Below are 63,315 nucleotides of genomic sequence, written 5' to 3' on the forward strand. Positions count from 1 at the left end.
AAGCCACTCATTCACACCGCACCAGTGTAACACCAACTCAAGCCACTCATTCACACCGCACCAGTGTAACACCAACTCAAGCCACTCATTCACACCGCACCATTTAACACCAACTCAAGCCACTCATTCACACCGCACCAGTGTAACACCAACTCAAGCCACTCATTCACACCGCACCAGTGTAACACCAACTCAAGCCACTCATTCACACAGCACCAGTGTAACACCAACTCAAGCCACTCATTCACACCGCACCAGTGTAACACCAACTCAAGCCACTCATTCACACCGCACCATTTAACACCAACTCAAGCCACTCATTCACACAGCACCATTTAACACCAACTCAAGCCACTCATTCACACAGCACCAATGTAACACCAACTCAAGCCACTCATTCACACCGCACCATTTAACACCAACTCAAGCCACTCATTCACACCGCACCAGTGTAACACCAACTCAAAAGCATCTCCTTTCATAGCTTTTATTCACACTTCACAAGCAGTACATCCAGACACAGATAAAAGATTTATCAGGACATTTTGTAGAAACATCACATTTCTTTTGTTTTTAAAATAGGGGTAGAAAAGAAGTTAAGTGTCTCACGCGCTGTCGAGTCTGTCCTATAGGTCACGCATGAACTCATCTCTCAGTAGGAATGATCTCATCTCACAGCCATCCCTGTCCACCCAAACACATACACACACCTAGACTCGCCAACACCGAGACACACATGCAACTAGACACGCATGCACCCAAATACACGCAAATGCACTTAAACCAAAAGTAGAAACCCATGCAAACAAAGGCAGCAGTGGGAGAATATGAACCAGGTCATGGAGATGACTCTCGTCACTCAAGACTCTCTATAACCCAGAAAACAGAGACGTTTCTGTCAATCACTTAACCACACGCCCTTTGACCTTAGAGAGACATCCTGTTTGCTGACACAGAGGAATGAGTTGTATATTCACACCAATCAAGTGCACATGGGAAACCCAAGACACAGTACTGTGACACCATGCCGTTGTTCAAAAACACAGCACAGGAACACAAGCTTAAGTGTAATTGGCTCTGCCAGAGTTCAGGCTAATACAGTTCAGTTTGCTGTAAATATCCTCTGTGAATAAAGCTTTCTCATGATATTTCCCTTCACGTTATCTGTAAGCCCTTTGCACTCATCCTGTCTTAGTGTATGAACATGCGTCACTATTGCAGCACAATGATGCAAATATAGCTTATTATTACAGGCCTTCCACATGACAAGATCACGACTTCATGCCACTGATAACGTTACGCTTCTCCTGTAGAGCGTAAAGATACAGGTTACGGGGTTCCCGTAGTTTCCTTTTGCTTGCTTGTTTTTCTCACACGTAGAACAGGAATTACAACGCACAGAGATGCTCACAGCTGGAGCACTCACAGTACAATTAGCTTTCCTCAAGGCGGGCCCCAGATGTGATGTTTTAATTAAGTCAGAAACAGAAACAGAGACCATGGCCTCAGCAGCCAGGGGAGACCAGATTGGCTAGCATGCTACCGTCGCTACGCTAACTGGGCATTAAGAGTCATTAGATTCAACAGAATCAGGTTGATACTCTTACTCACCAGCCTGTCGGGCGCTGCTAAATCACACGGGTGTCTGTGAAAACACAAACACGGAATTCAGACACACACACATGCACACGCGCTCACATGCGCACGCACACACACACAGACCTATACCGGTGGCACCTCTAAGACTAAAAAGAAGGAAACAGCTCTGTCCTATCCTGTCTGAGAAAGGAAGGTTTAGCTAAAAATAGGCGCGACCATTCCGTTCCTCCCACGGGCAGGTTTTTCTTCCTGACATGAATAACTGGGTGTTTCATAAGCAGTGGGTAAGTGCCCTACATAAAAGCTATGTCCTCCTCAGTCAGCACCTTAAACCAGCAGCAGGCCCGGGGCCTGTGAGGAGGAGACATGCACTGCGTTCTGAAGCATAGTGCTGATTATCTACCTGAACCATGGATGTCTCTATACAACACAACGTCTTACTCTCAGCAGTCTGTTATGTAGCTGCCCTCTCTGTGTCGTTACTATTGGCTACGTAGGACAGTAACACACACATAATCACACACACTTCTCTCTTTGTCCAACTGCATTTTTATTTATTTTTTTATTTTTTACCTTTATTTAACTAGGCAAGTCAGTTAAGAACAAATTCTTATTTTCAATGACGGCCTAGGAACAGTAGGTTAACTGCCAGTTCAGGGGCAGAACAATAGATTTGTACCTGGTCAGCTCGGGGATATGAACTTGCAAGCTTTCGGTTACTAGTCCAATGCTCTAACCACTAGGCTACCCTGCCGCCCCACATTTCCGTAGTAGTATTCGCTACACTATTTGTGTGGTAGGCACATTAACATTCGCCCTACACAGAACCAACGCAAGCAGCATCAGGACCCCTCTGGCCATCCTGGAAAGGAGTCAAGGACAGGGTCGCATACTATATGGTCATGACCTGTCTCTCTCACTCTAAATCTACCCTGCCACTAAGTGGTGAATAGCAGAATAAAAGTCAATGAAATAAATAGCAAGCTAGCTAACCACTCGTTTTGCTATTAGCAGAAATAGGCCCAGCCTTCTCAAAGCATGGCAAACATCACCATGCATGCGTTGTTGACAGTGAGGGGATTCGATTATCTGGCCCGGGTCACCCGGATGGGAGGAATTTGTATCCAGTGAAAAGCGATTGCATTTGTTTTGGAACCGGGCTGCCTCATGGGCGTGAGCCAGGTTCACCGTTCAAAGACCACGGCAGAGCCTAGGCTAGGTTAAGCAAGTGGAATGAGGAGTAGGATTCTGTGTTTTCATATGGGAAAGAGATGTAAGAATGCTGTTCATTGACCCCAGCTCAGCGTTCAACACCATAGTGCCCACAAAGCTCATCCCTAAACTAAGGACCCTGGGACTAAACACCTCCCTCTGCAACTGGATCCTGGACTTCCTGGCGGGCCACCCCCAGGTGGTAAGGGTAGGCAACAACACATCTGCCACGCTGATCCTCAACACTGGGGCCCTTCAAAGGTGCATGCTTAGTCCCCTCTTGTACTCCCTGTTCACCCATGACTGCGTGGTCAAGCATGACTCCAACACCATCATTAAGTTTACTGATGACACAACAGTAGTAGGCCTGATCACCAACAACGATGAGACAGCCTATAGGGAGGAGGTCAGAGACCTGGCAGTGAGGACAACAACCTCTCCCTTAACTTGAGCAAGACAAAGGAGCTGATCGTGGACTACAGGAAAAGGAGAGCCGAACAGGCCCCCATTAACATCGGCTGTAGTGGAGCGGGTAGAGAGTTTCAAGTTCCTTGGTGTCCACATCACCAACAAACTATCATGGTCCAAACACACCAAGACAGTCATGAAGAGGGCACGATGGCACCTTTTCCCCCTCAGGAGACCGAAAAGATTTGGCACGGGTCCCCAGATCCTCAAAAATGTATTCAGCTGCACCATCGAGAGCATCCTGACCGGGTTGCATCACCGCATGGTGTGGCAACTGCTCGGCATCCGACCGTAAGGCGCTACAGAGGTTAGTGCGTATAGCCCAGTACATCACAGGGGCCAGGCTTCCTGCCACCCAGGACCTCTATACTAGACGGTGTCAGAGGAAGGCCCAAAAAAGACTCCAGTCACCCAGGTCATGCCTTTGATTTTACACTGCTGCTACGTGGTCCTTCTGTAGCTCAGTTGGTAGAGCATGGCGCTTGTAACGCCAGGGTAGTGGGTTCGATCCCCGGGACCACCCATACGTAGAATGTATGCACACATGACTGTAAGTCTCTGCTAAATGGCATATATTATATTATTATTATTACTCACGGTTTATTATCTATGCAGTCACTTTACCACTACCTACATGTACAAATTACCTCGACTAACCTGTACCCCCGCACATTGACTCGGTACCAGCACCCCCTGTATATGGCCTCGGTTTTTTTATTTTATTGTGTAACTTTTTATTTTATTTTTAACTTGTGTTTATTTAGTAAATATTTTCTTAACCAACAAAGCAGTTCAAGTAATAAGAGTTAAGGGCTTGTAAAGTCAGTATTTCACAGTCATACCTGTTGTGTTCGGCACATGTCACATATAACATTTGGTTTGATGTATTTTTCTGGACAATTCATGCACGATTCTGCCTTGTTGACAACATGGCTGAGTGGTTTGCATTACTGTTTGATTTGAGAAGGGCGCTACTCCCTCATCGCTTCTGCCCGTTCACGTCACGGGACATAGACTGGTGCACGCCACTCGCGGTTAATAGAACTCCCTCATATTCTCTGCGCTGAGTTTAGCTAATTTTTCGATTCAAAACTACATTGAATTGGTCACTGTCGGCTTAATTGAACGTCGTTCTTGCTTACCTTTGCAGTAAAAACGTGTTGTTCCCCTCATATGGCCGATCTTACAGTTCAATTAATTATTAAGTTAATATCCAGCTGATATCGTTCCCATTTCAAGTTATTGCGTGCATAAATCATTCCTAATGAGGATTACAGAAGTTCTACAGTTAAAATACCAGTGAGATTTGCATGACGTTACACACCTTCAATATCCACCTATGACTGTATGATACCCACCTATCACCTACCATCAATACGCCAAGAACTAACCAAGGAGATTCATAGTCTATCACTTAAAATGACTCGTTTCCGATGATAATTTTGATGTTCCTGCTTCTGTCTTCTGTCCCCCAGGTTAAAAAACAAAAAATAATAAATTCAAATGATCAGTTCGACTGTGAAGCTTTTCTCTGGTACAACTTGATAATGAGCAGCTACATCAAAAGTCGATTTGATTGTAGCAACAGAAGCGACATTAGCTAGCGTGTCAACCAACGAGCTGCAGTTGGAGCCTCAACTGGTCAGCCGCCCTAGTCTTAGGCTACTTAGGCCCCTAAACAACAGCTCTAGGATCGTCAGATACCCTACTAACCTTGTTGAACCATTAGAGCGCTGAAAGTGATCTGACCTTGTATCAGTGGTTAGGGGCATCTTTGATGTGCTAAGGATGAGTGGGCCCACCTCGGGAAAGGTAAAATAACCAGTAATTCACAGAGAAAAAGAGATAATTCATCATGGATGTAATGGTACCCATATATAACAAATCGCCATAGGATACAGTACAATACATAAAAAAGAATGACTACACATTGCACCACCGATAGATAATATAGGCTACACAAAGCACTAATTATAGACTTGCCTTGATCATAACTTAAAGCAGAGATAATAGTAGTTACTGTAGTACTGTAAATATTGGCATTTCATTTTGTTTAGCAGTCACATTTTGTACATAGTTTGAAAAATAAGAAATGAAAAGGAACGTAAAAGTGTGTTTTTTCTTCTCTCTCAAAGTTGCCGGGGATGTCACGTGCCTCACACTTAAATCAGTACACTTGTAACAAACTAAGCATCATGGCATTTCTAATTAACCCTCCCCTATTTCCTTGTTTGATAAATTGGATGACAAAAGTATTCTAAAGAGTGTCTCACTCACATGTAGCACAAGGTCTTTGTACACTACAGAAAACGACTAAATTACCTACTTCTACATCACATCACCTCACACAATACTAATTCCCTTTCAGTCCTATACTGTTATTAATCCTCTGTAGCTACTTAGCCATCTGACATATTTCTTTACACGTTTTTTTGTTTGCTTGATTATACATCTCCACACCTTTGCGCTGCCTGACCAAGAAGAAACACTGAAGTGGAAAGCCTAACATATTTTTCTGAGATGGGTTACTATCTTTGAAGACAACTCCACATCCCCATGTCCGTCTCTGTTAGTTCATAGTGGCTGTTTGGAACTCCTTTTGTATGTCCAGTGGTACCTCTACTTGTTCATTCTGTGTCTCTAGTGTCTTTTCTCTTGAAATACGAAGGGCCCACAGTGATGGGCCAGAGCCATGCAAGAATCATGCATGTTGAATGGACGCTAAAAGACTTGTGAAGTTGATTGGGGCTAGCGTGTGCTTAAAAAGAGATTGGGGCATGGCTAAGGGACAGGGGATTGGGGACGGGGTCACTATAGTGTCCTTTAGGTCCTTGGGGTACAGTTATTGTGGGGCCAAGGGGGTGCAGTTGGAGTATCACTGAGGGGCTGGGCGTTTAGGGGAGGGGGCTGAGTAGGGTAAGGATGGGGTTCCTTTCTTCAGTGGACTTGGATTCCTCCTGATGTCACTTCAGCGGACCAATGGGGATGGAGCCTTACGAGGAACTGCTGCCAGTGGTGGTCGACCCCTGCAAATGAGAGGAGAAAATTAGACAAAAGTGGGAGTCATCTGGGACATTCACAGCCTTATGATTGACCAAACTCTGACATGTCTCATGCAGCCGAGGTCTGTCAGTCAGACAGGGCATCAGGCAGAACGACAGAGTGGGACTTGTAGTGGTGGTGGTGGGGGTGGGTGGGTGGGTGGGTGGGAGGGGGGTGACTATTAATGAATACCATGCTCCAAGATTATATGAGGGAGAGAGAGTGGTTGCTAAGTAACTGGGCGATTAGTTTCCTTTCCCGTCCCTCTGCACGAAGAATTAGGTCATACGTCACATCCCAGTAAACAGGAATTCACAAGGGTCAAACGTGTTGTGAACTCATCAACAGTCAGTCAAACAATCAAACAATCAACCAATCACACCACAGTCCAATCCACCAAACAAACAGTCTGAGATGCAGTAGAGGATGTGCCTGATCTGCTTTAGTGATGGGACTGAAGGAGATGAACACGCATTAATATCCCATGCAGAGGACTGTGTCAAAGCTTATTAGCTGTATAGTTCTGTTCATGTAAAAAAAACAAATGTATGACAGCCTGGTTAGAGAGCTTCTGTGGTGGTTTCAGGGAGGGCCTGGCATGATTCTGTAAGATGCATCAGTCAAGGGAGTCCATAGTTGTGGGTGAGTGTAAGCAGGACATGTTTAAGTTTTTCATTCTTTTTGGGCTGTCATTCTGCGGCCCCAGGAACAGGTGCTGGGCTTAGGGCTCAGTGACTGGCTGCAGTCAGGTGTGACAGACAGGTGTGTGCCCGAAAAACCAAAAGGCGATTGCAGTAGAGAGGACATACCTTAATCGATCCCCCTCTTTAATCTGGATTACAACTAAAGCCGGTGCTTCTGTCAAATAGATCCCAGATTATTACTATCTGCAGCGTTATGATTATTACTCCGTCTCTGTCTGATGTCTACTGAGGTCAATCAATGCCATTTGTTTTGTTCCCTTGACAGGAAAGCGCCCAAAAGTCACTGTTCTGGCAGAGGAGAAAGACCCAATGTACTGTATAGTTAGGAAACTAGGTCGGTATGACCTAGACATCAGCATCATAACAGTAGCATTTCTAGAGCTTGAGACAGGCTCAAAAGGCCTTGAGGGTGAGAGTCTAATATGTGCAGCAGTGGTTTGTTTTGGGATGAGGCTCAGTTAAACAGGACAAAAGGTCGGTGCAGGCCAGACTCAATTAAGCCATGGGGAACAGGGCAGGAGGGACGGGGTATTGGTATCAACTTGGCCAAGTGACGTTTTTGTCATCAAAACCACAGCTCCTCCTCCAAGAGGAAGAAAACAACGACAGGAGAACAGGATTTACACTGAAAACAACAAAAGAATGACACAAAAAAACAACAAAAAAAACACATCATTTCTGTAAGGTCATTCAAAAAGGGGTTCCGGGGCGGGTGAGTGAGACTCCTGCGTACCTCCAGCTGCAGAGTGGACTTCCCTCACTTAGGGTACTTAAGAACAGGGAGAAAAGAAAGAAGCGTTTCAATGGTCAAGACATTGCAGAACAGAAGAAGAGGAACTCTTTCTGTATGCATGGTTATGGCCTATGGCTACAATCTCCCATTTTATGTCGTTTTAATCATTGCATTTCTACGAAAGAGATTATCTCATACGTCTGAGAAACAGTCTGCACTCTGAATAGTATAGCCCAAAACAGAAGATGCTTAAGATAAAACAGACAGCACAGCTTAGCAGGAAGAATTGCATGACAGTCTGAAAAGGGAAACATGAGTTAGTTAGGAAAATGACCGTTTTCAGCAATCCGTATGCACACAAACACCGTTCACCCTCACACACAAGACCACACACAATCACTTATTCTGTAAAACTTACCTTTCAACGAGAACTAACCTTGATCAAGGAAAACATTTGTTATACAGGGGCCTTGACTTTTTCCACATGTTGTTACGTTACAGCCTTATTCTAAAACGAATGCTCTAAGGTAACAAAATGTGGGAAAAGTCAAAGAGGTCTGAATACTTTCTGAAAACACTGTCCATTGTAATGAGTGTGCAAATGTATAATAGCAGGAGAACAGCTCTTGCAGAACACCTGGAAAGGCCATATGGCCACTGGTATAGAGCGAGAGGTGCTTAGCAGAACAAGCAACACTACAACCCTGACCCATCTCTTACTGCAGATCTCCTCCCTGCACTCCTTCTCTTACTGGGTGGTGTAAGAGGAGGAGAGATAACCTCTGCAGCATAGAGGGGGAGTGGCTGCACTGAAAAGCTGTACACAAAGCTAGGCCTTCAGCTTGACTGGGCTCACTGTGGGAGAGAGAAGGGTTTATTCGAATGCATTTACAGCTGCAGTTGACTATATTTGACGAAGGAAGTCAATAAGCATATCAAACATGAAATAAGAACCTATGATGTCAATGATGAGCGGATGCCTCTAGACTAATAATAGACTCCTCTAATGTTCCACTAATGTGAAAACATATCTGGTCTGTTTTGAAAGCTCGAGGGGTTTCTGTCTCCTCATATTCTAGTAGAACATACATAAATACAATTGCTTCTGGCACTGTCTAATCTTCACCACTGTGTAATCTTCATCACTGTGTAATCTTCATCACTGTGTTACTTCGAAAAAGGATGCAGTATACCGCTAAATGGCTGCAGTATGCAGGCACAGTCAGTGCAGTGGAATACAGGCCACATGCTACACACCACTCAACCTGTCAGACCAAATTAGAAGGCTTTTTTGTTCTCCACAGCAGGTGCTGCAGCTGTTTACTGAGATGCTAGAGGGAAGTGATATGAATGAATGAGAGGTGAACGGTTTCTAGAGAGAAAGGAACTAGGCCTGTCATACGGATTACCCTGCAACGCCAGAAGGTGACCTGTTTTTAGACTGGTAATGAGGTGGAAAGTGGAAATGTTACACCTGCTCCCTCTCTGCACCTGACACTTTCTAAATACTGTGTATCTGGTTAAACAGTATTGAATATGTTTCTGTGAATAGTTTCTGAGATTTAACTGTGTGACCTTCTTAATTTTAGGTAGTTTATGTGATGCCGAAAAGAAAACAAATTGTTACACTTTTCTGTTCAGTAATTTGCCAGGTTGCTGATATCAGACAATATCACATGAGATCCTCATGGCTTCTTCTCAGAAATAAACGTTTCACCAAAGTGTTATATCTATGTTATTTATGAGGCCATCTTGGCTTTTCACGGTGCCATCTTGGCTTTTCACGATGCCATCTTGGCTTTTCACGATGCCATCTTGGCTTTTCAGGATGCCATCTTGGCTTTTCAGGATGCCATCTTGGCTTTTCACGGTGCCATCTTGGCTTTTCACGATGCCATCTTGGCTTTTCAGGATGCCATCTTGGCTTTTCAGGATGCCATCTTGGTTTTTCACGATGCCATCTTGGCTTTTCACGGTGCCATCTTGGCTTTTCACGATGCCATCTTGGCTTTTCATGATGCCATCTTGGCTTTTCACGGTGCCATCTTGGCTTTTCATGATGCCATCTTGGTTATTCACGGTGCCATCTTGGCTTTTCATGATGCCATCTTGGTTATTCACGGTGCCATCTTGGTTTTACCTGCAGTTGCCTGTTGTTATGGAACAGTAATATGGTTTTAATGTACATTTGGTGATGCACGCTCTTCGGATATGTTACGGTAACTTCCAGACAGCTTCTCTGAGTCGATGTTGCTTCGCTTGTTCTGGAATTGGAACACCGCTTAAAGTATTATATTTTGAATGGCCATGCCAGTGAGTGAATTGAAATAGAGGAGTTAAGCAAGGCACGCTTCAAAATAGGTCAAGCTTTATTGGAATAGCATTGACATCATTTGGCTACAAAATATTGCATTGTTAACAAGCCACTTGTTGGTTCAGCCGTTCTGCTTGCGATGTCTACAAGGTGGCCCGCGTTGATAACTATTAGAATTGTATTGGACAATAAGGTATCATGTTTCACGCGATGAGAACCATCCCACAGGGAGCTTCCCGCAAAATATATGGGCTATGCTCTCTGAAACCACACCACATTGTTTCACTGTATCTCTTTGGGAACTATGATTAGATTATCACGGTCTGAATTGGCCTGGTTTCCCAAATTACTACTCCGTAATAGAGGTTATGAAAATGCCTTCATGAGGATGGCCAACCAAGCTGTCATTTGAATGTACCAGCACACAGCTCTAACTTCCGATGCCTCTCAGTAGTCTTAAAGGTCCAATGCAGACAGGTTTTTGTTTTATATCAAAACATTTCTGGGTAACAATTAAGTACCTTACTGTGATTGTTTTAAGTTAAAATGGTCAAAAAAAGAAACAAGAATTGCTTCTAAGCAAAGAGCAATTTCTCAAGCAAGAATTTTGCAATGACGGTCTGGGAGTGGTCTGAGTGGGGAACAGAAAACAGACAAAGAGCTGTTATTGGCAGAGAGGTTTGGAACTCTCATTCTTATTGGTCTATTAACTACAGTAATTTACCGCCTGGTGATTTCACCAGGCAGGACTAAAATCCATCCCACCAAAACAGGCTAAAACTTCAGGCGGTCTTTTCAAACAGCTCTTACACTACATTTCCACAATATACACACTATCTACCAAGAGTGTTTCCATCTATATTTTTCGTAGCTGTCTATTTACCACCAGAAACCGATGCTGGCACTAAGACCGCACTCAACGAGCTGTAAAAGGCCATTAGCAAACAAGAAAATGCTCATCCAAAAGCGGCGCTCCTAGTGGCCGGGGACTTTAATGCAGGAAAACTTAAATCTGTTTACCTCATGTCACATGTCCAACCAGAGGGGGAGAAAAAAATTCTAGAACACTTTTACTCCAGATACAGAGATGTGTACAAAAGCTCTGCCTCACCCTCCATTTGGCAAATCTGACGTTAATTATATCCTCCTGATTCCTGCTTACAAGCAAAAACTAAAGCAGGAAGTACCAGTGACTCGCTCAATACGGAAGTGGTCAAATGACGCGGATGCTAAGCTATAGGACTGTTTTGCTAGCACAGGCAGGAATATGTTCCGGGATTCATCCTATGGCATTGAGGAGTATACCACATCAATCACCAGCATCATCCATAGGTGCATCGATGATGTCGTCCCCACAGTGACTGTACGTACATATCCCAACCAGAAGCCATGGATTACAGGCAACATCCGGAATGAGCTAAAGGCTAGAGCTGCTGCTTTCAAGAAGCAGGACACTAATCCGGACGCTTATAAAAAAATCACGCTATGCAGGACCAAGATTGAATCCTACTACAAAGGCACTGACGCTTGTCGGATGTGGCAGGGCTTGCAAAGTATTACAGATTACAAAGGGAAACTCAGCCGCAAACTTCTGAGAGACACGAGCCTACCAGACAAGCTAAATGCCTTCTATGCTCGCTTCGAGGCAAGCAACACTGAAGTATGCATGAAAGCACCAGCTGTTCTGGACGACTGTGTGATCATCCTCTCCGTAGCCGATGTGAGTAAGACCTTTAAACAGGTCAACATTCATAAGGCCGCTGGGCCAGACGGATTACCAGGACGTGTACTCAGAGCATGCGCTGACCAACTGGCAAGTGTCTTCACTGACATTTTCAACCTCTCCCTGACCGAGTCTTTAATACCTACATGTTTCAAACAGACCACCATAGTCCCTGTGCCCAAGAACACCAAGGTAACCTGCCTAAATGACTACCGCCCCATAGCACTGGCAATTGTAGCCATGAAGTGCTTTGAAAGGCTGGTCATGGCTCACATCAACACCATCATCCCGGAAACCCTAGACCCACTCCAATTCACATACCGCGCCAACAGAGCCGCAGATGACGCAATCTCAATTTCACTCCACACTGCCCTTTCCCACCTGGACCAAAGGAGCACCTATGTGAGAATGCTGTTCATCGACTACAGTTCAGCATTCAACACATAGTGCCCACAAAGCTCATCACTAAGCTAAGGACCTTGGGATTAAACACCTCCCTCTGCAACTGGATCCTAGACTTCCTGATGCGCCGCCCCAGGTGGTAAGGGTAGGAAACAACACATCTGCCACGCTGATCCTCAACACAGGTACCCCTCAAGGGTGCGTGCTTAGTCCCCTCCTGTACTCCCAATCATGACTCCAACACCATCATTAAGTTTGCAGACGACAAGACAGTGGTAGGCTTGATCAGTGACAACTATGAGACAGTCTATAGGAAGGAGGTCAGACACCTGGCAGTGTGGTTCCAGGACAACAACCTCTCCCTCAATGTGAGCAAGGCCAAGGAGCTGATCGTGGACAACAGGAAAAGGAGGTCTTAGCACACCCCCATTCACATCGACAGGGCTGTAGTGGAGCAGGTCGAGAGCTTCAAGTTTCTTGTTGTCCACATCAACAACAAACAAACATGATCCAAATACACCAAGACAGTCGTGAAGAGGGCACGACAATACCTATTCCCCCTCAGAAGACTGAAAAGATTTGGCATGGGTCCCCAGATCCTCAAAGTTATAAAGCTGCACCTGGTATGGCAACTGCTCGGCATCTGACCTTAAGGCGCTACAGAGGGTAGTTAGTATGGCCCAGTACATCACTGAGGCCAAGCTTCCTGCCATCCAGGACCTCTATACTAGACGGTGTCAGAGGAAGGCCCAAAAAATGTGAAAAAAAGACTCCAGCCACCAAAGTCATCTGTTCTCTCTGCTACCGCACGGCAAGCAGTACCAGAGCGCCAAGTCACTTTACCCCTACCTACATGAACACATTACCTTAATTACCTCAACTAACATGTAACCCCGCACATTGACTCGGTACTGGTACCCTCTGTATATGTCCTTGTCTCATCGCGCACCAGCGACTCCTGTGGCGGGCCGGGTGCAGTGCGCGCTAACCAAGGTTGCCAGGTGCACGGTGTATCCTCCGACACATTGGTGCGGCTGGCTTCCGGGTTGGATGCGCGCTGTGTTAAGAAGCAGTGCGGCTGGTTGGGTTGTGTATCGGAGGACGCATGACTTTCAACCTTCGTCTCTCCCGAGCCCGTACGGGAGTTGTAGCGATGAGACAAGATAGTAGCTACTACAACAATTGGACACCACAAAATTGGGGAGAAAAAGGGGTAAAATTTTAAATTTTAAAAAATATTTAAATGTTTTTTAAAATCACACATGTACTTAGACTGCTGCTCGAGATGTGAATCAAGACCCTCTCTCCTAGTGATCCCATTGAACCACATGACCTCAAGTGTCTTGAACTGGCATTGTGATGCTCTTAGTCAAGGGGCAAGCTACTGACTGTATTTGAGGAGATGTTTAAGGTGAGTAAAGGCTGGTGTGCTATTTTCATCTGTTTGGGTCACAATTAGGCCTACGCATACCTCTGAAGAACACAACGTATAGAGACACATATAAATAGGATGATAACCCACAAAGATATTGAGACAGCTGCTCGAGGTCGTCCTCTGATTGTTGCTGGTTGATTTGATGTAAGCGTTTGTTTTCCTGGAAGCGGAGGTGTAGGTCATTCTTACCTGCAGAGTAGAGGCCGCTGAGTCGCTGGTCTCTGTCAGACCAGTGCTCCTTGGTAGACTGGACACGATGTATCTGGAACCTGCCTTTGGCACAGGCTGTCTGACTACCAGCTTTCCTTTCCTTGTCTCCGCTAGAAACAGACTGTACCAGTAGGCATCGTTGGAGACCAGGGTGGAATCTGCGATGGTTGAGTTTCTCTCGCTGATCACGCTGTTCCTACTGGGAGGGGCCGCTTTGCTGGGCATTGGTTTCTGACACTTCAGCACACAAGTGACCAATATGGTGATCAATAACAGGAAGGACACTGAGCCCAGGCCGATCACCAAATACAGGTTTAAATCAGAAAATATGTCATATTCTAGAGGCACTTCAGTCATGTCAGAGTAGGCTTTAACGGCAGTCTCCACTGTTGAGAGCTTTATGGTAACTGTAGCAGAGAGAGCAGGATCCCCGTTGTCCTTGGCGATGACAACCAGCCGTTGATGACGCGGATCTCTGTAACTGAACATTCTCATAGTACGTATCTCTCCGTTGTATTGATCCAGACTGAATAAGGTGGCGTCAGTAACCTGTAGAAACTGGTATGTAATCCGAGAGTTCTGGACCGAGTCCGTGTCTATGGCTATCACCTTGGAGACCAGGGATCCTTTATCGGTGGATCTGGGGATCTTCTCCTCCACCACGGAGCCGTGCGCGCGCCACGGAGACACTATGACCGGGGTGTTGTCGTTCTGGTCCACAATAACGATGTGAACAGTCACGTTACTGCTGAGCGGAGGAACACCAGAGTCTCTGGCCTCAATGTGGAAAAGGAACTCCTTCTCTATCTCATAGTCAAACGTCTTTAGTGCGTAAAGATTACCGTTCTCCGGATTGATGGAGAACAGCATGGACATGGAGGTGTTCACTATCTCCTTCTCTATGATGAAATAAACTAGATACTGGTTTTCATGGAGGTCTGGATCAAACGCAGTGAGGGAACTTAGCAAGGCCCCAGGTGCGTTATTCTCCATAACGGGTATAGTGTAGAACGACTGGGGGAACTGTGGAACATTGTCGTTAACATCTAGTAGTTCTAAAGTCATAGTTTCGTTGTCAGATAGCGGAGGGGAACCCCTGTCTGTTACCGTAAAAGTGATTTCATATTCTGGAACCTTCTCACGGTCCAGAGGTTGTGAAACTACTAATTCGTAATAGTTATCAGAAGACTCTCTTAGTGCAAAAGGCAATGTATCAGCAATACGAATATCAACTATCCCATTGTCACCTGAATCTTTATCGCTGACACTAACCACTGCTATCACACTGTCTACTGGAATATCCTCCTTGACAGGGCTTTGAAATGATTTAATTGATATCTCAGGGTGATTGTCATTCATATCTGTGACCAAAATAGTTAATTTACTCTGCCCTGTCAAGGAATTAGGCCCCTTATCAGTTGCTATAACTTCCATGTCATAAATCCTGAAATCTTCATAATTAATCATTTCTTTGACTCTGATTTCACCATTTTTGGTATTCAAACTAAACGTTTGTTGGGTTTTATCTGATGTATAAAGACTATATGAATAAACTATTTCCGAATTTGTTCCCTCATCTAAGTCTGTTGCATTCAATTTAACCACAAGGCTCCCAATTGGAGAGTTTTCCATCACATTAATGTTGTAGCTTTCTTTATCAAATTGAGGGGCGTTGTCATTCGTGTCTATAACGCGAACAATGATGTTGGCTGTACCGGAGCGCGTGGGGACTCCACCATCGACAGCGGTGAGTATTAGATTATGAACCGCCTGTTCCTCTCGGTTTAAAACCTTTTTAAGAATCAAATCAGCAAACTTTGACCCGTCTCTTCCGGTCTGAATCTCTATACTGAAATGCTCACTCTCGCTTAAGTGATACGTATTGATAGAGTTTGCACCAAAATCTGGGTCTACTGCATTGGTTAGAGAGAATCGTTCTCCTGCAGCGGTGGATTCAGATATATCCAGGTGCATGGTGTCCCGGCGAAATTGGGGAGAGTTGTCATTTATGTCCATTATTTCAACTTCAATATTAAATAGTCTAATTGGGTTTTCGATGGTAACATCCATTTTGAGGAAACAAGAGGATGTCTTAACGTTGCATAAGTATTCTCTGTCAATCTTCTCCGCTATTAGTAGCTCCCCTGTGTCTTTGTTTATCTCCAGATACCTCTTATTGGCGATAACATCCAACCGTATTTTACGTCGAGCCATGATTTTAGCATCCAAACCCAAATCAGCAGCTAAATTCGCAACAACGGAGCCTTCCTCGATCTCTTCGGGAATGGAATAGTGAGTAACCGCAGATGCCGTGTTCAAGAGGGCAGATAGAAGAAGAAAGACCGCGACATACCTTCTCCGGGGCTCTTCACTAATATGCACCTCCATTGTTGGGATGTGCCTCATACTGCACTGGTGGCGAATTTGTGTCAAGAAAATTAGATATGTAACCTTTTGAAAATATAGACAAAAACGACCTTCTCAAAAGCAGATAAATGTCAGCACCCGCGAGCAGTCCATACAGAATACGCATTGCCTTTATCGCTATGGTGAACTGTCATGGCTACCATTCCATCACAGAAGAATGCGTTTCATTGTCGAGCAGCGACCCTGTGCGCATTTTAGCAGCCCTTGCAACCTTGGATTTAATACATGTTTATTGCACACTTTTTGGTGATATTATTTATGCGACGAAAAAAATACGACACACAACAATATTGCTAGAATGTGAGGTAAAGAATACATGAGGAACATTGCTTTATTTAGGCCTATTATTGGGTAATTGTGATTCCTTCTGGTAACAATACCAGCCGTTGTGGATAGAAATATTAGTTATCTGTTCGAGGTGAATTGATTGGTCAATGGTAAACGAATGGGATGTGAAAGTATAACGGTTGTTGTTATTGTGAACACTTTCAAATGATGGTAGAACTTCAGCCAACGTGTTTATCAATTGTACGCATGGCAACTGCGTACTGTAGCGAACCCACACGTAAAGTTGTTGCACATTACGTTAAACCAGTAGAGTCCGAGTAGAGCAGGACCGCGGGACGAATTTGTCCAGTGGTTTTATTTGGCCCCCAAAATGTTCTGAGCATAAGACTGTAACAACATCAGGAAATCAGCTCGAAGAGATTTTAATTTAAGAAATATGTTACTAAGACTTCCCACGCCCAATAGAGAGACACGTGGTGGTATACAAATGTAGGTAAAGTTTGAAATTATTGTTTTAGTCAAACATTTTATCTGTTTGGGCTTCTTCTAGTCAAGTTGCAGTCCACAAATGATCTGCTATTATGTTCCGTTCCCACGACCATGCGCTCAATAACAAAATTGGTCCATGACTGAATCTAGTTGACGATCCCTGGGGTAGAGGCTCAAAGCAGCGACTCAGAGTAGAGGCTACTGGACACGATGTATCTGGAGCCCGACTTAAGAACAGGCTGTCTGACAAACAGCTTTCCTTTCCTCGTCTCCGTTAGAAACAGACTGTACCAGTGGGCATCGTATTTCTTACCTGCAGAGTAGAGGCCGCTGAGTCGCTGGTCTCTGTCAGGCCAGTGCTCCTTGGTAGACTGGACACGATGTATCTGGAACCCGCCTTTGGCACAGGCTGTCTGACTACCAGCTTTCCTTTCCTCGTCTCCGCTAGAAACAGACTGTACCAGTAGGCATCGTTGGAGACCAGGGTGGAATCCGCGATGGTTGAGTTCCTGTCACTGATCACGCTGTTCCTACTTGGAGGGGCCGCTTTGCTGGGCATTGGTTTCTGACACTTTAGCACACAGGTGACCAATATGGTGATCAATAACAGAAAGGACACCGAGCCCAGGCCGATCACCAAATACAGGTTTATATCTGAAAATATGTCATATTCTAGCGGCACTTCAGTCATGTCAGAGTAGGCTTTAACGGCAGTCTCCACTGTTGAGAGCTTTATGGTAACTGTAGCAGAGAGAGCAGGATCCCCGTTGTCCTTGGCGATGACAACCAGCCGTTGATGACGCGGATCTCTGTAACTGAACATTCTCATAGTACGTATCTCTCCGTTGTATTGGTCCAGACTGAATAGAGTAGCGTCAGTAACCTGTAGAAACTGGTATGTAATCCGAGAGTTCTGGACCGAGTCCGTGTCTATGGCTATCACCTTGGAGACCAGGGATCCTTTATCGGTGGATCTGGGGATCTTATCCTCCACCACGGAGCCGTGCGCGCGCCACGGAGACACTATGACCGGGGTATTGTCGTTCTGGTCCACAATAATGATGTGGACAGTCACGTTACTGCTGAGCGGAGGAACACCAGAGTCTCTGGCCTCAATGTGGAAAAGGAACTCCTTCTCTATCTCATAGTCAAACGTCTTTAGTGCGTAAAGATTACCGTTCTCCGGATTGATGGAGAACAGCATGGACATGGAGGTGTTCACTATCTCCTTCTCTATGATGAAATAAACTAGATACTGGTTTTCATGGAGGTCTGGATCAAACGCAGTGAGGGAACTTAGCAAGGCCCCAGGTGCGTTATTCTCCATAACGGGTATAGTGTAGAACAACTGGGGGAACTGTGGAACGTTGTCGTTAACGTCTAGTAGTTCTAAAGTCATAGTTTCGTTGTCAGATAGCGGAGGGGATCCCCTGTCTGTTACCGTAAAAGTGATTTCATATTCAGGGACCTTCTCACGATCCAGAGGTTGTGAAACTACTAATTCGTAATAGTTATCAGAAGACTCTCTTAGTGCAAATGGCAATTGATCAGCAATATGGAGGTCAACTATACCATTTTCACCTGAATCTTTATCGCTGACACTAACAATTGCTATCACAGTGTCTATGGCTACATTTTCCTTTATAGGACTTTGAAACGATTTTATGGACATTTCTGGGTGATTGTCATTCATATCTGTAACTAAAATAGTTAATTTACACTGACTTGACAAGGAATTGGGTCCCTTATCCATTGCTATGACTTCCATATCATAAATCCTGAAATCTTCATAATTAATCATTTCTTTGACTCTGATTTCACCACTATTAGAATTCAAACTGAAAATTGCTTGCGTTTTCTCTGATGTATAAAGGCTATATGAGTATATTATTTCCGAATTGGTTCCCTCATCTAAGTCAGTTGCATTCAATTCAATCACAAGGTTTCCAATTGGGGCGTTTTCCATCACATTGATGGTGTAGCTTTCTTTATCAAATTGAGGGGCGTTGTCATTCGTATCTAGAACGCGAACAATGATGTTGGCTGTGCCTGTGCGCGCGGGGACTCCGCCATCTACAGCGGTGAGTATTAGGTTATGGACCGCCTGCTCCTCTCGGTCTAAAGCATTTTTTAGAACCAAATCAGCAAACTTTGACCCGTCTCTCCCGGTTTGAATCTCTATACTAAAATGCTCTTCATCACTTAAGTGATACGACTTTACAGAGTTTGTACCGAAATCTGGGTCAACTGCATTGTTTAACGAGAATCGTTCACCTGCCGGGGTGGATTCTGATATATCCAGGTGCATGGTGTCCCTGCGAAAATGGGGCACGTTGTCATTTATGTCCATTATTTCCACTTCAATATTAAACATTCGTATTGGTTCTTCAATCGAAACATCCATTTTGAGGAAACAAGATGGATTTTTGCTGTTGCATAGGTATTCTCTGTCAATCTTCTCCGCGATGAATAGCTCTCCCGTCTCTTTGTTTATCTCCAGATACCTCTTATTGGCGATAACATCCAACCGTACTTTACGCTTAACTAAGGTTTTCGCATCAAGACCCAAATCAGCAGCCAAATTAGCAACAATAGAGCCTTCCTCCATTTCTTCGGGTATAGAATAGTGAGTAACCGCACATGCTATGTTCATGGCGGTAGAGAAAATAAGAAATACCGAGACGTACCTTCTCCAGTGCTGTGCACTGATGTGCGTCTCCATTGTTGTATTGCTTATCTTTGTGCGTAATGCACCACAACGAAAATATGAAGTTGTGCTGAATTTACGTCAAGAAAACGAGACGACCTTGTAACGTTTTGAAGATGGACAAAAATGATATCGAAGGAATCGAAATTCAGGACCGGAAAATGTCCACACACAATAGGCACTGCGTCTATCACTATGACGAACTGTCATGGCGACGATTACATCACAGAATAGTGCGTTTTATTGGTGAACAGTGACACTTTGCGCATTTTGCCAGCCTATGCAGCTCTGAAATTGCAAACGTTTAGGTTGTATTATTAGTGCGTTTAAACTTGAAGTATTCTGTGAGAGCAGTTGCAACGGGACAACAGTGACTTTTCAACTTGTGAATTGAATGATTTGGTTGCATATAAGTACATTGAATGTGGAGCTGGAACTGTTGATTGCCCAAAAAATTGCAATCAACACGTGGTCGAACTTGAGTAAACCTATTCATCAATTTTACGCACGATAATTGTGCACTGAAGAAAACAACTCTATCAAATGTATTGCTATTTAGATTAAATAATGGGTGTAGGTCATTCTTACCTGCAGTGTAGAGGCTGCTGAGTCACTGGTCTCTGTCAGGCCAGTGCTCCTTGGTAGACTGGAAACGATGTATCTGGAACCTGCCTTTGGCACAGGCTGTCTGACTACCAGCTTTCCTTTCCTCGTCTCCGCTAGAAACAGACTGTACCAGTAGGCATCGTTGGAGACCAGGGTGGAATCCGCGATGGTCGAGTTCCTCTCGCTGATCACGCTGTTCCTACTGGGAGGAGCCGCATTGCTGGGCTTTGGTTTCTGACACTTCAGCACACAGGTGACCAATATTGTGATCAATAACAGAAAGGACACAGAGCCCAGGCCGATCACCAAATACAGGTTTAAGTCTGAAAATATGTCATATTCTAGAGGCACTTCAGTCATGTCAGAGTAGGCTTTAACGGCAGTCTCCACTGTTGAGAGCTTTATGGTAACTGTAGCAGAGAGAGCAGGGTCCCCGTTGTCCTTGGCGATGACAACCAGCCGTTGATGACGCGGATCTCTGTAACTGAACATTCTCATAGTACGTATCTCTCCGTTGTATTGGTCCAGACTGAATAGAGTAGCGTCAGTAACCTGTAGAAACTGGTATGTAATCCGAGAGTTCTGGACGGAGTCCGTGTCTATGGCTATCACCTTGGAGACGAGGGATCCTTTATCGGTGGATCTGGGGATCTTCTCCTCCACCACGGAGCCGTGTGCGCGCCACGGAGACACTATGACCGGGGTATTGTCGTTCTGGTCCACAATAATGATGTGGACAGTCACGTTACTGCTGAGCGGAGGAACACCAGAGTCTCTGGCCTCAATGTGGAAAAGGAACTCCTTCTCTATCTCATAGTCAAACGTCTTTAGTGCGTAAAGATTACCGTTCTCCGGATTGATGGAGAACAGCATGGACATGGAGGTGTTCACTATCTCCTTCTCTATGATGAAATAAACTAGATACTGGTTTTCATGGAGGTCTGGATCAAACGCAGTGAGGGAATTTAGCAAGGCCCCAGGTGCATTATTCTCCATAATGGGTATAGTGTAGAACGACTGGGGGAACTGTGGAACGTTGTCGTTTACGTCTAGTAGTTCTAAAGTCATGGTTTCGTTGTCAGATAGTGGAGGGGAACCCCTGTCTGTTACGGTAAAAGTTATGTCATATTCTGGGACCTTCTCACGGTCCAGAGGTTGTGAAACTACCAGCTCATAATAGTTATCAGAAGACTCTCGAAGCGCAAAAGGTAATTGATCCGCAATGTGAATATTGACGATTCCATTTTCACCTGAATCTTTATCGCTGACACTAACAACTGCTATCACAGTGTCTATGGCTACATTTTCCTTTATAGGACTTTGAAACGATTTTATAGACATTTCTGGATGATTGTCATTCATATCTGTAACTAAAATGGTTAATTTACACTGACTTGACAAGGAATTGGGTCCTTTATCTGTTGCTATGACTTCCATGTCATAAATCCTGAAATCTTCATAATTGATCATTTCTTTTACCGTTATTTCTCCATTGTTAGCGTTTAAACTGAAAGTGCCTTGCGTTTTCTCCGATGTATACAAACTATATGAATACGTTATTTCCGAATTGGTGCCCTCATCTAAGTCTGTTGCATTCAATTGAACAACAAGACTTCCAATTGGAGAGTTTTCCATTATATCGATTTTGTACGTGTCTGTATTAAACTTAGGGGCGTTGTCATTTGTATCCAGAACCCGAACAATGATGTTGGCTGTTCCGGAGCGCGCGGGGACTCCGCCATCTACAGCGGTGAGTATTAGATTATGAACCGCCTGCTGCTCTCGGTCTAAAGCCTTTTTCAGTATCAAATCAGCAAATTTTGCTCCATCTCTACCAGTCTGTATTTCGATATTGAAATGTTCACTCTCACTTAGGTGGTAGGTTTTAACAGTGTTGCTACCAACGTCCGGGTCCACTGCATTGTTCAGAGAGAATCGCTCACCCACGGGAGTAGACTCTGATATATCCAAATCCATTGTGTCCCGTCGAAAATGTGGCGCGTTGTCGTTTATATCCATGATTTCTAATTCTATATTGAACATCCTTATTGGATTTTCAATTGTTGCATCCATTTTAAGAAAACATGATGTTGCTGTCTTAGTTGGACAAAGAGATTCCCTGTCCAACCTTTCGACGATATACAGCTCGCCAGTCTCTTTGTTAACGTCCAGATATTTTGTGTTGGCAATAACATCCAAGCGCATTTTGCGTTTACTGAGACTGTTCATGTTCAGCCCCAAATCAGAGGCCAGATTAGCAATAACGGAGCCTTCCTCCATTTCCTCGGGAACAGAATAGTGAGTAACCGCATACATCGTGTTCAGGGTGGCAGAGAAAAGAAGAAAGACCGAGACGTACCTTTTACAGGGCTGAACGATGCGATGTTCAGCCATCGTTTGACTGTTTTCCGCAATGCAACAAAATGGGACCTTTTTGAATATGAGAAGACGAGACGACGACAATTCCAGCGTTGTGATGCAATGCAATTTAAATGATCATTTGTCAAAGACGGATTCAGGACCAGGGAGCTGTTCACATGAAATTGCCTTACTGTCTTGCTAGCGACGAACTGTCATGGCGACTGTTACATCACAGAATAGTGGGTTTTATTGGTGAGCAGCGACGCTTTGCGCATTTTACCAGACCACCTTACAATTGGAAATATGTTCACCTTTCTGGTGAGACTAACTGCTGGATTAAGGAAATACATATGTCCAAATATGTTTTTTTATTTTTAAATATAACTTTTATCAATTATCTGTATATATTTGTGCCCTGGTTTTACGCACGGGACTACAGCAACTGTATATATAGCATAGCATTGAAGTATGTTATCATAAATTAAGAGTATACTCTTACTTGCAAAGTAGAGGCCGCTGAGTCGCTGGTCTCTGTCAGGCCAGTGCTCCTTGGTAGACTGGACACGATGTATCTGGAACCCGCCTTTGGCACAGGCTGTCTGACTACCAGCTTTCCTTTCCTCGTCTCCGCTAGAAACAGACTGTACCAGTAGGCATCGTTGGAGACCAGGGTGGAATCCGCGATAGTCGAATTCCTCTCGCTGATCACGCTGTTCCTACTGGGAGGGGCCGCTTTACTTGGCATTGGTTTCTGACACTTCAGCACACAGGTGACCAATATGGTGATCAATAACAAAAAGGACACTGAGCCCAGGCCGATCACCAAATACAGGTTTAAATCTGAAAATATGTCATATTCTAGAGGCACTTCCGTCATGTCAGAGTAGGCTTTAACGGCAGTCTCCACTGTTGAGAGCTTTATGGTAACTGTAGCAGAGAGAGCAGGATCCCCGTTGTCCTTGGCGATGACAACCAGCCGTTGATGACGCGGATCTCTGTAACTGAACATTCTCATAGTACGTATCTCTCCGTTGTATTGGTCCAGACTGAATAAGGTGGCGTCAGTAACCTGTAGAAACTGGTATGTAATCCGAGAGTTCTGGACAGAGTCAGTGTCTATGGCTATCACCTTGGAGACCAGGGATCCTTTATCGGTGGATCTGGGGATCTTATCCTCCACCACGGAGCCGTGCGCGCGCCACGGAGACACTATGACCGGGGTGTTGTCGTTCTGGTCCACAATAACGATGTGAACAGTCACGTTACTGCTGAGCGGAGGAACACCAGAGTCTCTGGCCTCAATGTGGAAAATGAACTCCTTCTCTATCTCATAGTCAAACGTCTTTAGTGCGTAAAGATTACCGTTCTCCGGATTGATGGAGAACAGCATGGACATGGAGGTGTTCACTATCTCCTTCTCTATGATGAAATAAACTAGATACTGGTTTTCATGGAGGTCTGGATCAAACGCAGTGAGGGAATTTAGCAAGGCCCCAGGTGCGTTATTCTCCATAACGGGAATAGTGTAGAACGACTGGGGGAACTGTGGAACGTTGTCGTTAACGTCTAGTAGTTCTAAAGTGATAGTTTCATTGTCAGATAGCGGAGGGGAACCCCTATCTGTTACGGTAAAGGTGATTTCATATTCAGGGACCTTCTCACGATCCAGAGGCTCTGAAACTACCAACTCATAATAGTTATCAGATGACTCTCTTAGTACAAATGGCAATTGATCCGCAATGTGAATATCAACTATCCCATTGTCACCTGAATCTTTATCGCTGACACTAACTACTGCTATCACCGTGTCTACTGATATGTCCTCCTTGACTGGACTTTGAAAGGATTTGATGGAGATTTCAGGATGATTATCATTCATATCTGTGACTAGAATAGTTAACTTACACTGTCCTGATAAGGAATTGGTCCCCTTGTCGGTTGCTATGACTTCCATATCATAGATTCTAAAATCTTCATAATTAATCATTTCTTTTACTCTGATTTCTCCGTTAGTTGGGTTCAAACTGAATGTTCCTTGAGCCTTTTCTGATGTATACAAACTAAATGAATAGACGATGTCCGAATTAGTACCATCATCTATATCAGTTGCGTTCAATTTAACTACAAGACTTCCAAATGGATAGTTCTCCATTATGTTTATATTGTAATTATCCTTTTCAAATTGAGGGGCGTTGTCATTCGTGTCCAGCACGCGAACAATGATGTTGGCTGTTCCGGAGCGCGCGGGGACTCCGCCATCTACAGCGGTGAGTATTAGATTATGAACCGCCTGCTCCTCTCGGTCTAAAGTATTTTTCAAAATTAGATCAGCAAACTTTGACCCGTCTCTCCCAGTCTGAACTTCAATATTAAAATGCTCACTTTCACTGAGATAGTACGTTTTAACTGAGTTTGTTCCGACATCAGAATCCACTGCATTGTTTAAGGAAAATCTTTCCCCAGTTGGCGTGGATTCAGATATGTCCAGATGTATGGAATCTCGTCGAAAGTTCGGTGCATTGTCATTGATATCCATTATTTCCAATTCGATGTTGAATATTCGTATTGGGTTTTCGATTGTTGCATCCAATTTCAGAAAACAAGTCGTGGCTGTTTTAGAAGCGCAGAGATATTCTCGATCTATCTTCTCAACGATGTACAGTTCGCCCGTTTCTTTGTTCACATCCAAGTATTTCTTATTGGCAATGATGTCTAACCGCATCTTCCGTCTACTCAGTGTTTTCACGTCCAGTCCCAAATCAGCGGCTAGATTAGCAACAACAGAGCCTTCCTCCATTTCTTCGGGAATGGAATAATGGGTAACCGCAGACAACGTGTTCATAGTGGCAGAGAATAAAATAAAAACCGACACGTACCTTTTCCAGGGCTGAAGGACACAATGTGCCTCCATCGTTTGATTGTTTTGATCCGTGAGTGAAGCACTATAGAAAACGATACCTTTTGATGGCGGTGTGAGAAGCCAAACGTGTCGACCGTTGTACCGAGATGTATTTTAGATCATCCTTTTCACAGCGAAGGATTCAGGTCCAAGGAGACGTCCACAAATTGCATTGCTTTCTTCACTGTAACGAACTGTCATGGCGACTGTTACATCACAGAAGAGTTCGTTTTACTGGTGAGCAGCGACACTTCGCGCATTTTACCAGCATTCACACCATTGAACTTAAACCGGGGAGGAACGTTTAGTTGATTAAAATAGGTATAATAGAAACAATAGTTCTAAATGTTTTTGTTGTTTTTCGTTGTCATACTTGTTTGTTCACAACCCATAAATGAACGTTTCACCCTACATTGACTACTTTTACGCACAGACATCCAGCACTTGTTTATCAAAGGGATTAGGGGTCATTTGGTTAAATCAGATGGTGAGTTTTGTCTTACCTGCAGAGTAGAGGCCGCTGAGTCGCTGGTCTCTGTCAGGCCAGTGCTCCTTGGTAGACTGGACACGATGTATCTGGAACCCGCCTTTGGCACAGGCTGTCTGACTACCAGCTTTCCTTTCCTCGTCTCCGCTAGAAACAGACTGTACCAGTACGCATCGTTGGAGACCAGGGTGGAATCTGCGATGGTCGAATTCCTCTCGCTGATCACGCTGTTCCTACTGGGAGGGGCCGCTTTGCTGAGCTTTGGTTTCTGACATTTCAGCACACAGGTGACCAATATGGTGATCAATAACAAAAAGGACACTGAGCCCAGGCCGATCACCAAATATACGTTTACGTCTGAAAATATGTCATATTCTAGAGGCACTTCAGTCATGTCAGAGTAGGCTTTAACGGCAGTCTCCACTGTTGATAGCTTTATGGTAACTGTAGCAGAGAGAGCAGGGTCCCCGTTGTCCTTGGCGATGACAACCAGCCGTTGATGACGCGGATCTCTGTAACTGAACATTCTCATAGTACGTATCTCTCCGTTGTATTGGTCCAGACTGAATAGAGTAGCGTCAGTAACCTGTAGAAACTGGTATGTTATCCGAGAGTTCTGGACCGAGTCCGTGTCTATGGCTATCACCTTGGAGACCAGGGATCCTTTATCGGTGGATCTGGGGATCTTCTCCTCCACCACGGAGCCGTGCGCGCGCCACGGAGACACTATGACCGGGGTGTTGTCGTTCTGGTCCACAATAATGATGTGGACAGTCACGTTACTGCTGAGCGGAGGAACACCAGAGTCTCTGGCCTCAATGTGGAAAAGGAACTCCTTCTCTATCTCATAGTCAAACGTCTTTAGTGCGTAAAGATTACCATTCTCCGGATTGATGGAGAACAGCATGGACATGGAGGTGTTCACTATCTCCTTCTCTATGATGAAATAAACTAGATACTGGTTTTCATGGAGGTCTGGATCAAACGCAGTGAGGGAACTTAGCAAGGCCCCAGGTGCGTTATTCTCCATAACGGGTATAGTGTAGAACGACTGGGGGAACTGTGGAACGTTGTCGTTAACGTCTAGTAGTTCTAAAGTCATAGTTTCGTTGTCAGATAGCGGAGGGGAACCCCTGTCTGTTACCGTAAAAGTGATTTCATATTCAGGGACCTTCTCACGATCCAGAGGTTGTGAAACTACTAATTCGTAATAGTTATTAGAAGACTCTCTCAGCGCAAAAGGTAATTTATCAGCTATACGAATATCAACTTTTCCATTGTCACCTGAATCTTTATCGCTGACACTAACCACTGCTATCACCGTGTCTACTGCTATGTCCTCCTTGACTGGACTTTGAAATGATTTGATGGATATTTCAGGATGATTATCATTCATATCTGTGACTAAAATGGTTAATTTACACTGACCTGTTAAGGAATTGGGTCCTTTATCTGTTGCTATGACTTCCATGTCGTAGATCCTGAAATCTTCGTAATTGATCATTTCCTTTACCGTGATCTCACCGTTGTTAGGGTTTAAATCGAACGTTTGTTGTGTTTTCTCTGATGTATACAGGCTATAAGAATATAATATTTCCGAATTGGTGCCCTCATCTAAGTCTGTTGCATTCAATTTAACAACAAGACTTCCAATTGGAGAGTTTTCCATTATATCGATTTTGTAGTTGTCTTTGTCAAACTTAGGGGCGTTGTCGTTCGTATCAAGCACACGAACAGTAATGCTGGCTGTCCCGGAACGTGTGGGTACCCCGCCATCTACAGCGGTGAGTATTAGATTATGAACCGCCTGCTGCTCTCGATCTAAAGCCTTTTTCAGGATCAAATCAGCAAACTTTGACCCATCTCTTCCGGTCTGAATTTCTATATTGAAATGGTCACTGTCACTTAGATGGTAGGTTTTCACTGAATTAGCCCCAACATCAAGGTCAACTGCATTATTGACAGAGAACCTTTCACCGGCCTGCGTTGCTTCAGAAATATCTAAGTTTATGGTGTCCCTTCGAAAATTTGGTGCATTATCATTGATGTCCATTATCTCTAATTCGATATAAAATATCCGCTGTGGGTTTTCGACAATAGCCTCCATTTTTAGAAAACAAGATGTAGATGTCTTAGCAGTGCAAATTAATTCTCTGTCAATCCTCTCTGCGATATACAGCTGCCCCGTTTCTTTGTTCACATCCAGATATTTCTTATTCGCTATGACATCTAATCGAATCCTCCTTTTACTCAGCGTTTTTACATCCAGACCCAAATCAGCAGCTAAATTAGCAACATCGGAACCTTCTTCCATTTCCTCGGGAATAGAATAGTGAGTGACGGCAGACGCAGTGTTCAGGACTGCACTAAAAAGAAGAAAGACCGAGCCGTACCTTCCCCAGTGTTGTGCGCTGATATGCGCCTCCATTGTTATATTTGTAGACTCTGGTTACGACGCAGTCATGTGAAATAAAACAACGTGAGCCAGCCGAAGACAATATGTAAAAATAATACTTCAGAACTCCGTTGGCGTTTTAGAAGGAGCAGGGAATAAAAATGTCCTTTCTGAAGGTATTTTGCACCGGGAGCTGTCCACTGTGTTTTGTAGGCTACACCGCCTTCATTATGACGTACTGTTACGGCGACCATTGCATCACAAACGAGTCTGTTTTGCTAGCTGGTCAACAGCGACGCTTTGTGCATGTAACAAGCTTGGAGACATTTCTCTTTGCATTTAGGCGGACTATACTTGAAAAATATAACTAAAACCAGACACAAGCATCCAAACGGTTGTAGGACCATTAGCTGCAAGGTTTTAATCGAGGTAAATAATGAAAACGTATAGGGTAGCCCATGTGTTATTTACCCAGCTCTAACCAGCTCTAGTAGATTACGCGCTGTCCAGTCATTATTAGAACGGTGAAGTGGTTTCACCCAATATATTTTTATATGTTAAAAGTTGTTGTAGACCTTATCTGTTGTTGATTGAGTGTCATGTTTTCACATTGAGTGTCTTCCATTGCATATTAAAGTGCGCACTGATAGATGAACATTTACGCGCGAGGCGAACGCATAAAGACTCAAACACGGTCAGTAGGCTACAGTTAAAACAACATTTTGCAGATTTGAAATTAAGAGTGTTATTCTTACCTGCAGTGTAGAGGCTGCTGAGTCACTGGTCTCTGTCAGGCCAGTGCTCCTTGGTAGACTGGACACGATGTATCTGGAACCCGCCTTTGGCACAGGCTGTCTGACTACCAGCTTTCCTTTCCTCGTCTCCGCTAGAAACAGACTGTACCAGTAGGCATCGTTGGAGACCAGGGTGGAATCCGCGATAGTCGAATTCCTCTCGCTGATCACGCTGTTCCTACTGGGAGGGGCCGCTTTACTTGGTATTGGTTTCTGACACTTCAGCACACAGGTGACCAATATGGTGATCAATAACAAAAAGGACACTGAGCCCAGGCCGATCACCAAATACAGGTTTAAATCTGAAAATATGTCATATTCTAGAGGCACTTCAGTCATGTCAGAGTAGGCTTTAACGGCAGTCTCCACTGTTGAGAGGTTTATGGTAACTGTAGCAGAGAGAGCAGGTTCCCCGTTGTCCTTGGCGATGACAACCAGCCGTTGATGACGCGGATCTCTGTAACTGAACATTCTCATAGTACGTATCTCTCCGTTGTATTGGTCCAGATTGAATAAGGTGGCGTCAGTAACCTGTAGAAACTGGTATGTAATCCGAGAGTTCTGGACCGAGTCCGTGTCTATGGCAATCACCTTGGAGACCAGGGATCCTTTATCGGTGGATCTGGGAATCTTCTCCTCCACCACGGAGCCGTGCGCGCGCCACGGGGATACTATGACCGGGGGATTGTCGTTCTGGTCCACAATAATGATGTGGACAGTCACGTTACTGTTGAGCGGAGGAACACCAGAGTCTCTGGCCTCAATGTGGAAAAGGAACTCCTTCTCTATCTCATAGTCAAACGTCTTTAGTGCGTAAAGATTACCGTTCTCCGGATTGATGGAGAACAGCATGGACATGGAGGTGTTCACTATCTCCTTCTCTATGATGAAATAAACTAGATACTGGTTTTCATGGAGGTCTGGATCAAACGCAGTGAGGGAATTTAGCAAGGCCCCAGGTGCGTTATTCTCCATAACGGGAATAGTGTAGTACGACTGGGGGAACTGTGGAACGTTGTCGTTTACGTCTAGTAGTTCTAAAGTCATAGTTTCATTGTCAGATAGCGGAGGGGATCCCCTGTCTGTTACCGTAAAAGTGATTTCATATTCTGGGACCTTCTCACGATCCAGAGGTTGTGAAACTACCAACTCATAATAGTTATCAGAAGACTCTCTTAGTACAAATGGCAATTGATCAGCAATGTGAATATCGACTTTTCCATTTTCTCCTGAATCTTTATCGCTGACACTAACCACTGCTATCACCGTGTCTACTGCTATAACCTCCTTGACTGGACTTTGAAAGGATTTGATCGATAATTCGGGATGATTATCATTCATATCTGTCACTAAGATAGTCAGTTTGCAATGTCCAGATAAAAAATGTGTTCCTTTGTCCGTTGCTATAACTTCCATATCATATATCCTAAAATCTTCATAATTGATCATGTCCTTTACTGTTATTTCACCAGTGTTAGGGTTTAAACTGAACGTTTCTTGCGTTTTCTCTGATGTATAAAGACTATATGAATAACCTATTTCCGCATTTGAGCCCTCGTCCAAATCAGTTGCATTCAGTTTCACTACTAAACGTCCAATTGGAGAATTCTCCATTATATCTATGTTGTAGCTGTCCTTATCAAATTTAGGGGCGTTGTCATTGGCATCCAAGACACGGACAATGATATTCGCTGTGCCTGTGCGTGAAGGGACTCCTCCATCTACAGCAGTGAGTATTAGATCATGAACCGACTGCTCCTCTCTGTCTAAAGCCTTTTTCAGAATCAAATCAGTAAATTTAGACCCGTCTCTTCCGGTCTGTATTTCTATATTGAAGTGCTCACTTTCACTCAGATAGTATGTTTTAATTGAATTCGTACCAATATCTGGGTCCACTGCATTGTTCAATGAGAACCTTTCGCCCGCAGGAGTAGACTCCGCTATATCCAAGTGCATTGTGTCTCTTCGAAAATGAGGCGCATTGTCGTTAATGTCCAGTATTTCCAATTCAATGTTGAACATTCTTACTGGATTTTCAATAGTTGCATCCAATTTGAGAAAGCATGTTGTTTTTGATATGCAAAGATATTCTCTGTCAATTTTTTCAACGATGTACAGCTCTCCTGTTTTTTTGTTCACATCCAAGTATTTCTTATTGGCAATGACGTCTAACCGCATTTTTCGTCTACTTAGTTCCAGCACGTCCAGTCCCAGATCAGCAGCTAAATTGGCGACAACAGAGCCTTCCTTTAATTCCTCCGGAATAGAATAGTGAGTAACCGCATACACCGTGTTCAGGGCGGAAGAGAAAAGAAGAAAAACCGAGACGTACCTTCCCCAGTGCTCTGCGCTTCTGTGCGCCTCCATTGTTATATTTTGGTGTCCTGGTTAGTGAACAGTCAGGTCAAACACAACAAGAACAAGGAGAATAAAAATATTTACAAGAGAATAGCTCAACTCCTTTGGCGTTTATGTCGAGCCGAGCAGAAAAATGTATTTTGTTGATGGTTTCAGCACCGGGAGCTGTCCATTGCGTTGGTACACTGCCTTAATAACTATGACGAATTGTCATGGCGATTATTGCATCACAAGCGAGTGTGTTTAGCTGGTGAACAGCGACGCTTTGTGCATATAACAAGCTTGCACATCTGTTCTCCCTTCTACTTTGTTGGACTATGTCTGGATATTATATATCCAGTAATTCTAGATAGATATATGCAAATGTGTGAAGCATAATTACCTAAAAGACCAAGGTAGTCGTTATGTGATCTCCGTTTTTTGCCAGACCTTTCTATTGTAAAACTTGTTATAGACCAACATGATGTTGATTAGTTGTTTTTTCAAGAGCCAACAAGTGTTTTCTCTTAAATATCAACACATGTATAGACATTCACGCACTACGTGAATAGGTGAAGAGTCATACATGGACAACATACCACAGTAAAATAGTTTTCTGATCAGAAATTAAGAGTTTATTCTTACCTGCAGAGTAGAGGCTGCTGAGTCGCTGGTCTCTGTCAATCCCGTGCTCCTTGGTAGACTGGACACAATGTATCTGGAACCCGCCTTTGGCACAGGCTGTCTGACTACCAGATTTCCTTTCCTCGTCTCCGCTAGAAACAGACTGTACCAGTAGGCATCGTTGGAGACCAGGGTGGAATCTGCGATGGTCGAATTCCTCTCGCTGATCACGCTGTTCCTACTTGGAGGGGCCGCTTTACTTGGCATTGGTTTCTGACACTTCAGCACACAGGTGACCAATATGGTGATCAATAACAGAAAGGACACGGAGCCCAGGCCGATCACCAAATACAGGTTTATATCTGAAAATATGTCATATTCTAGAGGCAGTTCCGTCATGTCAGAGTAGGCTTTAACGGCAGTCTCCACTGTTGAGAGCTTTATGGTAACTGTAGCAGAGAGAGCAGGATCCCCGTTGTCCTTGGCGATGACAACCAGCCGTTGATGACGCGGATCTCTGTAACTGAACATTCTCATAGTCCGGATTTCTCCGTTGTATTGGTCCAGACTGAATAAGGTGGCGTCAGTAACCTGTAGAAACTGGTATGTAATCCGAGAGTTCTGGACCGAGTCCGTGTCTATGGCTATCACCTTGGAGACCAGGGATCCTTTATCGGTGGATCTGGGGATCTTCTCCTCCACCACGGAGCCGTGCGCGCGCCACGGAGACACTATGACCGGGGTGTTGTCGTTCTGGTCCACAATAATGATGTGGACAGTCACGTTACTGCTGAGCGGAGGAACACCAGAGTCTCTGGCCTCAATGTGGAAAAGGAACTCCTTCTCTATCTCATAGTCAAACGTCTTTAGTGCGTAAAGATTACCGTTCTCCGGATTGATGGAGAACAGCATGGACATGGAGGTGTTCACTATCTCCTTCTCTATGATGAAATAAACTAGATACTGGTTTTCATGGAGGTCTGGATCAAACGCAGTGAGGGAACTTAGCAAGGCCCCAGGTGCGTTATTCTCCATAACGGGTATAGTGTAGAACGACTGGGGGAACTGTGGAACGTTGTCGTTTACGTCTAGTAGTTCTAAAGTCATAGTTTCGTTGTCAGATAGCGGAGGGGAACCCCTGTCTGTTACCGTAAAAGTGATTTCATATTCAGGGACCTTCTCACGATCCAGAGGCTCTGAAACTACCAACTCGTAATAGTTATCAGAAGACTCTCTCAGCGCAAAAGGTAATTTATCAGCTATACGAATATCAACTATCCCATTGTCACCTGAATCTTTATCGCTGACACTAACCACTGCTATCACCGTGTCTACTGATATGTCCTCCTTGACTGGACTTTGAAAGGATTTGATTGATATTTCGGGATGATTATCATTCATATCCGTAACTAAAACGGTTAATTTACACTGACCTGTCAATGAATTGGACCCCTTATCCGTTGCAAGTACTTCCATATCATAGATCCTGAAATCCTCATAATTGATCATTTCCTTTACCGTGATCTCACCGTTGTTAGGGTTTAAATGGAACGTTTGTTGTGTTTTCTCTGATGTATACAGGCTATAAGAATATAATATTTCCGAATTGGTGCCCTCATCTAAGTCTGTTGCATTCAATTTAACAACAAGACTTCCAATAGGGGAGTTTTCCATTATATCGATTTTGTAGTTGTCTTTGTCAAACTTAGGGGCGTTGTCGTTCGTATCTAAAACGCGAACAACTATACTGGCTGTACCAGAGCGCGCAGGGACTCCACCGTCTTCAGCGGTGAGTATTAGATTATGAACCGCCTGCTGCTCTCGGTCTAATACCCTTTTCAGTATCAAATCAGCGAATTTTGACCCGTCTCTTCCTGTCTGAATTTCGATGGTAAAGTGCTCATTTTCGCTCAATAGGTATGTTTTCACTGAGTTTGAACCAACGTCAGGATCCACTGCATTGTTAACAGAAAATCGTTCACCACCCTGTGTTGCTTCTGAAATATCCAAGTTAATGGTGTCCCTTCGGAAATGGGGGGCGTTATCGTTGATGTCCATTATCTCGATTTCGATGTAAAAGATCCGTTGTGGATTTTCAATAATAGCTTCCATTTTAAGAAAACAGGATGTCTTAGCAGGGCAAAGATGTTCCCTGTCCATCTTCTCGACAATGTACAGCTCCCCCGTTTCTTTGTTCACATCCAGATATTTTTTATTCGAGATAATGTCCAAACGCATCTTACGTCTACTCAATGTTTTCACATCCAAACCTAAATCAGCTGCAAGATTAGCCACAACGGAGCTCTCCTCCATTTCTTCAGGAATAGAATAGTGAGTAACGGCATATGCCGTGTTCAGGGCGGCAGAGAAAATAAAGAAGACCGAGACATACCTTCTCCAGTGCTCTGCGCTGATACGTGCCTCCATTGTTATCTTTGTGAGCTTTGTTGACAAAGCAGTCAGGTCAAACAAAATGTGATACAACTGAATAAGATCTTTAAAACAGCATAGCACAATTCCTTTGGTGTTTAAGGGCGATCAGGGCAGACTAATCTCCTTTTTTGACGGATTCAGCACTGGGAGCTGTCCACCACGTTTGAACACTCTCTTCTTTATGACGAAATGTCATGGCGACGATTGCGTCGCAACATAGTGTGTTTAGCTGGTAAACAGCGACACTTTGTGCATAAAACAAGGTTGTACATCTGACTAAAACAACATACAAGGACGCAAAAGTGTGGAGCATTGTTGCCTGAAAGATTGTGATGGACCTTAAGAATAGAGCAAGACCAAGGTAGCCTTTATGTGATTTATTTGATTTTGCCACATGTATGTATCTTTTAGAGGTTTTCGTAGACCTTTGGTATAGAGATTGAGTATTCTTTTATAAGCACTGAAGTATCTTCCATTTAATAATAAAATACATGTATAGACGTTTACGCACAAGGTGAATTTGTAAAGAGTAATACACGGACAAAAGACTACATTAAAACAGCTGTTTAAATATCTGAAATTAAGAGTTTAGTATTACCTGCAAAGTAGAGGCCGCTGAGTCGCTGGTCTCTGTCAGGCCAGTGCTCCTTGGTAGACTGGACACGATGTATCTGGAACCCGCCTTTGGCACAGGCTGTCTGACTACCAGCTTTCCTTTCCTCGTCTCTGCTAGAAACAGACTGTACCAGTAGGCATCGTTGGAGACCAGGGTGGAATCCGCGATAGTCGAATTCCTCTCGCTGATCACGCTGTTCCTACTGGGAGGGGCCGCTTTACTTGGCATTGGTTTCTGACACTTCAGCACACAGGTGACCAATATGGTGATCAATAACAAAAAGGACACTGAGCCCAGGCCGATCACCAAATACAGGTTTAAATCTGAAAATATGTCATATTCTAGAGGCACTTCAGTCATGTCAGAGTAGGCTTTAACGGCAGTCTCCACTGTTGAGAGCTTTATGGTAACTGTAGCAGAGAGAGCAGGGTCCCCGTTGTCCTTGGCGATGACAACCAGCCGTTGATGACGCGGATCTCTGTAACTGAACATTCTCATAGTACGTATCTCTCCGTTGTATTGGTCCAGACTGAATAAGGTGGCGTCAGTAACCTGTAGAAACTGGTATGTAATTCGAGAGTTCTGGACCGAGTCCGTGTCTATGGCTATCACCTTGGAGACCAGGGATCCTTTATCGGTGGATCTGGGGATCTTCTCCTCCACCACGGAGCCGTGCGCGCGCCACGGAGACACTATGACCGGGGGATTGTCGTTCTGGTCCACACTAATGATGTGGACAGTCACGTTACTGCTGAGCGGAGGAACACCAGAGTCTCTGGCCTCAATGTGGAAAAGGAACTCCTTCTCTATCTCATAGTCAAACGTCTTTAGTGCGTAAAGATTACCGTTCTCCGGATTGATGGAGAACAGCATGGACATGGAGGTGTTCACTATCTCCTTCTCTATGATGAAATAAACTAGATACTGGTTTTCATGGAGGTCTGGATCAAACGCAGTGAGGGAACTTAGCAAGGCCCCGGGTGCATTATTCTCTATAACGGGTATAGTGTAGAACGACTGAGGAAAGACTGGCCCGTTATCATTGACATCCAATAGATGTAAAGTTATCGTTTCATTATCAGACAAGGGGGGCGTTCCTCCATCGGTCACAACGAGTGTGATGTCATATTCTGGCACTTGCTCACGGTCTAATGGCTCTGAGACTTTGAGCTCATAAAGGACGTCAGAGGACTTGTTCAAAACAAATGGCAGGTTTTGGTTTATAGATAGGCTGACTTTGCCATTGTCACCTGTGTCCCTATCGCTTATCCCTACGATAGCTATGACTGTCCCCACGGGAATATTCTCATTAACTGTGCTCTTATAGGATTTAACGGTGATATCGGGATAGTTGTCGTTCATATCTGTAACGCGCACTACAACTTTACACTGCCCCAATAGGGGATGCTGTCCTTTGTCCTTAGCCTCAACATGCATCTCGTAAAACGTCGTGTCTTCATAATCAATAGTGCCCTTCACTGTTATCTCTCCTGTGTTTGGATTTAGTGCAAAGACGTCTTGTGTTTTCTCTGATGTGTAAAGTGTGAATGAATACTTGATTTCTGCATTTGGGCCCTCATCTAAATCTGTGGCGTTAAGCTTCATTACTAGCGTTCCAATCGGGGAGTTCTCTGTCATATTAACGGAATAAACCGGGTGGTCGAATCGAGGGGCGTTGTCGTTGGTATCTAGCACCCTAACAATGATATTAGCTTTACCCGAGCGCGCAGGAACCCCGCCATCTACAGCGGTCAATATTAGATGATGAACGGCGTGCTCCTCTCGATCTAAAGCCTTTGTCAAAACCATGTCAACGTATTTAGTACCATCACTCCCAGTCTGAATTTCGATTGTGAAATGTTCGCTTTCACTGAGTTTGTACATTTTTACAGTGTTTATACCACCATCTGGGTCCACGGCATTTGGCAAGGAGAATCTCTCACCCGGGGTAGCCGACTCTGAAACATCAAGCTCCACCCTGTCTCTACGAAAATGAGGAGCATTATCATTGATATCTTTGATTTCTAGCTCGATATTGAAAATGCGCAAGGGACTTTCAATGATAACGTCGAGTTTAACAAAACATGTTGTTGCGGTTTTCGATGGGCAGAGGTATTCTCTGTCCATCTTTTCAACAATGTAGAGCTCCCCTGTCTTTTTGTTGACATCCAGATATTTATTGCTTTCTTGGAACATTTCAAGTTTTACCTCGCGATGAGCCAGAACTCCAACCTCCAGACCCAAATCTGCGGCTAAATTGGCCACGACGGACCCCCTCTCCATCTCCTCGGGTATGGAGTACCGAGTCACGGACAAAGTGCTGCTCCATAACGTACAAAAAACAAAGACAGCCGAGAAACACCTTTTTTCCCGATGCATTCTGAACGTTGACTTCCAGCCAGACATAGACTCCTTATACACTCGGATACTATTAATGAGTGTACAAAAATCCCGTGTAGCAGCCAGTTGTTCAGAGAATGATCGTTGTTATAAAATAAAGAGGCATGTTTGTTGAAGCTGAAACAGATCTGTTCTGCAGCAGGGCTGGACGAGAATGTCCTGGCTCCCTCTGAACAGAGCTGAGACATTTACTGGTGAACAGTGACACCGCGTGGTTAACGCAGGAGGAGAGTCAGGCTGGGAGAGAGGCCACACTGGTTGATGTGATTCTGCTAAGTATGCTACTGATATTCACATTACTAAGTATGAAGGGCATGTACACACATGGGCTAGCAGTGAATCAAGTCCACCTATTAGAATTCTCTGACCTCTACTCAATGATTATGACATCACCCGCGAAAAATATGAATAAAATACAGTTTTGCTGTCTAGTAACCTAATTTGACACAACAATAGACCGTTGGCAGGGATTTCAGCACCTCGCCAGTGGACAACGCCTGAATATCACTCTAACCAAGCGTGTTTATTCATTTCAACGTTTAGAAGGCCAAATATAGCAGGCCTGAATGGTTGAAAAACAGTACAATTACGAACAGTTTATTTTAACATACAATTAATGAATAGTCTTGACTGTAATGCTGTGTATGCAGCTGTCTCTTACGTTCCTAACTGCCTCTGTATACCCTATGAAAGTCCCGCCTAATTCCTGGTGTAAATCCCATACTGTTTTTTGAATAGGCTTCTAGTATACATAATCAAATTAATGAAGACGTGTTCATCTAAGATATTTGTCAAATTAAATTAGTATTCGTGGATTAATTTACTTCTGCAAAAAAAATGTCGTAATAGAAAACCTTAATAAAAAGGCATGGGGTAAAGGTACATTAATCCGCGAATAAGAATATCATTGCAGTTTCTTTGGACGCCTGCAAGGTTGGTGTTCTTCGTCGTCGTCTTCGTCCCCCCTCCCCCGCGCCCCCCACCTTAATAAATAACATCGAATGTGACAGCCAGACAGCCACTCACAAAGTAGAGACCATAACGATCGCTGTTCATGGTGCTACAACCATGTCTATACCGCTGCATGCTACCGAATCGACGATAGGCTTTCTCTGATGCCAGGTTGTGTATATCTTTGCTTCTGCTAATGTATACATTTTTATTGGTAGGTCTATTTGGTCGTAATTGTCTCGTGTTAAGCCTAACATTTCACGAAGCTATACAAGGTGTTGCAATGCTGCCATTTAGACTGCTGGCTAGTGGCAATCATGTCATTACTTGTTCAGTAATTAAAGTTGGAAATTCAAACATTGCAGATTGTACGCGCTCTCTCCCAGCTTGGATACAAAGTTGTTGTGCGTAAAACCAGACTATTAAGGACAAATAACACAGTCAGTCCACCCTCCAAACACTAATTTAGTAGGGATTTTTTTCATTACGCAATGTACTATGTATATGTATATTATTTAGCCGTATTTAGTTGCTATTTAGTTGCTATTTATAAACTAGTAATTAACATTACTTAAAAAACAGCCTAACAATGAGGAAAAAAGTAGTCGGCTTGACACTAAATTCAGAGTACTCAGAGGGTTTTATCTGACGGCCTTCACAAATGAGATGCAATATTCAAGGTACATTTCATTAAATCCAATGAAATCAAATACAGACATTTTCCCGTGACGCAAAAGGCATCATATGGGGAGGATGTCTGTATGTTCAAAGTTACATATGTTGAAAACTTGATCGCTGACAAGCAAAACATTTGTAGGGATTACGTCAACAATGGACTAATGAGAACAAATACAAACGGATCGTTTTGGGGTGGAGTTTTGCATTAAGGAGAATGAGAGGCTCAATTTAAGATGTTGAAAAACTGCTGTATTTCATTCACCGTTCCGTTCTGCCCCGTTTCCCTGATGTTGTTATGATATTCAAGCTGTTTTTACCATCCCTGTAACTGTGGCTTCTGCGGGGAAATCGTTTTCTTAAAACTAAAACTCATAAAGAACTACCTAAGGAAGTATTAGGCTCTTGGTCAGAAGTGCGCTTTTGAACACCTGAGTAAGCTCGACTCATTGCGCTGGAGCCGTCGTCGACTTGACCACGGCATATGTTCACCCATATCCCCTTATACTTTTATTTTTAATTTTTATTTTCTACTTGCACCAGGAAGTAGGCGGCACTTTGGTGTATTCTGTGTTCTTTGTTTCCATCACAGGTCACATGCTGAGGAACCAGAGCCCACGCACGACCTCTACAGATGACCAGGAAGCCACTGGTGAACCAGAGCCAACGTATGACCACTACAGATGACCAGGAAGCCACTTAATCCCCAAACGGATATCTCTACTCTCAAACCAATGCCAACACGATTGTGCTAATATCAACTAAACTAGCGGTCATTTCTAAAACACAACTAAGCCGTATGTGCTTTCTTGTCTGCTTCTTCCATGCATGCTTTCTGAGTGTTAGTGCCCTTTTTTTATGTGATCTAGTCCATCATGTTGAACGTGTAGCACTGTGAAATAGTTTTGTTAAGTGAGTACTTTACTTGATTAAATATTTGTTTTGAAATGCAAAGAAGCTTTTCCATCGCTCTCCCTCTGTTTGTGACTTAATGGTGCCCCCTGGTGGAGATCCAGCAGGCAGACTACATGTACTACAGATCTAGTCTTTACAGATAGTAACCTTGGTAAGTAGATCTATACTAGGCCATGGCTGGTCACATCGGCCATGCACTGTGATAGGGCTGGTGTTTCATTCAGTTATCTAAGGGTCTCCATTATCTCTGTACCATCTCTTTATTATACATATCTAGGCCATGGTGTTCAGGCCACGCTTTTTAAGAGTGTTTATTCATGTACACTGACTTTATATAAGTATTTTGCTTACCTAACTAATGTGTCCCTCCCTGTGTTTCATCGATCTAGCGAACGGGAGAAGCCGACTTGGAGGAGAATGTATGGGATTAGAGAGGGAGGTAAGAGATGAGTATAGGGATAAGCCTGCAGAATAAGCCCCATGGGTCACAGAGCTGCATGGGGTACACACATGGTCATCCCGTTCTCTAGTGATGAAACACGGAGACTCCCTCTGAGGTTAGGATATAGAGCCTTTACTAGGCTTCAATAAGGTCAAAGGTCGGAGGCAGTGGGAGAAGGCTTATATGGGAGCACTGGCATCTACACTGGATACTGAAGGGAAAGGGCATAACAGCCTCTATAGCAGGCATGAACTAGATTCAGCTGAACACCGAACATAATGACAAATCATCCGATGGAAAATTGACCGCAAGAATCCCAAACAAATATAGTATTCGACCAAACACGTACTCATTTCAAACCTTGCTTTCATTTGTATACGATCACGTGTCTCTTATGCATGGAGGGTAGTTGGGAACAGATATCTCACATTAATATCACTTGGAGCTGATCTCCTGTTTTTTTTTTATACAGTCTTTTATGTCCAATAATAACAAATAAAAATAAGAAATACAGAAATATTTTTTTTTGCTCAGAAAACTTGGAGGTGCAATTAAAACCACCAATTAGGGAACCCTGCACTATAGTAATTATGGTGATGATATTAACGTTTTGGGTCAGGGATCCTATGGAACACAACACTGCTGCAGATTCATCCATGCCATGGAGTGTACCAAACTCTATACCATGTTATATAACAGGCTATGGTTAATATTCATAGACACAACTTAATATGTTATGACATGTGAAAAATGGTATGCCTCCATTTTTAAGCCGATTCAATAGCTCTACGTACTATATCACCTTTATTTAAGTGATGTTTAGCTGAACTAACGAACTCTAGCCCTGCTGTACCGTCCCCATGGATCTCCTCCTCCTCCCCAGGAAGAGAGAAGGTTACACTCCAGTTCGAGAAGCGTCTTGCTTGCATCCATGGAGACCGTTTCCTTATTAACAAAATTATTTTCAATCTGAGGCATGCGCCGACCTAATTACCCCCGTGAATCCGGCCGATAGACTACTCATCTGTTGACATTCGGAACTCATTCCCCGGGATATTAAAAGGAAAAGGGCATGGAGAGAGTGGGCAGAAGGTTCGGCATATCGCATCCAGGTGTGGCATTTGGAACGGAAGCTGCTAGCCCGCGGCTTGTGTCCAAGTCCCACCGTCTTTAATTAAATTATATTTCGAGGAGAGATTCTGTTTGTTCAGTTAATGAACCTCGACTATTCTCTACGGGCGAATGGAAATGCGAGCACCCTAATTAGCATATGTTAGCATTTTACTATGTTTATTCCTTGCCACGGAAAACAGCTTACCGTGGCAGAAAGCCTGCCCCGGAGTTAGTGTGCCGTGGAACTTTTTTACCCTAAAACAATTTCCCAACTTTAAAGTGGATGGGTGACTCAAGCTGATTAAACATTGAATACGTGTCTCACTCAATTTAATCCATCCTCAGAATTAAACCTTTACTGCCTCTAGGCCTGTTTGGGGAAAGCTGGTGATGACAAGAGAATGCGTAATAGGCTCCATAATATAAGAAAGTAAACCATATATGAGAAAAAATACTTTATTCTCAGAAATGTATATACAGTATATGTGTTGGGTAGTTGACTGTTTAAAGTCTTTGTGGATCCCCTGCATCACAATTGCAGTTTGCATCTACAAGTAGGCTATATTCATATATATTCACACAAGATCTGCTTGACAGACCCCCACATTTTAAAACGTTTCAGGTGAATGAATGCAACCTGGTTATTTGTATTTATTTTCCTTTTCTTAAACATTCAAAAATAGAATTCATATTTATAACAATGTGCAAAGCGCTGTCCAATCTTAGGCTATTTGTATGTTTCTCGTCAAACTGTTGATCCACGCTGATTGTCAAAATAATAATGCTAATGATCATAATACCAATAATTAATAATGATGATTTATCATACTGGGCTACAGGTAGCCTAGCAGTTAAGAGCATTGGGCCAGTAACCAAAATGTCGCTGGTTCAAATCTCCAAGCCGACTAGGTGAAAAATCTGTCTATGTTCCATTGAGCAAGGCACTTAACCCTAATTGCTCCTTTAAATCGCTTTGGATAAGAGCGTCTGGTAAATGACTCAAATCCATTGAAAATCAGACTGTTGGAAACATGTGGCAGTAATGTGTCAAAAATAGCAATGGCCAACAGTGGCAGGTGTAAAAATGAGGTCACTCTTCTTAGATTCATCTCCTCAACATTAGTCCATCTCCCTCGTTCCTTTATTATAGAGGTCGAAAGTTCATTCATTCATTCCGGCATTTGTACACTTATTTAATTGATTCCTTTCATCCTTAGTCTGTTTACTATGTTAGCAGACATAGGGCTCATTCATACCATAGAGGCTACTCACTCACTCATTCCCTCTCAGGAGCCCATTATTAATCATTATACAGGTCATTGTTGATGACAGCTGCTGCTGCGTCTGTCTGGGGCTCGTAGTTGTGGATGAAGCGTCTCTTCTTGCCAAAGGTAGAGAAGGAGTTGTGGACGTCCAGCTCGCTGCGGTGGTGGGTGGCTGCTGGCCTCAGGGTGCACAGAGCCGACGGCGTGCCCGGGATGTACACGTTATGCTGGTAGTCTGGAGGTGGGTGGGGGTGAGGATGAGGGTGGGGGTGTGGCGGGAGAGGAGGCTGCTGGGGTTGGGGCTGTTGCTGGGGTGGAGGGGTGCACCGGGGGGTCCAAGAGCGAGGAGGAGGCCCAGTGGCAGGAGGAGACATCTTGTAGTCTGTGGAAGTAGAGCGATTATGTCAATTAACATACTGCGTGACTGAAATCAAGGTGAGACGGATATCACAAAACACACACACACATACGTCGTAGAAGTGGTACACCTATGTGCTCATTAGCCACCTGTTCATTGGCTGTTTTCTATTATCCAGGGAGAGGCATTAGATTGTGTGTGTGTGTGTGTGTGTGTGTGTGTGTGTGTGTGTGTGTGTGTGTGTGTGTGTGTGTGTGTGTGTGTGTGTGTGTGTGTGTGTGTGTGTGTGTGTGTGTGTGTGTGTGTGTGTGTGTGTGTGTGCGTGCCTGTGTGTGTGTTTCAGGCCCAGGCCCAGGCCTTCACCTACCCCTCATGTGGGTGCCCCAGGTCCAGTACTGGCCAGTCATGGGTGTCATATAGTTCTCTGGGTCTGCATGCATGGCCTTCCTCATCAGAGTGCCATCCATGTTGATAGAGTTACAGCTGCAGAGGATAAAGATGCATACCATAAATGATCACATAATGCTTTATGGCATGAACACACACCGGCCAAAAATGAATAACGTACATATCAAAAGACTGGTATGCTGAGGTAAGTGTAATGTCAAAAGCAATGGTTACCTTTTCAAAGAGGAGTTCTGGTTCTTTGTGAGGGTCCAGTCTGTGTTTGGTTGCTTGAGCTATAGATAAAGGAGAGAAAATACTATCTTAAAAAATGTCCTGTCTTACAAACCACCAAACAACCGTTCTGAAATCACCCAGCAGTAATATAGCCTACTCGTTCAACGACTTTGCCGAAGAGTAGGTATACATATCCAATAGTATACATTTTTCCTTTCCATATTCTAGGCTTCATTATATCCGGATATATTTTTCCATGGAGCTTGACTGCCACCCTGTGGCCTTATTTCAGAACGCAGTGAGGAAGTGCGCCGTGCCATAAGCAATGACTTGCCTGTCAATTATTTCGCTTTCATCCACCGCAGCACAGCAGGGGAGGGGACCGGCACCGCGGAGTGATATTTATTCCGGGTATAAATCTCATAGTAGCCTATGGATTCCACGCTCTATTAATTGACTTAGAGCTGTTAACAAGAAGAATGCGACGTAAGCTATTATTGGAATCGGTATTCAAAATACATTCATCGGGAGTAATACACAAAACTCAATTAGAACCCCACCGGGATGAAACGAAAACACGATTTTAATCTTCAAAGAAAACCGTGCCACTCAGGAAATTAAGAAAATGACACAAGTAATTGTTTTGTGGGTTTTATGCATCATTTTTTTAATGTTCCTATTACTCTGATGCTCTGAGAACATGCTTTGAATTACTGTCTTGCTGAGAAGCGGGAAATGTTGTGCAGTCCTTGCAGCTTTACACACTATAGGTCATCTCTCTGTTTCACAGACCACTCCACTTTTTGACCTTCTCAATTTATGTATTTTTTTGTATCACCCTGCTGAAATTACACTACACGCAGGCCTACATACAACATCGTTATGGCTGACAACTAGGCTATATAACCATCCCACTGTTTCATTGGTAAGTCTTTGAGGTTTTATGCTTTCATCCGCGACATGACTCTCGGGGAACACAGGGGTGATTTAAGGGTACCAATTAACGTCATCAAGGACACCAAGCCCCTGGAGGGACATAGCTGCTAGCAGAACAATCATCATGACCTAGAATCAAGTTCTTTATATGGCCAGAGGTGTTCTTGCTATGAACGGGACTGACATTTTTAGTCTTCGTCTACACGGAGATCGGGATGTTCCAGGGGAAAAAAGTGTGTCCTTTTATTCGTCATACTGTCTGCCTACATTGTACCAGATTATAGAGATGACAAAAGGCAATACGCACACATCACATTCACGGTCTGCCGGTCCCATCTAGTGACTCCGGCAACAGCGGTGTCGACATCGCCCCCCCTCTCTCCCTCCCCCCTCTCTCCCTCCCCCATCCTTCACAGTTGCTCGGAACACGGGTTTACCAGCCTGGTCTCATAGACTAGACGTAACATTGTGAAGGTAAATCTGGGACAGTCAAATTAGTATGATATGTTACGTTTGGTATGGATACATGCTAGCAAATTCCAATAGACTTCCAGTCATTTTGCTAGCGCTATTTAGCATTGGCTTGGAAAACTACCTTGAGCTTCCATCATACTGAACACATTGACATACAAATGTTATCCACAAGTTCATCTGACTCCGAGGAAGTAGATAAAGGGCCTGGTCAGGGTTGATGGTGCAGGTGTATAACGAAACATTTAGCAATCCTAAGGTTGCGTGTTCGGATCTCATCACGTACCGTTTTAGCTTATTAGCAACTACTTAGCATAACCCTAACCCTTTAACCTAATTACTAACCTTAACCCTAAACCCTAAACCCTAGCCTAGCCAACGTTAGCCACCTAGCTAACGATTCCCACAACAAATTGTGATTCGTAACATATCATACAAAATGTAATTTCTAACATATCATACAAAATGTAATTTCTAACATATCATACAAAATGTAATTTCTAACATATCATACAAAATGGATGGTGGACTGTACATATTATACTAGTTGATTTACATTTACTATGTTATGGCTAGCCCTGAGTCCGGATTGATGTTAACTATGTTATGTCTACCCCTGAGTCCGGGTTACAGGATCCACAGCTCTCTCCTCTCTCATTCCACGAGGACAACGCCAGGGCACTCTACAGGCGCGCCACGTCCCAGCCTGGTACTTGGACCCCTTCACCCGTCCCCCAAAATTATCTCTTTGCATTTTTCATCAATAATGGACGCGACTCCCTTTCGTATGCACGGCATTGTGGGTCGTATAATGGCTCGGCTGTGTCTGTGCCCTTGAGGCATAGTTAGTGGGGTTATTGGCCCAAAACCGTTAGAATGAAAATGAGTAGAGGTGCAGAATTCTTCAGAACGGTCGTTGATAGAATACTACAGCCCAGACAAGCGGGGTTCTATTTCAAACTTGCTCCCGTCATTACGTGTCTGTCAGCCGTTCACCTTGTAGCCCGGTAAAAATTCGCAGACGCTACAAGAAATCAATTCAAACGGGTGTTTTTTTTTTATAGGAAAGTATAGACTGCATGTCTGTCTCTCTCTCGTATCACATAGCAGCAGACAGAACAGACAATGACATTGTACCCACAATACTCAATCATACAAACGTTATGGTATTTCTCAAAACCCCCTATTATTCCAAACGTGTTTTACAAATAAACAAACAATGGGAAAATGAGGATTATAGACAGAGCAAATAGATGAGAAACAAGACGTGGATCGGGGATCGAAATACAAGCATCGATGTAAACATGACTGAGGTTTATTCCTCTCCGTTGCTCTGTGAAACGGAGATCTCTGGCAGACTGTTCAGTTCTGTGTGCGAGAGGAGAGAAATGCGCTCCACAACACATGCTCAGCCTACAATATACTGTGGCGTGTTCCGCTTTCTGTCATAGCCTTTGTGAATAGAATATCCACTCTCTAATTATTTCACTTCCTTTTCGTTTACTCACATGCAATTACTGTATAATCAAGGTTGTGGTTTGTCAAATATAAACACCAACAGAAATGTCAACTAAATACGTGTTGGTTGCATTAGGAGAAAGTTTACCAAGTCCGATTTATTTTTACGTTGATATGAATATCGTTCAAGTCCAGGCAAACATATTACACTTTCGATTGTATGATTTGACCTTCATTAGGTGGAATGTCGTGTACTTGATGATTATCAAAATCAATTATTTGAAAGCCAACACATTTACTCTCACTTTACCTCATTTGGAGTGGTGGCTCCGGAATGGTTATTCACCGATGAGCTCCGGTGGTGCGCGCTCCAAGCCAAGTTATCAGCCCCCTTTGCCTCGTTGTTCCTCGGGGTGCTAATGGGGCTGCACGGCTTCAAGAACATAAAGTCGCTCTTAGCTGACTCGGGGGTCAGACATACTTTATAACAGTAGGCTTGGGACAGAGTACCGTTGCCATTGACCTCCATGCAGTTGGTGGGCACCTTCGCCCCGGTGGAGATCTGCAGGTTTAGGTTAGATTTCTTGAACACCTCCGGGGGCGGCTCTGGTTGGAAGCCCCCGCAACAGCAGCAGGCGAAGGGGGGGAGGTTATACCCACTGATGGTCTCTCTGTCCTTGTAACACTTGACCGCAGCCAGGACGATAATAGCCACCAGGAAGATTAGCGAGATGGTGCTCAGTGACACGATCAAGTAGAGGGCGAGGTTGGAGGGGGGCTGGGGGCTCAGAGTGAGGTCGCCGAAATCAGACAGGGACTCCGGCACATTGTCAACCACGGAGAGGAGGATAGAGACGGTGGCGGAGAGAGGCGGCTGCCCGTTGTCCTTGACCAAGATGACGACTCTCTGCCTCGTAGCGTCCTTATCCACGAACCGGCGAATCGTCCTTATTTCTCCCGTGTAGAGGGCGACACTAACCAGCCCCGGGTCCGTAGCCTGGAGCACCTGGTAGGAGAGGCGCGAGTTCTGTCCTGCGTCCGCATCCAGCGCAGTGATCTTGGCGACTAAGTGCCCCGCATCCACTGACCTCGGGACTACCTCTGTCGCCACGGTCCCGTTCTTGGGCAATGGGGACACGATAACCGGAGCATTATCATTCTGGTCCAAAACGAACACATTTACCGTGACATTGCTGCTGAGCGGAGGGAAACCGGCGTCCTGCGCCTGCACACGTATCTGAAAGTTCCTTAGCTGTTCGTAGTCAAAGGACCGCAGCGCATAAATGTTTCCGTTGTCCGAGTTGATGGAGACGTAAGTGGACACGGGCATGCCTTGGATCTGACCCTCTAGAATCGAGTAGGACAGATAGGCGTTCTGATTAGAATCAGGGTCGAAAGCAGTGACTGAGCAAATGAATGCGCCCGGGGCGTTATTCTCGGTCACGTAAACTGTGTATGATGGCTGGGCGAAGCGCGGGGGGTTGTCATTAATATCAGACACTTGGACGAGGATGGTTTTCCTCGTGGAGAGAGACGGGGAGCCCAGGTCTCGGGCCGTGAGGGTGATGTTGTACTCGGAGACGGCTTCCCTGTCGAGAAACTCACTAGTCACCAGAGTGTAGTAGTTCTTAAAGGAGGAGTGGAGCTGAAAGGGGACGTTGCTGGGGATCTGGCAGTCCACATTCCCGTTCTCTCCCGAGTCCCGGTCCATGACACTTATAACGGCTATCACCGTGCCCGGTGGCGCGTCTTCCTGGACAGGTGTAGACACGGAGGTGAGGATGACTTCCGGCGCGTTGTCATTCACATCTAAGACATCCACCAGTACCTTACTGTGCACGGCCACTGCCGAGGGACCCCTGTCTTTAGCCTGCACATACAGCTCATAAACACTCGCTTTCTCATAGTCCACAATCCCCTTCACTCGGATCTCACCCGTATACTGGTCCACGCTGAACAGCTCGCGCACTTTGAGCGGTGCGTGCCCACTGAACGCGTATGAGACCTCTCCGTTCGCACCCTCGTCCAAATCGGTGGCATTTAGCTTCAGCACTAAAGTCCCTCTCGGTGCGTTTTCTACCAGGCTCGCCCGGTAAACAGACCGGTCGAAAACCGGCACGTTGTCGTTGGCATCCAGCACCGTGATGGTGATGCGAGCCGTGCCCGAACGCTCTGGCGACCCCCCGTCCACGGCTGTGAGCACCATCTCGTGCGTCTTCTGCTGCTCCCTGTCCAGCGGGGTCCCCAGCACGAGCTCGGCAAACTTGCTTCCGTCATTACGTGTCTGGATGTTTAGTACAAAGTGCTCGTTGGAGCTCAGCTGGTAGGATCGGAGCGAGTTGGTGCCCACGTCCTGGTCCTGCGCGCTCTCCAACGGGAACCGGGACCCGGGCGCCGCTGACTCTGTAATCTCCAGATTGAACTCGCTCCACGGGAAGCTGGGAGAGTTGTCGTTTACATCCAAAATCTCCACCTCCACTCTGTACAGTTCTAACGGATTCTCGATCACCACTTGCAAATGTAAGAAGCAGGTCGGGCTCCGTTCACACAGCTCCTCGCGGTCGATCTTCTCGTTAACAAATAAAATACCGTTCTCCAGATTCACCTCTAAGTACTGTTTCTTGGCACCGGAGACTATCCGGAAGCGACGGGCAGACAGTTTGGCCACATCCAAACCGAGGTCCTCAGCGATGTTACCGACAAAAGCCCCGTGGTCCAACTCCTCGGGGATGGAGTACCGAATCTGTGCCAGAACCAGGTCCACCACACACGCGCACACCAGCAGGCACACCACCAGCCCGGTTAACGGTGTCCACCGTGTGCTCGTGAGCCTGTGCTCCATCTCAAAGCTTCCCAAGAAAATCATCAACCGTGAAAACAGCACAGGATGAGTTTACCCGTAACTGACATTATGCGCTTTGTAAAATGATTCGTGGATTCGTTTCCAGTTGTTGTAGAAAACAAACAATCAAACACTTCAGAGCGTGTTGCTCCTTTACGCACTTACAATGTAGCCTACTTTCATCAAAGTAATGCTCTTTAGAATAATAAAAACAAGAATGTAAACTTGGAGGGGAGGAGAGGAGTTGAGAGTCTCTATGTGTTGTGCTCCCCGTGCGCAATACCGGCAGTGTGTGAGCGCGGGAGGCTCGCGCTCTGAATTTCCAGTTTATTAGACAATCGGGCTGGTGGGGAGGAGGGTGTGTGTGTGTGTGTGTGTGTGTGTGTGTAAGGAGAGGGAGGGGTTCCGTAGTTGCGAGCAGCACTGTATTGGAGAACGAAGACACGAGAGGAGCGACTCTAATTACAGTAGCACGGTTAACCCTTTCTCTGGTGCAGCTCCTCGGAGCGATTAGAGACGCGAAAGCAGCGTAGCTTTCAGTCGAGACATCAGGGGCTGATCTGGATTAATAGCTAATTGCTTTTCATCGAGGGTGTCGTTTTCTAGTTACTGCGCTGCACAGCTGACGGAGGTTTCAGAGGTCTCGCACTGCAAAGTGTCCCTTAGACAACACTTTACATAGACACAGAGTTGGAAATAAAAGCCACTAAAAAATGCTCTTCTTGTTTCAATAGATACTGGCCAGTATATGAAACTGTGCCTCCAATAGCTTCATAGAAAATGAATACCCAAATGACCACATTGATGATTTAAATCAGCATAGAGAATTTTGGGTTTACAAAAATGATCCTTAATGGGTTATTCAATTTTAAAGGTTGTTTGTGAGCATCTATTTTCCCATCTCAAAAATAATGACAATCGTTCAAATAGGAACTGATACTCTGGTACAAACACGCATTACAACTCCTCTCTCTGTGTAAACAGACCTGAACATGTATCAACACAATCATCATAAAAGCAACTTCGTAAAACCACAATCACGCCCTTTAATCACATTAAGGTATTACTGTTCGGATTATATCAAAATTACATTTTACATTATAATTTGCAGAACGACAGATTTGTACCTTTTCAGATAACATAAAAGCATGACTAAAGACAGAGGTTATTTGTACAGACAAGGCTAAATGTTAGCCCAAGTTATGTGGACGGATGTCAACAGGATGGAATAACTTGACTAGATGATGGATCTGGCACGTCTGGCTATGATAAAACCAAGAGGAGCGGGTCTGTTATGAGTGCGGTACATGTTTGCGCACATCTAATCGTTTCCCCTTTAATCCTGGCCAGTCAGTCAGATATCAACCACGTGCGCGCACACACGCAGACACACTAGGTTTACAGAATCCCTCCGCGCGCGCTAGGCCTCCTCTCTCAACAGACTCGAGTCGCATTCTAATTAAACGCCGTGGCTCAAGCTCAAATTTCTCCACTTGAGCTGACAACACAGCTACTGACACCAAATAAATATCTTCCCGAAACCCCAGGCAGATCACCATGATACAAATCTGTCTTCGACGTCCACATTCGGAGGTAATGCTTAATTTAACGATACAATTTAAGTAACGAAACACTTCGAAATATGACTTTTGGAACATCTTCGAAATGTGATATTTGAGAAACATGAAGGTCTAATTCTGACATGAAACTGTGAGAGCTTGTTGGACACCCTTCCTTAGCGACGACCCCCTTTCTTTCCTCCTCCTCCCCCCCACCCACAGAAACCCACCACCCGCCCTTCTTCTAGAAAAAAAAGTTAAATCCGCAGGTTTAAATAACCAGAAAACACAATCTGCTCACAGACTTAACCTCCAGCAGATGGTTAAGCTTCTCCAGAAATGATTACATTTCTGAAAAAACACAATTTCCATTGGTTTCATCGTCTTTTTAATTAACGGAGTGGAGGATTAGTGTGTAGCTATCCGGGATCAACCGTTCCCCAACATAATACAAATGTTTTGTGATAAATAATCCCTAAGCACTCAGTTGGATGTACCGACAGTCCCTCGGTGCCTGTTACATTAACATGCATTACACGGAGCATTACGATCGTTTCATCCGCCCCCCCGCATTTCCTTGCACCCCCACTGCATTGTCCAACGGCGAATTCACCTTGCTCACACTCACCAACAATCACCTGACTGTCCCGTCCGGGCACACACAGCGGTCATTTCTCTCCCTCACACGCAGAGAGAGAGAAAGAGGAGAGCGAGAAGGGGCACTGGGCACTGTGTGTTGGTGCTAACCGGTTGAATGGCGGAGCCCGGAGCTGGGCCCAGATTCATAAAGCACTTCTTACGCAAAAACTTAAAAGAAGCTTTTTTAAGAAAAAAAAAAGAAGTTCCTAAGAGGTTCATAACTGCAATTCATTAATAACATCTTAAAATTGAGAAGTTCATATGAAAATAATTCTAATATCTTCTATGGCAGGGTCTACAGACAATCACGGACTACAAAGGGGAAACCAGCCACATCGCTGACACCGAAGTCTTGCTCCTGGACAAGCTAAACACCTTCTTCGCCCACTTTGAGGATAACACAGTGCCACCGACGCAACCCGCTCCCAAGGACTGTGGGCTCTCCGTTTCTATGGCCGAGGCGAGTAAGACATTTAAGCGTGTTAACCCTCGCAAGGCTGCCGGCCCAGATGGCATCCCTAGTCGCAACCTCAGAGCATGCGCAGACCAGCTGGCTGGAGTGTTTACAGACATATTCAATATCTCCCTATCACAGTCTGCTGTCCCCACTTTCTTCAATATATCCACCATTGTTCATGTACCCAGGAAAGCAAAGGTAACTGAACTAAATTACTGACCCGTAGCACTCACTTCTGTCACATCATGAAGTGCTTTTAGAGGCTAGTTAAGGGTCATATCACCTCCACCTCCACCTGACACCCTAGAACCACTTACATTTTCTTACCGCCCCAATAGATCCACAGACAATGTAATCGCCATCACACTGCACACTGCCCTATTCCATCTGGACAAGAGGAATACCTACGTAAGAATGCTGTTAATTGACTATAGCTCACCCTCCAAGCTCATCATTAACCTCGGGGCCCTGGGTCTGAACCCCGCCCTGTACAACTGGGTCCTGGACTTCCTGACGGGCAACCCCCAGGTGGTGAAGGTAGGAAACAACACCTCCACTTTGCTGATCCTCAACACAGGGGCCCCACAAGGGTGTGTACTCAGCCTCCTCCTGTACTCCTTGTTCACCCATGACTGCGTGGCCATGCACACCTCCAAGTCAATCATCAAGTTTGCAGATGACCCAACAGTAGTAGGCCTGATTACCAACAATGACGAGACAGCCTACAGGGAGGAGGTGAGGGCCCTGGGAGAGAGATGCCAGGAAAATAACCTATCACTCAACGTCAACAAAACAAAGGAGCTGATCATGGACTTCAGGAAACAGCAGAGGGAGCACAGTTCCTCGGTGAACACATCAGTTATGATCTGAAATTGTCTACCCACACAGACAGTGTGTAAAGAAGGCGCAATAGTGCCTCTTCAACCTCAAGAGGCTGAAGAAATTTAGCTTGGTCCTTGGTCCCTCAAACCTCTACAGATGCACAATTGAAAGCATCTGTTGGACAGAGGCAAGATGTGCATGCCATCAAAGAGTGGGCCTAGTGTTCAATTAATACAATTTCATGAGAGCAACTACACTTTTTTTTAACATGACATGAAGCCGAAGATAACTTTGTAAAAACATGTTCTATAATAAAACATGTTGTTATTGTCATAACCTTTTCTTCCAATTGCATAGGTATATATATATATTTTAATGAAAATCTTAAACAGTGGTTCGTTTACATTCACTACCTTAATCCTGAAATGTATTGAAAGGGACTGGACCTTAAGCCGTGTGGGAAGTTTGGGAACCCAGTTGATTATCTATGGGCCTACTGAAAATCCTTATTTTATTCATGATCCTAGAGCGCCATCTAGCGTATAATTTAAGGTGAAGAAATGACCGGGCAGATAGGACTGCAATACTGTAGCCTACAAACATAATCTTTGTTTTTTACATTGCAACAATAAAACTAAATCAATATTAAACTATATACTCAAACCAAAGCCTACATTTTAATTTGTCAAATGTTTGCGAAATGTCAAGGCAAAGGCTACCTGAAGCCTAAAAATGGTAGCCTATAAAGCTGATTTACAAACTACTTTAATTCAGCACACAATTATACCCATTCATTTAAATAACATGTTTTATTGATGATACATTTTTTAAAAGCCTCATTGTAGGCTACAATATAAGAATGGAAGTTCAAAATGTAAGCCCTCAATAGGGAAGGTATCCTAATTGTTAAACCCTCATTCATCAATAAGAAAAAAAAACTCATTTTTGTATTTTGAATATTTTTTCCAAAAACGCTAGGTTTTCGTACCTGGGGTACATTAGATAGTTAGACAGCTGAAGTAACCTCGGAGCTAACCCTGCGCCGAGAAGGCGAGGCTGCAGAACGATTTACGACCTCTGCTATGATCTAGGCTACGTTACTCAGTGTATTGCACAAGTCTTCCTTAACCTATGTTATGTAGGGCGGCGCACAATTAGCCCAGCGTCGTCCGGGGGACGTTAGGGGAGGCGGTTATACCTATTCGTGATAGGTCGTCATTGTAAAATAACATTTCTTCTTAACTGACTTGTCTAGTTAAATAAAGAGGAACAAATACAAACAAAATTCAAGACGGAACTGCAGGTTACCAGTGAGTGAGTCAGAAAATATTTTGGTACAAAATTTGATGATTGTTAGATTATTAAGATAATTTGGTATAACCTAAATCATTTTTTGTATGCCCCCTGCCAGGTTTCGTTTTCGTTTTATTAGTTTAGACGGTTTTGCAATGAATTGAAGGATCTATTAAAATTGCTTCAGAGTTAGCATACAGGCCACACTATTTTCAAAACAAAGCACTCACTTCTCTCATTCGTGATTCTAGAGCGCCATCTACCTGATATAAAGCTTACATTCATAGACTGCAAAACTAGGGACTTTGGATAGGTACAAAATTAAATCTAGAATTGACTTCCTATTTCGCAACAAAGCATCCTTCACTCATGCTGCCAAACATACCCTCGTAAAACTGACCATCCTACCGATCCTCAACTTCAGCGATGTCATTTACAAAATAGCCTCCAACACTCTACTCAACAAATTGGATGCAGTCTATCACAGTGCCATCCATTTTGTCACCAAAGCCCCATATACTACCCAACACCCCGACCTGTATGCTCTCGTTTGCTGGCCCTCGCTTCATACTCGTCGCCAAACCCACTGGCTCCAGGTCATCTACAAGTCTCTGCTAGGTAAAGCCCCGCCTTATTTCAGCTTACTGGTCACCATAGTAGCACACGCTCCAGCAGGTACTGTATATCTCACTGGTCACCCCCAAAGCCAATTCTTCCTTTGGCTGCCTCTCCATCCAGTTCTCTGCTGCCAATGACTGGAACAAACTGCAAAAATCTCTGAAGATGGAGACTCTTACCTCCCTCACTAGCTTTAAGCACCAGCTGTCAGAGCAGCTCACAGATCACTGCACCTGTACATAGCTCATCTGTAAATAGCCCATCCAATCATCCCCATACTGTATTTATTTATCTTGCTCCTTTGCACCCCAGTATCTCAACTTGCACATTCATCCTCTGCACATCCTACCATTCCAGTGTTTAATTGCTATATTATAATTACTTTGCCACCATGGCCTATTTATTGCCTTACCTCTCTAATCCTACCTTATTTGCACATGCTGTACATATACTTTTCTACTGTATTATTGATTGTATGTTTGTTTATTCCATGTGTAACTCTGTGTTGTTGTATGTGTCGAACTGCTTTGCTTTATCTTGGCCAGGTCGCAGTTGCAAATGAGAACTTGTTCTCAACTAGCCTACCTGGTTAAATACAGGTGAAATAAATAAAGAAATGATTGAGTATGCATTTCAAGTCATAATGAACTGACTAGGTGTTGTAGATTAGTTTCCTAGGCTATAGTTTATTATAGTGCATACGGCTTAAGAAGATACATTTGATCAATAACCAATTCTTCTTGATTTATAGGCTAACTTTTGTGAACCAAATTATATTCAAATAAAAAGAACAACAGACAGTAGCTTTGGGTTTGAACTTCTCAGTCCACAGACTGAGAGATTGGAACTGAGAACATTCATAAGTAACCACTGAGCTATGCTGGCACAGGTAACCAGGAAGAAAAACATCTATATATAGGCTGGATGTGCATTGTGCAACCAGTGAGATTATACATGATTATTATCTGATATTCCATGGTCTCAGAGCAACTCCTGCTGGTACATGCAGGTAATTCAGATAGCACACAATGTACGCAATGTACATGGAGATTCTGGCATTTCAGGTAAGCAAAGGCACACAGCTGTGGGTTAAATAGCCTGCTCATGTTTAAGACTTTAATTTCTGATAGGCCTGGTATTGAATCAAAATGTATTAGTCACATACACATTTAGCAGATGTAGCGAAATGCTTGTGTCCCTAGCGCAAACAGTGCAGTTGTATCTAACAATTCACACATCTAAAAGTGAATTAATGGAATTAAGAAATACAGTATAAAGTGTAAGTACAGTATGAAAATATGAAATGAGTAAAGTACCCAGTTAAAAAAAAAAAAAATTAAAAGCGTATGTAAATATTATTAAAGGGACTAGTGTTCCATTAGAGTGGCCGGGATGACAACCATGGAAAAAGACAAAGCTAACAAGACAACACCACCCTCATAATAAAACCAGGATAATATATTTCATAATTAAAGGATATCCCAACTGAAGAAAAATAACTGATGTAATAATGTGTAACAGAAAAATCTATAAAAAAATATAAAAAATAAAAGAACCGGGCAGCGCCCACATTTCGACCCCTCAGCCGGCGAACCGACAAGGAGTCGCAACTTTGGAGTAAGTAGCAACCGTTGCGCTGAGCCGGTGCACCGTTATCAAAAGCTCGACAGCCCATAGAACAGTAGGGATACAGTATATTGCAGCACCACACCACGGGAATGTGATTACGATCCAGCATGTGCATTTGTCACTATCAACTGCAACCGTACCTTCATCCTGTGGCCTATAAAAGCATTCAGGGTAAGCCCAGATACAGTGGGGTCAAATTATTGACACCCTTGATAAAAAAAAATGTATATTTTTTAATTTTTATAATTACTGTGCAAAATAAATACCTTAAATACTGAGCAATATTGTATACTAAAACATTTGAGGAAATTATATTTTGTACTAATACAATTGATCAGAGAAAGATTGTTTAAACAAGCAATCCTTTTCATCCTCGAAAAGGTATGGGTCAAAACACCCCGTTTTCAATATCTCACCTTATGAGTGTAACGAGGGTGGAGAACACATTGGGAGGAACCTTAGACCAGTCCTCCATACAGAATCCATCCAGATCCTTAATATCCTTTGTTTGCACTCTTGGACTGCCCTCTTCAATTCAAACCACAGATTTGCAATGGGTTTCAAGTCCGGGGACTAAGTAGGCCATAGTAAAATGTAGATTTTTGCGGCCAGTTAGCAATTTCGTTGTGGATTTTGAAGTGTGCTTGGCTCTTTGTCTTGCTGGAAGATCCACTTGCAGCCAAGTTTCAGCCTCCTGGCAGAGGCAACCAGGTTTTGGGTTCAAATATCCTGGTACTGGGTGAAGTTCACGATGCTGTTGACCTTAACAAGGGACCCAGGACCAGTGGAAGCAAAATAGCCCCATTACATCAAAGCTCCACCACTATATTTTACATTTTTTTTGCATAAAAAATATATAGCTCAGTATTTGAATGATTTATTTGATATAGTAATTTTTGCTCATCTTTATCAAGGGTGTCAATAATTATGGACCCCACTGTATGTTCGTTCGCCTAATGAAAGTCCTTTTAGTGTGCACAAAACGTGCACCAAGGCCTACAGTCTTAATGAATGAACGACTCAATCAATCAATCAATCAATCAATCAATCAATCAATCAATCAACCAATCAATCAATCAATCATAAATTATTTCTGGAATCTTTGTTTTTATTTGTGGCATAGCGTTTTCCACTAATAATAAGAATAATACAAATCTTTAAAAACGAGTTCTCGGCTACTATACATCCCATAGATTACATAGTGGTTGTCAATAGTGGACTGAAAGCGAATGTATGTCACATTAAAAGAGATGGAGAAAAAACGCCAGGCAGCACCTGCGGTTTGACGCCTCAAGGTTTATGTCCATAAGAAGAAACCAGTCAGCTAAACTGGCACGGGAAGTAGGCCTATTCTACACCTGCACAACCACGGTGTGACCTTACAACGGGCCTTTACTCTTATGGCGTAGGCTAGTTGTAAAAGAACAAAGTCTACCGGTTGCCTATCAACAACAGACTACACAGGTAGCAGCATCAAAAATAGCTCACTTTTAAGCACCATTCACGATAATGAAGTTAAAAAAAGTTTGTGTAGCCTGAATCTAAGGTTAGGTTACACATTTCCCTCTTGCAGGCATTTCCGTACAGGTGAGTTCAACTCTTTGCAATTCGATGTCAAGTCCATTTCTGAATTGTAGTTCATCAACATCCGTTTTGGAAACCCTTTGCATACGCTGGACAGCGCCCGTGGTTCGTAACGTCAACCCGGTGTGGACCGTGATATCTAGGCTTTGTCATAACCACTGAGCTAAACCAGCGCCGACAGTCTCGGGCTGCATCTGGCTTTTTGTATGAGATACAAATAGATCTTATTGACCTGGAGGGGCTTTGTCATGAACACTCAAAGTTCCAGAATGGTATGCTGATGTCAGTCAGTTTGGTCAGGGAGAAATCCAAACCAGTCTGTTTGGAATTAATGACAGCAGAGACATAGGTGATGCATTTCTTGCTTTTACTTATGTGAGAAAATAAAAGGATATATCAGAAATTGTGTAATAGAATTATTGCCTACCTAAAATATGGTCAAATTAATTATAAATACAGTTTATACATGTTTAATAAACATGCTCAGTATAAATAGCCTCTAAAATATGCTAGTCTATGCTGGTCTATGCTAGTCTATGCTAGTCTATGCTGGTCTATGCTAGTCTATGCTAGTCTATGCTGGTCTATGCTAGTCTATGCTAGTCTATGCTAGTCTACGCTAGTCTATGCTGGTCTATGCTAGTCTATGCTAGTCTATGCTAGTCTATGCTGGTCTATGCTGGTCTATGCTAGTCTATGCTGGTCTATGCTAGTCTATGCTAGTCTACGCTAGTCTATGCTGGTCTATGCTAGTCTATGCTAGTCTATGCTAGTCTACGCTAGTCTATGCTGGTCTATGCTAGTCTATGCTGGTCTATGCTAGTCTATGCTGGTCTATGCTAGTCTATGCTAGTCTACGCTAGTCTATGCTGGTCTATGCTAGTCTATGCTGGTCTATGCTAGTCTATGCTAGTCTATACTGGTCAAGCTGGTCTGACCAGCATGGTCTAGCTGGTTAGGCTGGTGATGCTGGTGACCAGCTCATGCTGGTGATGCTGGTATGCTGGGGACCAGCTCATGCTGGTGGCCAAACTGGTCCATGTTAATCTAGCTGGCCTGCAAAACCACACCCATCAAAACCATGCCCCCCATTATCATATTTCCAAGATTGAAATGTTAGTTTCAATATCTGTGTTTTTGCATGTTCATTGATTGATTAATTAAACAATGAATGTATCTTATGCTACACAAAGATAAATGACATGCATTCTTCTAAGCACATCTGTTGGTTGGGTTTATTGCACCCGTTACCGAAAATGGTTGTTCCAGTTATATGATTTAGGTTGTTCTGATTGTTGGATATCCCCACTCTGGCTGGATTCCAATAGGAATGAAAAATGACTTTGCAAGCCAGTATAATGTGACTTGATGTTTGTTGTGCTGTAGACCAGCATATGCTTGTTGTTCACCAGTGTCCAAAAACACAGCGTTCTTTGCTGTTCTTTTCAGCAGAGGTATGACTTTTGAATGGGCTTTTTGTTGTTTCACGACCTCGCCATAAATATTAAAGTCCACCGGTTGCCTAGCAACAGTAGAATATGCAGGAACAGCATCAACGATAGTCTACTTACAAGCGTCATACATGATTAATAACGTTCTACGTAGCCCTGGTCTAACAGTAAACCAAGGTTACAGATTTCGTCTTGCAGTAATAGGCTGATAATGGTTGCGGTAGTTGCAATAAGCCTAGGGTAGCGGTGCAATGTACTCCAACGTTGTCAGATGTGGTTGGTTTACTGGTGAAATGAAACAAGCGGGAAGCCAGTGTATATTTGAAGAGCAGCACTGTCATGTGAATGTTGTGTTGTTGTACCTATTATCTATGTCCAGTAGAGGGAGACAGAGACCGGTAAACACAGCAGTGGACAGAATAGTAGTGCAGCTATTTATTGATTGACATCACACACGCACACACACACACACGCACACACGCACACGCACATGCACATGCACACGCACACACAAACCCATACACACTTCATATGTCACACACTTCATTTGGGTCCTCAGGCATAATTAGAACCTCGCTGACATACAGACAATCAGACAACTATTACATAGAATACAAAGAGCGACAGCAGACAAGAACAAGAGTTTCCCTTAGTGCATATCACAATACCCAGAAACCCAGTCTCTTTGCTATGTGTGGTTATGAATGTGCACGTGTCTGTCCAACTTCAAGTACTTGTGCATCAGTGCCAATAAGTCTGTGTGTGTTCATGACCTTGACTATGTGTGTGTGCGTGTGCGTGTGCGTGTGCGTGTGCGTGTGTGTGTGTGTGTGTGTGTGTGTGTGTGTGTGTGTGCGTGTGCGTGTGCGTGTGCGTGTGTGTGTGTGGCCAGGCGTGTGCATGCATGGCCCCTATGGAGAGATAACTGTTGATTGCTGCAGCAGATGTTGAAGAAGAAGAAGGGGAGAGGGAGAGCCTGCAACAAGGGGAGAGAGGGAGATAAATACATAGAATGAGGGAGGGAAGTAGAGGGAGATAAAGGAGACGGGAAAGCCGGAGAGAAGGAGTTCCACTCACTTTGCTCTTCACCTCAACGCCTCAAGCAGAGCCTGTCCTGCCCTCATACACTATGGCAGGAGTGTCCCAACCACAGCCATCACGTGGCAGAGAGGGAGAGAGACAGGAGGAAAAGGAGATGGGGAGAGAGAGAGAAGGGGGATAAACAAGAGAGAAATGGGAGGATGAGGGGGAAAAAGGGAGGATAAAGAGCGGTACAGTAGAGGGGTAGGGCAGGCCGATAGGAATGAGGAGAGGGATAGAATGGAAGGAGGGAGAGGGGAAGGGAGGAGAAAGTGAGTGAGAGGAGGAGAGAGAAGGGAGAGTTTCGTTCACATGTTCCTCAGCTGTGTAAACTGAGGTTCTGCGCTGCGTCTCGGATTCCCACAGAAAAAGGGGGATATTTACAGGAGTCCTGGCGGTGTCAGCCCGTGGACCCTAGCTCTGTCACACCCGCTAATATTATTACTATTACTTTATACGGGCAAAAAAATGGAAAATGTCAGCAACCTGAGAGGCCTGGAGAGACAGTGTGTGTGTGCCTGCTTGCATGTTCGTGAGAAAGTGTGTGTTGGTAAGAGTGAGAGAGAGAGAGAGACAGTGAGTACGTATTTATATGAGAAAGTGGGGAAGGGGGAAAGAGAACAGAGGGAGAGAAAATCAAGACAAGGGGGACAGAGAGAAAGAACAGCAAAATGGGGAGAAGTTGGCATGGATGGAGGGGTGTAACCTGACCTAGTGTACTTATTAGAGCTGTCAAAGAACGAGAGAGCGAGAGAAAAGAGAGGGAAGGAGTGAGAGGGGTGGAGGAGTGGCAGACACACACAGACATGAGCACATATTCCAGCTCCAGATTATAAGGTTCCCGCAAGTTACACAGATGTCGAAAAAGGCTGCACACACACACACACACACCAAAGAGAAATCAACATACACCTGGTAACAGATGCAAACGCACACATAATTTCTCATAAACATTACACACTGGCCCACACACACACCAGCTGCCAGGAGAGGGCTATTCCAGACAGAACAGGTGGGTGGAAACAGACAGATCAACCAGGACATTTTAATCTGCCCCATTCCACCAACCCTACTATCACCAACACAGAAATACACACAATAGATCTGACCTATCCCTACTGTCACCAACACAGAAATACACACAATAGATCTGACCTATCCCTACTGTCAGCAACACAGAAATACACACAATAGATCTGACCTATCCCTACTGTCACCAACACAGAAATACACACAATAGATCTGACCTATCCCTACTGTCACCAACACAGAAATACACACAATAGATCTGACCTATCCCTACTGTCACCAACACAGAAATACACACAATAGATCTGACCTATCCCTACTGTCACCAACACAGAAATACACACAATAGATCTGACCTATCCCTACTGTCACCAACACAGAAATACACACAATAGATCTGACCTATCCCTACTGTCACCAACACAGAAATACACACAATAGATCTGACCTATCCCTACTGTCACCAACACAGAAATACACACAATAGATCTGACCTATCCCTACTGTCACCAACACAGAAATACACACAATAGATCTGACCTATCCCTACTGTCACCAACACAGAAATACACACAATAGATCTGACCTATCCCTACTGTCACCAACACACAATCTATGTACCGGCAGAGCTGACTGTGATATGGGGTTGTTTTTCCCTACCTAACTTAGCTGAATGCACTGACTGTAAGTTAGTATATCTATAATTCTCTGTTGAGAACACCCAATAAATATATACAGTCATCGACCGACCTGGCATGGAACACAGGTCATTTCTGCGACTCAAGACCATTGCGAACAGCCTAGAACCATAGACCCTAGACAATACAGGCATACTGGTCTCCAGTAGGGTTACTATGTGAAAATCAACACTCTAATAAAATGATATGTTCATCTCCATGTGTAGTAATAGCTAAACCATGACACTAGTAAAGATATTGATGTATTTTACAATGGCACTTTTCATTGTCAATGATGGCTTCTGTCCTGAAGGTGGCAGTATTGAGAGGGGCTTTCGTCCGCTAGGCTGCACCTGAAAGGCCTTATGAAAACATAGCCTAGGTGTTTCACTACAGTCTCGGTGAAATCATGATTGTCGTTATTGGCATCATAATCATCGTTATCCCCCATGCAACATGATTTTGTTATTACTGTTCATTTCAGCATCTCTGTCTTCATCACCACCATCATCATCATCATCGTTATCACCATCATTGTCATCATCATGGTTAATCTTACCCAAAATCCCCTTCCTCCACATGGAGTGGGAAAACAGATAGGAAAGAAAGGAAGGAAGGTGAAGGAGGAGGCAGAAGAGGGGGGACTGACCGAGCGTTCTCCTCTGTGAGGCCACTGAGGACATGGGTCGAAGCTCAAAATGTGTGTCTGTGTGTCTCTCTCTGTG

General features: G+C 44.1%; 2 protein-coding genes across 22 annotated transcripts; both read right to left on the minus strand.

Annotated features, from left to right (window-relative positions):
* Nucleotides 1-5,125: 5,125 nt before the first annotated feature.
* LOC118381966 (protocadherin alpha-C2-like) lies at nucleotides 5,126-38,582 on the minus strand. 21 transcript variants are annotated; one of them, XM_052508622.1, is made up of 4 exons: nucleotides 26,753-28,717; nucleotides 17,360-17,989; nucleotides 7,759-7,794; nucleotides 5,126-6,305 (listed from the first exon to the last, which is right to left on the minus strand). In XM_052508622.1, exons 1-3 carry the CDS (start codon nucleotides 28,532-28,534, stop codon nucleotides 7,783-7,785), a joined length of 2,424 nt encoding a protein of 807 aa, XP_052364582.1. In that variant the 5' UTR covers nucleotides 28,535-28,717; the 3' UTR covers nucleotides 5,126-6,305; nucleotides 7,759-7,782. The 21 variants fall into 21 exon arrangements, with proteins under 21 accessions (XP_052364582.1, XP_052364572.1, XP_052364587.1 ...); XM_052508612.1 differs by lacking the exons at nucleotides 17,360-17,989; nucleotides 26,753-28,717 and adding an exon at nucleotides 35,288-38,582; XM_052508627.1 differs by lacking the exons at nucleotides 17,360-17,989; nucleotides 26,753-28,717 and adding an exon at nucleotides 32,278-34,949.
* A 3,659-nt stretch (nucleotides 38,583-42,241) lies between these two features.
* On the minus strand, nucleotides 42,242-50,039 carry si:ch73-233f7.1 (uncharacterized protein LOC100537710 homolog). The gene is made up of 4 exons (XM_035768830.1): nucleotides 47,221-50,039; nucleotides 44,046-44,104; nucleotides 43,792-43,907; nucleotides 42,242-43,448 (listed from the first exon to the last, which is right to left on the minus strand). Exons 1-4 carry the CDS (start codon nucleotides 49,774-49,776, stop codon nucleotides 43,102-43,104), a joined length of 3,078 nt encoding a protein of 1,025 aa, XP_035624723.1. The 5' UTR covers nucleotides 49,777-50,039; the 3' UTR covers nucleotides 42,242-43,101.
* Nucleotides 50,040-63,315: the final 13,276 nt, after the last annotated feature.

This window comes from Oncorhynchus keta, chromosome 4 (assembly GCF_023373465.1).
Source record: "Oncorhynchus keta strain PuntledgeMale-10-30-2019 chromosome 4, Oket_V2, whole genome shotgun sequence".
NCBI classification, from domain to species: domain Eukaryota; kingdom Metazoa; phylum Chordata; class Actinopteri; order Salmoniformes; family Salmonidae; genus Oncorhynchus; species Oncorhynchus keta.

What these genes read in the sequence shown, in the direction of transcription:
- LOC118381966 (XM_035768849.2), bottom strand. Translation starts at nt 16,248, where the DNA reads ATGAGGCACATCCCAACAATGGAGGTGCATATTAGTGAAGAGCCCCGG. An exon ending in CAGCGGCCTCTACTCTGCAG is followed by an intron (nt 6,306 to 13,821) that starts GTAAGAATGACC and finishes TCTCATTTGCAG; the next exon opens with GGGTCGACCACCACTGGCAG.
- si:ch73-233f7.1 (XM_035768830.1), bottom strand. Translation starts at nt 49,776, where the DNA reads ATGATTTTCTTGGGAAGCTTTGAGATGGAGCACAGGCTCACGAGCACA. An exon ending in GAGCCACCACTCCAAATGAG is followed by an intron (nt 44,105 to 47,220) that starts GTAAAGTGAGAG and finishes CTTTATCTATAG; the next exon opens with CTCAAGCAACCAAACACAGA. An exon ending in CAGAACTCCTCTTTGAAAAG is followed by an intron (nt 43,908 to 44,045) that starts GTAACCATTGCT and finishes TATCCTCTGCAG; the next exon opens with CTGTAACTCTATCAACATGG.